Here is a 72,089-nt window from a genome sequence, read left to right as displayed (position 1 = left end):
AAGTGGAAGTATGTTTTCTAAAATGGTCATCTAGACGTCGTTCTTTCGACTGAAATGACTACCTTTACAAAAACGACTTGTAACTTATTTTTCCGACTAGAAACCTATACTTTTTTTGTTTAGATTCATAAAATAGAGTTCAATATGAAACCATAGCAATTTGATTCACTCAAAACGGATTTAAAATGAAGAAGTTATGGGTAAAACAAGATTGGATAATTTTTCTCATTTTAGCTACGTGAAAATTGGTAACAAATCTATTCCAACCATAACTTAATCAACTTGTATTATATATTATGTAATCTTGAGATACCATAGACACGTATACAATGTTTCGACCTATCATGTCGACACATCTATATATATTTCGGAACAACCATAGACACTCTATATGTGAATGTTGGAGTTAGCTATACAGGGTTGAGGTTGATTCCAAAATATATATAGTTTGAGTTGTGATCAATACTGAGATACGTATACACTGGGTCGTGGATTGATTCAAGATAATATTTATCGATTTATTTCTGTACATCTAACTGTGGACAACTAGTTGTAGGTTACTAACGAGGACAGCTGACTTAATAAACTTAAAACATCAAAATATATTAAAAGTGTTGTAAATATATTTTGAACATACTTTGATATATATGTATATATTGTTATAGGTTCGTGAATCAACCAGTGGCCAAGTCTTACTTCCCGACGAAGTAAAAATCTGTGAAAGTGAGTTATAGTCCCACTTTTAAAATCTAATATTTTTGGGATGAGAATACATGCAGGTTTTATAAATGATTTACAAAATAGACACAAGTACGTGAAACTACATTCTATGGTTGAATTATCAAAATCGAATATGCCCCTTTTTATTAAGTCTGGTAATCTAAGAATTAGGGAACAGACACCCTAATTGACGCGAATCCTAAAGATAGATCTATTGGGCCTAACAAACCCCATCCAAAGTACCGGATGCTTTAGTACTTCGAAATTTATATCATATCCGAAGGGTGTCCCGGAATGATGGGGATATTCTTATATATGCATCTTGTTATTGTCGGTTACCAGGTGTTCACCATATGAATGATTTTTATCTCTATGTATGGGATGTGTATTGAAATATGAAATCTTGTGGTCTATTGTTACGATTTGATATATATAGGTTAAACCTATAACTCACCAACATTTTTGTTGACGTTTAAAGCATGTTTATTCTCAGGTGAATATTAAGAGCTTCCGCTGTTGCATACTAAAATAAGGACAAGATTTGGAGTCCATGTTTGTATGATATTGTGTAAAAACTGCATTCAAGAAACTGATTTCGATGTAACATATTTGTATTGTAAACCATTATGTAATGGTCGTGTGTAAACAGGATATTTTAGATTATCATTATTTGATAATCTACGTAAAGCTTTTTAAACCTTTATTTATGAAATAAAGGTTATGGTTTGTTTTAAAAATGAATGCAGTCTTTGAAAAACGTCTCATATAGAGGTCAAAACCTCGCAACGAAATCAATTAATATGGAACGTTTTTAATCAATAAGAACGGGACATTTCATGCTACGAGCATGTGTTATTGATTTTGGAAGCAGTTGGGATCGATATCTACCATTAGCTGAGTTTTCCTACAACAACAGCTATCATTCTAGTATTGAGGCGGCACCATTCGAGGCACTTTATGGGAGGAAGTGAAGGTCTCCGATTTGTTGGAGTGATGTGGAGGATAAACAGATTACAGGTCCGGAAATTATCCAAGAAACCACTGATAAAATCATTCAGATTCACCAACGATTGAAAACAGCCCGGAGTCGACAAAAGAGCTATGCGGATGTTATAAGAAAACCTTTAGAGTTTGAGGAAGGTGATATGGTTATGCTTAAGGTATCACCTTGGAAAGGTGTTATTCATTTTGGAAAGCGGGGGAAATTGAGCCCAAGATACATTGGGCCATTCAAGATTGAAAAACGCATTGGGCCGGTGGCCTATCGACTTGAGCTACCTCCACAGTTAGAAAAGATTCACAACACCTTCCATGTTTCAAACCTGAAGAAATGCCTAGCTACTGAAGATCTAATTATTCCTTTAGACGAGATTAAAATTGACGAGAAACTAAATTTCGTCGAAGAACCCGTCGAAATTATGGATCGTGAGGTCAAACGACTAAAACAAAGTAAGATACCAATCGTTAAGATTCGATGGAATGCTTGTAGAGGACCTGAATTTACTTGGGAACGAGAACACCAAATGAAGCTGAAGTACCCACATTTGTTTCCCGATACCGCACGTTAACTAGGTACTATTCTAAATTTCGGGACGAAATTTAATTTAACGGGTGTGTAATTTAACGACTCGGATTTTTCCGCTAATATATAGAAGATTAATATTTACATAATTAAGGTTTCCAACATGTTAGGCAATCAAATTTATTAAGACTTGGTTATTTGGAATGAATTTTATACGAACGTTTAGCCACCCAGTCTGTCTGACGATTCACGAACGTCATATATCGTAATAATTAATTAAAGGAATATATATTTGGATATATATATTATGATTTTATTAAATGATATTTAGTTATCTCCTTAAGTATAATAACAATGAGTTATATATATAAGATGAGAATACTAACTTAAAGACTTTGAAACAATATACATATATGTATCGATTATCAACGTATTAACTCTTAAGTTAAAATCAATATATATGTATTGTATTAAGATGTATTAATACACTTTTGAAAGACTTAAATACATATATCAATATACTTATACTCAACAAAGATAGCTATATTCATATTCCCATTCAATTCCATCAAGAATTCTACTCGTCTTCATACGGTATTTATACTCGTATTGTAACCAGTTTCTATACGTATATACTATTGGTATATACACATAAAAATCTGCATCTTACCAACCCTAGGACAGCAAGAAACATGTGGGAGCCATGGATTGATAACTAGTATTAACCATTTAGCTAAAATTCAACATAAGGATCCTATACACTTACCTTAACCTCATGCCATCTTTACTACTTATACATCCATTCCATTTTCATTTCTACTTCATATTTTTCTAACTAAAAACACACATACTCAAACACTCTCTCAAGAACCCAACACAATTCAGCAAGTTTTAGAATCAAAAGCTAAGTTAAAATCATCATAAGAAAGCTTGATCAAGAACATATCAAGATAATCTTCCAACTCCAAGAAGTTTGCTTCCAATCTTTCAATCCAACTCCACAACTCTTTAGAATCCATAATTCTACTTTCATATCAGTAGCTTTTCATCTTATAATCAAGGCAATAAACATATTCAAGCTTTGGTTCAATTCATATAATCATAACTATCTTAAATCAAGATAGATTTCTTACTTGACACTTTTGTTGATTCCATGATTCTACTTCAAGAATTTCAAGCCATCAAAGCTACCTTTGAGCTAAAGATTATTTACTATCTTTTCCAGTAGCTTTACTCTAGTAAGTTAAGGTAATATCTTTGTTCAAAATCTCGTTCGATTCATATTCATATAGCTATCTTATTTTGAGTTATAACTAATAACAACAAGAGCATAGTTTAGATTATTTCTAAACTTGTTTGCAAATAAACTTAATCCTTCTAACTTGACTTTTAAAATACTTCAACACATGTATTATGACTATATGTCAAGCTAACATAAGGATATTAAACTTGTAAACACGAAGAACACCTTAAAATCGAATATACGCCGTTTTAGTCGAACGGGGGATGTTTTGGGTTTAATTTTAAAAACCTATCTTAAACTTTGAATTAAAAGATTTCCTTTGGTGAAAAATCTTGTTTTATATGGATATGAAATATATCCAAAATCCATGGTTAAACTCTAAGTGGAATTATGTTTTTTTTTTCAAAAGGGTCATCAAGATGTCGTTCTTACGACGGATATGACTATCTTCTCTCATTTGACACCTAAGCTGTATTTTTGACTATAAACCTATACTTTTTCTGTTAATATTAATACTGTTGAGTTTGATACGAAACCATGGCAACTCGAATCACTCAAAATGGATTTGTAACAAAGAAATTATGGGTAAAACAAAATTGGATATTTTTCTTAATTTTTAGCTACGGACATGATTCATAAAAATGGATGCTAACCTTATCCTAGCTAACTTACCTTGTATCCTACATGTATCTATACTTGTCTTGTTCCCGAACTTATGTAAATACAATTTATAATAGTCGTGATTAAGTTCTACGACAATATATTATAGTCTTAATAAAGATCGTAAGGCACCATATATATATATATATGACTTGATCACCGTGGATCCGTATACAGCGTTTTGACATATCATTTTGATTTCTTCTATATATATTATTGGAACGAACTATAAGACACCATTGGTAGTAATTTCAAGTTAGCTGTGGGTCGAAGTGGATTCCAAAATATTATACTTTGAGTTGTGATCGAGCCTGATACATGTATACAATGGGTCGCGGATTGCTTCAGACAATATACATATTATGTGTCTTATTATATTAAGACAATATATTATAGTGTTAGTGAATTCTATCATAATATACGCATTTATATTTATATATATATTTATACTGTTGGACTATCGGACTATTGGACTATGAAAGTTAGACTACTAACAAAGGACAATTAAAATTATCACAAGTATCATAAGAATGGAATATTAATTCTATATATATCTTGACACAAGAATATTATTATTAGGTTCATGAATTTGTCAAAGGCCAAGTCTTACCACCATCTATTCGGAAATCATCACAAGTGGGTTATAGTCCCATTTTTACTATCTAAATTATTTTGGGATGAGAATACATGCAAAATTTATAAAAGTTTTACAAAATAAGCACAAGTTCATGGAACTACATTCTACGATTGTTTTGTTATACCGAATATATGTACTTATTATTATTATGCTTGGTAACCTAAGAATTAGTGAAAACACTAATTAACGCGAATCCTAAAGGTAGATCTACGGGCACCAACCACCCCCATTTTTGAATAGTGAAAATGCTTTAGTACTTCGAAGGGTTCTTGTCATACATTTGAATAGTGGAATCTATGATGTCAGATATCTTAAGTGCTCTATGTTAAGGTCGGTTACCAGTCAACTCATCGTATGAATGATTTTTGCAGTTGTAATGATCCTGCGCATTTAATTAAATGAAATCTTGTGGCTTATTAAATGTTATGATTATTATATAGAAATTAAACCTATGACTCACCAACATTTTTGTTGACATTTTAAGTATGTTTATTCTCAGGTGAATATTAAAAACGTTTTAGCTGTCGTATGCCAACCCATGGTCAAGATTTGGAGTCGGCATAATTGTTTATATTGTTTAAACTTGCATTCGGAGTATTTGTTGTAATATATTTGATCATATTGTAATGGGTTGTGTAAAAACTTATTTTTTTAAGGAGATTGTCTTTGATAGACAATCTAAATTATGTCATTAAGACCTTTATTCAATAATAAATGTTATGGTTGCTTTTTTTTAAATCGAATGCAAGATTTAAAAAACTTCTCATATAGAGGTCAAAACCTCGCAAAGAAACCAATTAATATGAAATGTTTATAATTAATATGAACGGGGCATTTCACTAGTACTACTAAATATAATATTAGGATTAATAATAATAATAATAATAAAAATAATAATAATAAAAATAATAAATATATAAATATATAAATATATAGAGAGATATCGAGTAGATTGATGAATGAAAGAATGATTCAGAATGCAAAAACGTTCGACTATAAATGGATGTGGCCTCACCTACCACCTCAAGAGATTGCATGAGTTTGTGAGGGTGGCCTCATGCAATCGCATGAGCCACACTTGAAATTCCAATTCGTTTAATCACAAGGCTGCCGACACATTATTACTTATTATTATATATAAATTAATATTTAATCTATATAATTAATTATATATTATATTATATTTACGTGTATAGTTAGTTTGTAATTTTTGTTCCGATGACTCGTACGTTGTCACTCGACTTATGTCCCGTTTCCGGTTTCTCGAACGCATTTTCGTACGCTTAGAAAACTAGTACTTTATGTTTTGTGTAATGTACCTTTATACATAATAAGACTCAAATCAATAAAAAACTATCCCCCTCAAAGTGTAACTTATTCATTTGAGTGTTTTGGTCATTTGCTTCCATAAATCAACATCTCATTATATATACATATGCATATATATATATATATATATATATATATATATATATATATATATATATATATATATATATATATAATAGTATTATTTTAAATAAAACATTTTATAAATAAAATTAATATTAAATCTTATTACGTTGTAAAATATATATATATACTTTCATTTCGAAATATAAATTTGAAATATTTATTTAATAATATAATAAATAATTTTCCAAAACTAAAAGTATTTTAAAGTTCATTAATAGAAAATATTATGTCATATCACATTTACATTTTTGAAATAATATATATATTCATAATACTAAGCTTTTAATTTAGTTCCTTCAAATTCATTAATCGATTATCTTGTAAAATGTTTTAATAATAAAGTTCTCTTTTAAACGGAAAATGTTTTTGTACGTTTGAAACTAATTCAAATAAATATGATAACTTTGTTTTCCAAAACTAATTATATTTAAGAACCATTTTGTTAAAAGTTTAAAATAATGGAAATCGTTATATCATAACATATTTTAGAAAGGTAAAATCATATATGACACATAACAGGTTTTAAGTTTCAAGTTCATCGTTTGTTGGTGAAGCATAAGATAAGTCCAATGGTTAATTAAATGTATGAAATCATTTAATGTACAATGTTGATTTTCTTAACTTGTCAATATGAAACATCTAAGTTATTTACACTACACATTCTTACTTTCACATTAAACAAAATGGAAGTTATAATAATTATCTTATCAAAGTCACGGGGAAAATATGTTAAAGTAAGAATTGGAAATCAAACAGGAATCTCCACTAACCTTTGTCTAGTTTTCGTTAATTGACACATTTGTTCTTACTTGTAAATTACCTTACCATTTTCCAAATGTTGTCAAAAAGAACAGATTTCTTAAATCATAGTGGACCTCATAACAGAGACCCGTAATCATAATCACAATGTGTCTGATAACTCAATCATTTGATATTATCTTATAATTCCATCGATAAATATATTGAACAAATATGTTCATGTAAAGTATTATACATTTAAATACTTTGTTAACATTTCAAGTTATAATACACACACACACACACACACACACACATATATATATATATATATATATATATATATATATATATATATATATATATATATATATATATATATATATATATATATATATATATATATATATATATATATATATATATATATAATCATATCGATTTAATTAATGGTTCGTGAATCGTTGGAATTTGGTCGAGGTTAAATGAATGTATGAACACAATTCAAAACTCTTGAGAATTAACTTAACAAACTTTGCTTATCGTGTCGGAATAATATAAAGATAAAGTTTAAATTTGGTCGAAAATTTTCGGGTTGTCACAGTACCTACCCGTTAAAGAAATTTTGTCCCCGAAATTTGATTAGGATGGTCATGGCTGACAATAAATATGTTTTCATGATGCATATGAGCTGATAAATAGAATTCTATCATCATTGAGTAATATGGATAAAACCATCCGTTTATGTGAAGAGTATGAGTGAAGTTATCACAAAAGAGTGAAATGAGTAAATGTAGGTTCGTCTTAACTGGTGACGTAGTCACGGTGGATTTTCGAAAATCAAGGAATTTAGAGGAAATCTTCGTAATAAGATTTGGTTCTTTGATAATTAAGGCAATTAGGATCTTCTTTGGTTAAATGCGATGATCTGTTTCGATTGCTCTGTCGGATTTTTTGCTATAAATCCACTTCCTTTGTTTCCTCATTTCCACAGCTCACACCTTCTATTCTTCCTCCCTCAATTCATACTTTAAAGCATTTATCAATATGCTCCATCCAGTTCTGATTCTTGTTATACTCCTAATTTTCATATCTGTCATTCTTCTTTTCCACCTGCCGCCAGAAGAATCTATTCACTTCTACTATACTCTAAGTTTTATAGTGTTTTTAGTTCTCCCGTATCTTTATATTGTTATATGCATCGATATATATGATTTGTAATTTCTGCGTTGTTGTTGGGTTTTATATCTTCCCTTATATTTCGATGTCCCTGCTTCTGTCTTCCTTAATCATTGTCATCCACAGTTAATACTCTCTCTTATTTACTGCGATTTATACTCCCATTTCTATTTTGAAGCTTGATTCTTTTGTTTTCTCTTCTTGCCATTAAGCACCGCATGTAATGGTCCAAAATTCGTAGATATGAATTTCGGAATAGACATAGTTAATGTTCTAGGAAAGAAATTGAAATGGCACGATCTTGATTTGTCAAATTACCAGAATACCTCGGAAAAGACCGAATCATCAAGAAAAATATTTTCTTGATATGTTTAGAGTTTAAGTAGAATACAAGAGTCATGTAACATGGCACATGATGACGTTATGATCTGTGAATCATCACATTTCATTTAGAAACTCAGCATGACTTACCGTAATATAATCACGTTGATCAAGTGTCATTATATTATACTAACTCATGCTTCAGTTCCTAACACTACTTCAAAAACATTCACATTTTAAACTTGAAGGTTTCAGAATTTAGAAACTAAAATAGTTTCTTTTATGATGTAACACAGATAGCGCGAAGAGGTAAATGATTTCGAATAATAATAGTTATGAAGATATCTTCAGAAACATCGAAGATATTTATAATGAGAGATATGACGATATCTTAAAATATCTAAGATCAGAGGATGATGAAGAATATTGTCCTTAAGAGTTGAGAGTAAGGAGCAAGGTATTCGCTAAAGACTTTAGCAGACACTGAATCATTTGGATTCTTTTAAGGTAGATTTCTTCTTGGTGATTTTTCCACAGCCTCCTTCATGGTTTGCTCAACCGTTTTTCAATTTCAAACCTTCTCTTTTTCTGAGCTTTGCCAACACACTACTCTTTATCATCAAACTTTTGACTGTTAAGGTCGTTTACAGTTTTTGCTGCTTCATCAGCATTTTTCAAAATTTCGAGAACTAGTTCACAGTTTAGGGTGTTTTTCAGAAACTTCACGTTCGAAATATGTAAGTTTAGGAGATAGACGTTATATGTATATATATAACTGTTGAAGTGAAAATGCTACGAGATTCGAGATTGAGGATTGATGATTTTTGAAAGTTGGTATGACAATTATTGTTACAGGATGCAGATGAGTAGATGATTGGGTTTTAATGAGTACATATAATGATTTTTCGGAGAGACTTATTCCAAATGGTAACGAAGTTGCTGGTACATCTGCTGATAATGTCGTGGAATATAAAAGATTCTCCGGTAACAAAAGGATAATCGTATATATCAGGATTATAATAAGGTTACTCCGAATGAAAAATCGCAATTGACTTGCTGGAGCTGTGATAGATTTGCTACTTTGAAAAGAATCGTAAAGTTATTTTTGCTAATAAATGCCAAAGGATATGATGCGGGTACGTGTTAAACTATAACTTTGGTTTCGAGAGTTTTTCAGGTGCATGACTGTGGGTAACATGTGGTTGGATCATCATCTCAATTTTCATTATTTGAAGTGTCCTTAGGAATTTCGAAGGGTTTTAAATGCAGATTCTCATTGTCAATATTCAAATGATGAAATCATCATGAATCTCGAATGATTCTAATATCCTTCTGAGTGTTACGAATAAAAGTGATGTTCTATCACAGTTTTGAATTCAAAGTATGGCTTTAATAGATGTAGGAATTTAAGAGTGATGTCTTCTGTTAAATCTTGACTTGGATTTTGATTTGTCAAAATTAGATTATGTAATCTAATTTGGATGCGAATGGTTGTTTTGATTTCTATGAAAGAATGTATATCATTGTGAAAGTAATGAGTATAGTTGATGATTTGTTGAATCAGAATCGAAGAATGTAATATATTAATTGTGACTTTATATATATATATATATATATATATATATATATATATATATATATATATATATATATATATATATATATATGTATATATATATATATATATATCTCGGGTATTACCTACCCGCTAAAAGTTTCACAAGTAATATTTTGTACCAGGAGATTTTATTATAGTCTTTATGAAAATATATGCATATTTTCTTCGGATGTAATACAGATTTAATGATTTAATATTAAATTAAACTCATTTGATTTTCGACTGGAACTAGAAATGAATAATCTCTAACATTAGAGATTACATAATCTTCACAGAGTATTTCACTACTGTGATCAATACTTCATTATTTATTCTTATGGATATTTCCTCGGTGAATGATGTTGGTGCTCGTGTAGTTCTTGCAAACTTCGCAAGGTATGAATGATGTTGTTTATGAAGTTTCATGTATATCGAAAGTATAAAATCAACATGTAATTGAATAATACACTTAGTTTATTATGATACGGAATTCATTGAGTTGAAATAGAGATCGTAGTTAATGATGGTTAAGTTGTTAAAGAAGGATGTACATCATAGCATATTAGCATCATGAATTAACCGAGTAGTACCTACCAGTTAAGGTTCATACATGATAGCTTAGTACGAAAAGATTTATTATGGTTTCGAAATTTATATATATAAGATATACATATAAATTCTTCAGAGGAAATGAGTTAATAATTCATAACTCATTGATACAATATACTTGTTGTTGATTCGTGATAATGTCGGTGGTTATGGATCTGGCTGAGCTTATGATGTAGTAAGTGCTGCTGGTAATGTTGTTGGTTCTAACGATGCTGGTGATGCTGACGGTACTGTTGATGCTGTTGGTAAAACAAGTCTAGCTTGTAAATCATGCACCATTCTTTGTCAGGGTTTTTACTCTTCTTTTTATTATTTCGATCCACCCATCTGATTTATGTTTAAGGCTAGAATAGATAATTTCTAAGACTTTGGAGATTACATAATAGCCACAGAATGTTTCTCCAATGAAGTTATAGAAAATACTTCATCGGTTATTGTTGTTGGTACTCCTTGGTATCTATGGTGCGTATGACGTTGATGCTCGGGGTACAGATTGTGATGTTGAAGTGTGGGATGCGGATGTTGCTGTTGGTGGTGATAATGATACTGTTGGTGTTGATGATGGTGGTACTGTTGATGCCGGTGATGTTGTTGGTGCTTGTAACCTTTGCACCATATTCTCCAAAACCACTACCCAAGCGCGAAGCTCGTTGACTTCTTCTATTACACTAGGATGATTGTCTGTTCGGACGAGCGAATGAATAAGATCTAGAATTTGAGATAGTATATAGTCATGACGAGATACCCTGGAAATGAGAGAGAAAATAGTATCACGAACAGGTTCGCCGGTAAGTGCTTCAGGTTCTTCGCCAAGAGGGGAATGTGCGGGATGGAAGGGATCGCCTTTTTCTTGTCTCCAATGACTAAGTAGACTACGAACCCAATATTAATTCATCCAAAGTAGATGATGGCTAATTGTTTGATCCATTCTGGTCACACTGCTTTCGGAGTTCGAGTGAAACTCCATATCGGAATAGCTGTCGGAATTCGGGGAACTGGAACTGGTTGCAGGATCCATCTCGTACAGAGTAGGGAAATGATTTTTCGATATGAGGAAGATTATAAGACTTAGATTTGGTATTCTTTAATACATAAATTATATATGTATATATAATACCAAAATCCCATAAATTACGGAGGAATCTTTGAAATATGTCAGGCAAAGTTTACAGTAACAGATACATTAAGATATGAATTAGCAGATACGCTAAGATATGAATTTTGTCTATACACTATTTATGCAATCAATGCAGTAAGATGTGTCTAGACTAAGAATGATAAGTATGTAATTTCCGACAAGAAATGATAAGCAAAAATTTTTGACATGCAGCTAAGGTCGAAGTTCAGACTCACTAATACATCTTAATAACTATCAGTTAGACACACTAATGCAAGACCTGGTTCGCTAAGACCACCGCTCTGATACCACATGAAGTGACCCGTCCTAATCTATAAGGATGAATACAATAACATATGGTAACATTGCGAGGTATTTGACCTCTATATGATACATTTTTACAAACATTGCATTCGTTTTAAAAGACAAACTTTCATTACTTCGAAAATTGACAGGCATGCATACCATTTCATAATTTTCAAACTATAAATGACCTAATCTGTCATTTACTTAATAATAATCTCTATTGAACTCAACATCTTGAATGCAACATCTTTTGAAATATGCCATGAATGACTCCAAGTAATATCTTTAAAATGAGCAAATGCACAGCGGAAGATTTCTTTCAATCCTGAAAATAAACATGCTTTCAAGTGTCAACCAAAAGGTTGGTGAGTTCATTAGTTTATCGTAATCAATCATTTCCATAATTTTAATAGACCACAAGATTTCATATTTCAATTTCTCATAAACATCATGCATGCATATAGCCATCTGCAAAAAAATCATTCATATGGATTGAACACCTGGTAACCGACATTAACCATAATGCATAGAATATCCCCACAGACATCGACGTCTGTATAATAATAATCTCGAAGTACTAAAGCCATCCATAGATATGAATGGGTGTTGTTAGGCCCAATAGATCTATCTTTAGGATTCGCGTCAATTAGGGGCCATTTTCCTAATTCTTAGGTTACCAGACTTGAAAGGCGATATTCGATTTCGATAATCTAACCATAGAATGTAATTTCAATTACTTATGTCTATTTCGTAAAACATTTATAAAAGCAACGAATGTATTCTCAGTCCCAAAAATATATATTGCAAAAACATTTAAAAAGGGAGCAAATGAAACTCACTATACTGTATTTCGTAGTAAAAATACATATGAAGGCATTGAACAAGTGCAAGGTTGGCCTAGGATTCACGAACCTATATTAAGTATATATATTTATATGCTGGTCAATATCTGTCTAACAATTTAGGTCAAGTCATAGTGTATCACAATCCTAATGCTCGAGATTATCATGCAAAAAAACAACAAAAGTCAATTTGACTCTAAAAGACTTTCAAAATCTATTTATGTTTATTATACAACTTAAAAGTAGTCGTTTTATATATGTAAATATATCTATCAGATTTTATTAGCGTAAATAATAAAAGTCATTTTATATATTTAAATATATTTATCAAATTTTATTAGAGTAAATAATACAAGTCGTTTATTAATAAATAAAAATTTATATTAAAACTTATATATGATAAAATTATATTTATATATATCTTAAGTAATAAAATTTATAAAGTTCACTTAATATTATAAAAATATGGTGGTATGTATTATTAATGTAATTATAATACGTGTGGTAAAAATATCTTTGTATTACATATTTATTTAATAAATAATATTGATAATAATAATAATGAGTAAAAGTTGTATTATTTTGTAATAATTATTATTATTATTATTATTCTACTAATAATAATAATAACAATATTTATATTTACTAATGATGATATTAATTATAAAATAAATGATAATTCTAATCATGATAATTTTAGTAAAAATGATAGTTTTAATATTAATAATACTTTTAATAATAATAATAATAATGATAAAAATACTGATAACGATATTTGTTATCTAAATCAATATCTTACAATGTTTTAATTTCATCATGATACTTATAATCATTATTTCCTAATCGATTTGTTTAATAGGTTTTAGTCCTCTTTTATATCGCATTCATAGTAATGATAATAATAGTAATTATAATAATTAGGTAATACTGATATTTGTTTTAATAATAATGATTCTAATAATAATAAATATTATAATGATATTAATGATAATACTAATAATTATAATAATAGTAACAATAATAATAATGATAATATTGATAATAAAGATAATAATAACAATAACAATTTTTAATGATAATACTTTTATTAATAATGATAATGATAATAATAATAATAATAATAATAATAATAATAATAATAATAATAACGACGATAGTAATAATAATAATCATAATAATACAAAAATTCAGTTGGTCATATCTTTTAATAAGTTCATCGAAATCATTCGCTTTCTAAATGAAAAGTTATTAATTTTTCGTCAGCTTTCCAACGACATGCATATCCTCTACCTTATCTCAGTAGCATATGTATCAAACTCATGATTAATCAAAACTATCTAACGACGAAATTAAGCATACAAGCATGCATAATCATAAATACTCGAGCACTAGTCAGGGATACACTATTAATATATAAAAGCTGAGATATGAGTGCTCACGTATCAATATTGTGATTCAATATTGCAGGAAAGGTACGTAGACGCGACGGAGATGATAAACACTAGCTCGACTCACGAGCAATACCCCCGAATAATACCCATCACCTCCATAGCTAAAACTCATAATTTCCTTAGCTATATCCCTCTTAAAAACTCATTTTGAAAACATGCGAGGAGAACCTCGTCGTAGTATTTTATGTATAAATAATAATATTAATACTAACACTAATACTACTAAATATAATATTAGGATTAATAATAATAATAATAATAATAATAATAATAATAATAATAATAATAATAATAATAATAATAATAATAATAAAAATAATAATAAATATATAAATATATAGAGAGATATCGAGCAGATTGATGAATGAAAGAATGATTTAGAATGCAAAAACGTTCGACTATAAATGGATGTGGCCTCACCTACCACCTCATGCGATCACATGAGTTTGTGAGGGTAGCCTCATGTGATCGCATGAGCCACACTTGCAATTCTAATTCGTTTAATCACAAGGCTGCCGACACATTATTACTTATTATAATATATAAATTAATATTTAATCTATATAATTAATTATATATTATATTATATTTACGTGCATATTTAGTTTGTAATTTTTGTTCTTATGACTCGTACGTTGTCACTCGACTTATGTCCCGTTTTCGGTTTCTCGAACGCATTTTCGTACGCTTAGAAAAACTAGTACTTTATGTTTTGTATAATGTACCTTTATACATAATAAGACTCAAATCAATGAAAAACTATCCCACTCAAAGTGTAACTTATTCATTTGAGTGTTTTGGCCATTTGCTTCCATAAATCAACATCTCATTATATATACATATGCATATATATATATATATATATATATATATATATATATATATATATATATATATATATATATATATATATATATATATATATATATATATATAATAGTATTATTTTAAATAAAATGTTTTATAAATAAAATTAATATTAAATCTTATTACGTTGTAAAATATATATATATACTTTCATTTTGAAATATAAATTTGAAATATTTATTTAATAATATAATACATAATTTTTCAAAACTAAAAGTATTTTAAAGTTCATTAATAGAAAATATTATGTCATATCACGTTTACATTTTTGAAATAATATATATATTCATAATACCAAGCTTTTAATTTAGTTCCTTCAAATTCATTAATCGATTATCTTGTAAAATGTTTTAATAATAAAGTTCTCTTTTAAACTGATAACGTTTTGTACGTTTGAAACTAAATCAAATAAATATGATAACTTTGTTTTCCAAAACTAATTATATTTAAGAACCTTTTTGTTAAAAGTTTAAAATAATGGAAATCGTTATATCATAACATGTTTTAAAAAGGTAAAATCATATATGACATAAAATAGGTTTTAAGTTTCAAGTTCATCGTTTGTTGGTGAAGCATAAGATAAGTCCAATGGTTAATTAAATGTATGAAATCATTTAATGTGCAACGTTGATTTTCTTAACTTGCCAATATCTAGAAATCTAAGTTATTTACATTACACGTTCTTACTTTCACATTAAACAAAATGGAAGTTATAATAATTATCTTATCAAAGTCACGGGGAAAATATGTTAAAGTAAGAATTGGAAATCAAACAGGATTCTCCACTAACCTTTGTCTAGTTTTCGTTAATTGACACATTTGTTCTTACTTGTAAATTACCTTACCATTTTCCAAATGTTGTCAAAAAGAACAGATTTCTTAAATCATAGTGGACATCATAACAGAGACCCGTAATCATAATCACAATGTGTATGATAACTCAATCATTTAATATTATCTTATAATTCCATCGATAAATATATTGAACAAATATGTTCATGTAAAGTATTATACATTTAAATACTTTGTTAACATTTCAAGTTATAATATATACACACATATATATAATCATATCCATTTAATTAATGGTTCATGAATTGTCGGAATTTGGTCGAGGTTAAATGAATGTATGAACACAGTTCAAAACTCTTGAGATTTAACTTAACAAACTTTGTTTATCGTGTCAGAATAATATAAAGATAAAGTTTAAATTTGGTCGGAAATTTCCGGGTTGTCACATCTTCCACGTGTTGGCCCACTATCCTTCTTCTTGTTAGGTCATTCATTCCTGAAGTGGCCCTGCTGTCCACACTCATAGCACTCCATTTGGGTTTGTCCTCACTGCTGGGGCGGTGCTCTTACTGTCTCTGCCGATGTGTCTAATCCTCTTGCACTTCTCGCACAATGTGTGGCAGTATCCAGTGTGATGCTTGTAGCATCTCTTACACTGAGGAAGGGTACCTTTGTATTTAGGATTAGAGTTAGGATTCAGGTTCGGGTTCCTCCAGTCGTTGTTCCCTTTGAAATTCTCATAGCTCTTAGTCGGCTTCTGGTGAAAACCTTTTCCCTTGCTTTCGTCCCACTTACATTTCCCATTACTAGCTCCCGATTCTGATTTCGCCTTCTCTGGCTCTTGGCGGGTAATTTGATTCATCAGGGTGTGCGCCATACACATAGTTTCTGGGACATTCACTGGTTTCGATGAAGTGACATATCCTTGAATGTCCTTGGGGAGTCCCCACAGATACCTCTCCATCCGCTTGTACTCCGGAGTAACCATTGTGGGGCACATTAAAGCTAATTCCAAGTTCCTTCGGTTATAGCCATCAAGATCAGTTCCTACAACTTTCAGTGTGACGAGCCGGAAATTTCTGACCAAATTTAATCTTAATCTTTATATTATTCTGACATGATAAGTAGAGTCTGTAATGTTGAAATCTTAAAAACTTTGAACTGTGTTTAATATATTCATTTGACCTTCGACTGCTCTCGACGATTCACGAACAATTAACTGTAAATAAATGTGTGTGTGTATATATATATATATATATATATATATATATATATATATATATATATAATTATAAATATAAGTATATAATAATTTGAATTGATAAAATACAATTTAATCATTTGAATTAAATATGTAAAATATAGTTGATATAGTAATATTAGTATTACTTTCATGATTATTATTATCTTAATCAATATTAGTATTATTAATATCATTATGGTTATTATTATTAGAAAATAATACAATCTATTATTAATATCATTAATAAAATTTGTATTCCTATTATTACAAATCAGTATTTTTAATTATAATTAATCAATGTTAATATTACTAGTATGTTTAATTAATTATTAATAATAATTATAAAAATTATAAAAATAATGAAAAGAGTACGAGATTGTTACAAACACCTTTCTTACAATCATAGAGGCAATGGATTTAAATATTAATAATATTATTCAATCACTGTATGTTAAAAGATTGAGATAAAGATTTATACTGTGTTTGATAATTAGTATTAATGAGTTACTCTGTGTGTTTGTATGTTATCATCCACCGAACCTATATATCTTTATTTATTTCATGATATCATTCTCTATAGATACATTAGATATACATATACATGATATAACAAACAAACCCATCACCCCCACTTGCATTCCTTCCTTTCTTTTCTATCGACATCCAAATAATACATTTTGTTTTTATGCTTTTAAATTCTTTTATGATTGTCAAAACATCAATTTCTTTCTTCTCTCATCTACCTAATGTAAACTCTCTTTACATATATATATATACATACATAACCATATGTAGATATATAGATTATATACATATATACATATATATATATCCACACATTCAAGATCAAACATATCATCTTCATTTTCAACAATCGGACACCGAGAATCCTCACCACTTTTCATCACCTAAATCACCAACCCAAAACTTTTGTTTTCCTGCTTTTGACTTCCTTTACCACCCAAACCCCACCTTAGGAAAAACCATCGATATCTTTTTTTTCTTATTATTTGTCTATGTTGATTAAATTGGTAACATCCATATGAAAGACAAAACGTTAGGTCTCATTACACCAATCAAATAATGGAACATGGGACCAAACTGTATGTTGAGTCACGGACGGTTAATTAAACAGCATAAACTATACTTCACTATGACATTCTATATATAAATATCGATCAGCTAATCAAGTCTATATATATTAGTACCTAAATTTACACTAAACTCAGAGCCATTATATTACAAACCATTGTGAAACTACCTTAAGAACTGCTACAAGGCTTCCGTGTTTTGTTGCTGTTCGATTTCCTTTTTCTATAAACAACCACCACTCAAAACCGCTGCTTGAATGCTTACATTCCTGCCTAAAACCAAACCCACAACAGTCGTAAACCACCTCGCTGCTAAACTGCTACTAGTTTCTTATGTTTTAAACGATTGAATCTCACCATAAACCAACATGATCATTGTCCCTGCTGTCCGTTTATTTCTGTCCCATTGAATCCACCATAAGGATTGCTATAACTCATTTCCTTCTAACTGTAACTCGAATAAACCACCACAACTCCATTTGACAACCACCTTATTCAAAGTTTTTTGTGTAAATCACCTTACCACTACTTCGAAACCGATTTCAACACCATGAATCGGTTTATGTTTACAATCACCATCACCATGAGCAACACTCTATTTTTATTAAACTGCTCGACTTGTTGACTGCTACTGCTATCGTACCTTCTATAACATGATTTATCAAACCAAAACACCACCTTCGGTTTACATATTTTTTTTTCTCTTTCTTTCTTCTTTTCGTTCCTATGTTAATTTGTTTCTGTTTAGACCACACACACACGCGTAAACTGCTACGGTTTTCCTAATCGAACGAGTTCACCCAACATCCTCCATCTCTATCTATCTCTGTTCGAAAACATCAACCACCTAGAACACCACAACCATCTGAAGGTTCCGGTAATAAATACAAACGATTCAATTAAAAATACAAACGATATCAAGTTCATCAACAACGCTAGTTCACCTTTAAGACTGCTATGATGATAACTGTTTCCCGTTTCCTGCTCGTTGAATGCCGACTGGTACTGCACGTTTTAATTATATATTTTTCTCTTTCTTTTTGAACTCTTGTTTACAGCTTGCTGCTACTGTTGCTTGTTGTATTCGATCAATCGAAAAACCCTTTGCTTTTCGCTGATGTCTTCATTATTCGAAAATCTGCAGATTATGATAGAATATGATGACGAAATAAATGATGGGATGATGTGATGATATTGATGATGAATCGATGATCTACTAATCATTGGTGATTGTTGCTTGATCGATTGTTGATGAATGAATCGAACAAACCCTTGAACTGTGATATTTTTCTCCTCCATTTTTTTTATTTATCCCCAATCTGGTTGAACAATCGACAAAAGCAGATCCCCTTTTATTTAGGTATATATATCGAGTATTATTATTATTATTATTATTATTATTATTATTATTATTATTATTATTATTATTATTATTATTATTATTATTATTATTATTATTATTATTATTATTATTATTATTATTATTATTATTATTATTATTATTATTATTATTATTACTACTACTACTAAAAATAGGTATTAGTTATCATTTACTATATTATCACAATTATAATTACAAACATGATTATTGTTAATATTGTAGTGACCCGAACTTTTCCATGTCTATATATATTAATTGAGATTGATATTTACATGATTAAATGTTTCCAACATGTTAAGCAATCAAACGTGTTAAGACTTGATTAATTGAAATATGTTTCATATAGACAATTGACCACCCAAGTTGACCGGCGATTCACGAACGTTAAAACTTGTAAAAACGACATGACGATATAGATATGGATATACATATGGTTAACATGAGATTATGATAAGTAAGTATCTCCATAAGTATATTAACAATGAGTTATATACATATAAACAAGACTACTAACTTAAGGATTTCGAAACGAGGCATATATGTAACGATTATCGTTGTAACGACATTTAAATGTATATATATCATATTAAGATATATTAATATATCATAATATCATGATAATATAATAATTTAACATCTCATTAGATATAATAAACAATGGGTTAACAACATTAATTGAGATCGTTAACTTAAAGGTTTCAAAACAACACTTACATGTAATGACTAACGATGACTTAACGACTCAGTTAAAATGTATATACATGTAGTGTATTTAGATGTATTAAAATACTTTTGGAAGACTTCAAGACATATATCAAAACACTCATACTTAACGAAAATGGTTACAGTTACTTTCCCATTCTTTTCTTTCATCAAGAATTCTAGTCGTATTCTTACCCGTATTATACACAGCTTCAAAACGTACTTACTATGGGTATATACCAATAGGAACTAGCATGGGATTCCACTCTTGATTATGTCATGTATGACTAATCAATTTTAACTTCTACCATGAGCTAGTCAACTAACTAGAACTCCTTTTAACCCCACTCACCACTCACCAATTACCACTCATCATTCACTCCATTTCACTTCCAATTCTCTTTCTAATTCTCTCTCAACACACACACTATTATGAACGTATTTTTCCAGTAGTTAATCATCATCTTCATCAAAAATCACTTCAAGAATCAAGCTATAATCATCATAGGAAGAACACTTCAAGAACGCTTCAAAAATCCCTTCAAGTTTACTAATTTACTTCCAAGCTTTCTAATCCATTCCAAGTAATCATCTAAGATCAAGAAACCTTTGTTATATACAGTAGGTTATCTTTCTTATTCAAGGTAATATTCATATTCAAACTTTGATTCAATTTCTATAACTATAAACTATCTTAATTCGAGTAAAAATCTTACTTGAACTTGTTTTTGTGTCATGATCCTACTTCAAGAACTTTCAAGCCATCCAAGATCCTTTGAAGCTAGATCATTTCTTGTCACTTCCAGTAGGTTTACCTACTAAACTTGAGGTAGTAATGATATTCATAACATCATTCGATTCATATATATAAAACTATCTTATTCGAAGGTTTAAACTCGTAATCACTAGAACATAGTTTAGTTAATTCTAAACTTGTTCGCAAACAAAAGTTAATCCTTCTAACTTGACTTTTAAAATTAACTACACACATGTTCTATATCTATATGATATGCTAACTTAATGATTTAAAACCTGGAAACACGAAAAAACACCGTAAAACCGGATTTACGCCGTCGTAGTAACACCGCGGGCTGTTTTGGGTTAGTTAATTAAAAACTATGATAAACTTTGATTTAAAACTTGTTATTCTGAGAAAATGATTTTTATTATGAACATGAAACTATATCCAAAAATTATGGTTAAACTCAAAGTGGAATTATGTTTTCTAAAATGGTCATCTAGACGTCGTTCTTTCGACTGAAATGACTACCTTTACAAAAATGACTTGTAACTTATTTTTCCGACTATAAACCTATACTTTTTCTGTTTAGATTCATAAAATAGAGTTCAATATGAAACCATAGCAATTTGATTCACTCAAAACGGATTTAAAATGAAGAAGTTATGGGTAAAACAAGATTGGATAATTTTTCTCATTTTAGCTACGTGAAAATTGGTAACAAATCTATTCCAACCATAACTTAATCAACTTGTATTGTATATTATGTAATCTTGAGATACCATAGACACGTATACAATGTTTCGACCTATCATGTCGACACATCTATATATATTTCGGAACAACCATAGACACTCTATATGTGAATGTTGGAGTTAGCTATACAGGGTTGAGGTTGATTCCAAAATATATATAGTTTGAGTTGTGATCAATACTGAGATACATATACACTGGGTCGTGGATTGATTCAAGATAATATTTATCGATTTATTTATGTACATCTAACTGTGGACAACTAGTTGTAGGTTACTAACGAGGACAGCTGACTTAATAAACTTAAAATATCAAAATATATTAAAAGTGTTGTAAATATATTTTGAACATACTTTAATATATATGTATATGTATATATTGTTATAGGTTCGTGAATCAACAGTGGCCAAGTCTTACTTCTCGACGAAGTAAAAATCTGTGAAAGTGAGTTATAGTCCCACTTTTAAAATCTAATATTTTTGGGATGAGAATACATGCAGGTTTTATAAATGATTTACAAAATAGACACAAGTACGTGAAACTACATTCTATGGTTGAATTATCGAAATCGAATATGCCCCTTTTTATTAAGTCTGGTAATCTAAGAATTAGGGAACAGACACCCTAATTGACGCGAATCCTAAAGATAGATCTATTGGGCCTAACAAACCCCATCCAAAGTACCGGATGCTTTAGTACTTTGAAATTTATATCATATCCGAAGGGTGTCCCGGAATGATGGGGATATTCTTATATATGCATCTTGTTAATGTCGGTTACCAGGTGTTCACCATATGAATGATTTTTATCTCTATGTATGGGATGTGTATTGAAATATGAAATCTTGTGGTCTATTGTTACGATTTGATATATATAGGTTAAACCTATAACTCACCAACATTTTTGTTGACGTTTAAAGCATGTTTATTCTCAGGTGAATATTAAGAGCTTCCGCTGTTGCATACTAAAATAAGGACAAGATTTGGAGTCCATGTTTGTATGATATTGTGTAAAAACTGCATTCAAGAAACTGATTTCGATGTAACATATTTGTATTGTAAACCATTATGTAATGGTCGTGTGTAAACAGGATATTTTAGATTATCATTATTTGATAATCTACGTAAAGCTTTTTAAACCTTCATTTATAAAATAAAGGTTATGGTTTGTTTTAAAAATGAATGCAGTCTTTGAAAAAACGTCTCATATAGAGGTCAAAACCTCGCAACGAAATCAATTAATATGGAACGTTTTTAATCAATAAGAACGGGACATTTCAGTTGGTATCCTAGCGTTGGTCTTAGAGAACCAGAATTTTGCATTAGTGTATCTTATCGAGTTTGTTAGGATGCATTAGTGAGTCTGGACTTCGACCGTGTTTACTTGAAAAATGATTGCTTAACAAATTTTGTTGAAAACTATATATTTTTAACATGTGAATATTATGTGATATATTAATCTCTTAACGCGTTTGATATTATGTGATAGATGTCTACCTCTAGAACAAGTCCCATTGACTCACCTAATAATAATGAAGAGTCAAATGTAAATTGGAATGATTCGTGGACTGATTCACAAGTTCCCGAAGAGGAACCGGAAGAAGAGTCGGAACCAGAAGAAGAATCGGAACCGGAAGAAGAATCGGAACCGGATGAAGAAACATAACCGGTGGGGGAAATAATAAAACGGTTAAGTAAAAGAAAATCCTCAACCAACCGACCAAGGTTAATTATGGTCAATGGTGTTTCCGCTAAGGAAGCAAAATATTAGGAGGATTACCAATTCTCCGATGAATCGGATTCTGACGAGAATTCCGATGATGTTATAGAAATTACCCCAACTGAATTTAAAAAGGCAAAAGAAAATAATAAGGGAAAAGGCATAAAAATAGAGAAATCTAATTCCAACCCCGATGAACTTTATATGTATCGTCAACCCCCGAAGTCCTTAAGTTGTAACAATGACCCGGGAACCTCTAAACCACCAGGTTTTTCTAAACCAATGTGGAAAACGACGGCTCGTATTAGGGGAACATCATATATCCCTAGAAACTTGGCAAAACGAACCAAAACTGAAGAAGAAGAAACAAGCTAGTCGGAATAAGATAGTTGTATTCGTGTGGTGTAATATATGTAATATAGTGTGCTTATGCTTTATGATATATGTAAAAATTGCTTGTATTAATAAGTATTTTTTTTATGAATCTAACTCTTGTCTATTTTACAGTATAAAAACACAAAATGGATAGACAACCCAATATTTTAAGAGACCTACCCGGAGACATGATTGATGAAATCTTGTCTAGAGCCGGTCAGAATTCTTCGGCACAACTATTTAAGACGAGATCAGTTTGTAAGACATTCGAAGAACGTTCCAAGAATGCCTTGGTTTATAAAAGGCTTTCGTTCGAAAGATGGGGGATATCACATTGGGAAATCCATAAGTTACGATGTGTTTACTTTGACGCATATATTGCGGGGAACCCAAATGCTATTTTACGCAATGGGTTAAGAAATTATTTTGACTCAATATATCCGAATATTGGACTTCGTGATTTAGAAAAAGCGGCTAACATGCAACATAAAGAAGCATGTTATGCTTACGGATTAGTAATGTTCGCTTCTCACCAAAGTGAGAACAAGAACATCGGCCTACAACTATTAAACAAAACGTTCCCACAAGTGACGGAGTCGGTAATTGGGGTAAGAAATGAGGTTTTTAGATTGTTACGGGACTGTTGGACATTACGTAACCCTCGTCCCTTTGACGACGTTACAACACGCTGTCTTATCAACGGCCATAACGGTTATGTTCCACAAGACCAAGGATGGGAAGTAGTCCTAGTAAAACCAGAATGCATGACTTGTTTCTGGACGTATGAATTACGTGTCTTTATTGTCTTTGCTGAACGACTTGTGTACTAGCTAGAATTATCTTCACAACTATCTTGTATCAAAGTTATTGTGTGCTATATTTCATGCTTTATGTAAAATAAGCGGTATTGTAAGTTTGTAAAATATTGTATAAAAGTTTGAACGCGAAATATTATTATAATCAGTTTTTCATATAGAATTGTAGTAGTTGAATTGTATATTAGCTACTAAGTATGAACTTAACGGGTAGGTACTACCCGAATTTAAACTTATAAAACGCTAATATGAAGAAAAAGCTTTTATAAATGAGTTCATATTATGCTACGAAATACTATTAACTACTCTTAATATTCTGTATGATTAACTTGTTCCATTTGACTATTTTGAAGGAAATGGCACCGACTACTCGACACACCGTGAATATGAATGAAGAGGAATTCCGTACTTTTCTAGCTTCAAACATAGCCGCAGTACAGGCTGCGCTACATACCAACAATAACCTTGAATCTAGCAGTACAGGAAATCGTGTAGGATGCACCTACAAAGAATTCACTGCCTGCAAACCTTTGGAATTTGATGGAACCGAAGGACCGATCGGATTGAAACGGTGGACCGAGAAGGTCGAATCAGTGTTTTCCATAAGTAAGTGTACTGAAGAGGACAAAGTAAAGTACGCTACGCATACCTTCATAGGTTCTGCGTTAACATGGTGGAATACCTATCTAGAGCAAGTGGGACAAGACGATGCATACGCACTACCGTGGTCAGCATTTAAGCACTTGATGAACGAGAAATACCGTCCCAGAACCGAGGTCAATAAGCTCAAGACAGAACTTAGAGGGTTACGAACCCAAGGATTTGATATTACCACGTACGAAAGACGATTCACAGAATTGTGCCTATTGTGTCCGGGAGCATTCGAAGATGAGGAAGAGAAGATCGACGCGTTTGTGAAAGGATTACCGGAAAGAATCCAAGAAGATATAAGTTCACACGAGCCCGCCTCCATACAACAGGCATGTAGAATGGCTCACAAACTAGTAAACCAGATTGAAGAAAGAATTAAAGAACAGACTGCTGAAGAGGCCAATGTGAAGCAAGTCAAAAGAAAGTGGGAGGAAAACGGTGATAAGAATCACCAATACAACAACAACAGCAATTACAACAATAATCGCAACAATTATCCCAACAATCGCAACATCCATCGCAACTACAACAAACGGCCCAACAACAACAACAACAACAACAGCAACTACAACAAGCATCCCAACAACAATAATAACCGCAACAACAACAACAATCAGAAGCAGCTATGCCAAAGGTGTGAAAAGTATCACTCGGGGTTCTGCACCAAATTTTGCAACAAGTGTAAAAGAAATGGTCATAACGCGGCGAAGTGTGAGGTCTACGGATCAGGGGTTAATAGAACGAAAGGAACAAATGGTGTCGGAATGAGTAACGGCGGAGCAAGTAGTGTCGGAGCAAGTTATGCCAATGTAGTTTGTTATAAATGTGGAAAACCGGGCCACATTATTAGAAATTGCCCGAACCAGGAGAACACGAATGGACAAGGCCGCGGAAGAGTTTTCAATATTAATGCGGCAGAGGCACAGGAAGACCCGGAGCTTGTTACGGGTACGTTCCTTATTGACAATAAATCTGCTTACGTTTTATTTGATTCGGGTGCTAATAGAAGCTATATGAGTAGAGATTTTTGTGCTTAATTAAGTTGTCCATTGATGCCTTTGGATAGTAAATTTTTACTCGAATTAGCAAATGGTAAATTAATTTCAGCAGATAATATATGTCGGAATCGAGAAATTAAACTGGTTAGCGAAACATTTAAGATTGACTTGATACCAGTAGAGTTAGGGAGTTTTGATGTGATAATCGGTATGGACTGGTTGAAAGAAGTGAAAGCAGAGATCGTTTGTTACAAAAATGCAATTCGCATTATACGAGAAAAAGGAAAACCTTAATGGTGTACGGAGAAAAGGGCAACACGAAGCTACATCTTATTAGTAATTTGAAGGCACAAAAACTAATAAGAAAAGGTTGCTATGCTGTTCTAGCACACGTCGAGAAAGTACAAACTGAAGAAAAGAGCATCAATGATGTTCCCGTCGCAAAAGAATTTCCCGATGTATTTCCGAAAGAATTACCGGGTTACCCCCACATCGATCCGTTGAATTTCAAATAGATCTTGTACCAGGAGCTGCACCAATAGCTCGTGCTCCTTACAGACTCGCACCCAGCGAGATGAAAGAACTGCAAAGCCAATTACAAGAACTTTTAGATCATGGTTTCATTCGACCAAGCACATCACCGTGGGGAGCTCCTGTTTTGTTTGTCAAGAAGAAAGATGGTACATTCAGGTTGTGTATCGACTACCGAGAGTTGAACAAACTTACCATCAAGAACCGCTACCCACTACCGAGAATCGACGACTTATTTGATCAACTACAAGGCTCGTCTGTTTATTCAAAGATTGACTTATGTTCCGGGTATCATCAAATGCGGGTGAAAGAAGATGATATTCCAAAGACTGCTTTCAGAACACGTTACGGTCATTACGAGTTTATGGTCATGCCATTTGGTTTAACTAATGCACCAGCTGTGTTCATGGACCTTATGAACCGAGTGTGTGGACCATACCTTGACAAGTTTGTCATTGTTTTCATTGATGACATACTTATTTACTCAAAGAATGACCAAGAACACGGTGAACATTTGAGAAAGGTGTTAGAAGTATTGAGGAAGGAAGAATTGTACGCTAAATTTTTAAAGTGTGCATTTTGGTTGGAAGAAGTTCAATTCCAGTGAACAAAAAAGGTATTAAGGTGGATCCGGCAAAGATAGAAACTGTTGAAAAGTGGGAAACCCCGAAAACTCCGAAACACATGCGCCAGTTTTTAGGACTAGCTGGTTACTACAGAAGGTTCATCCAAGACTTTTCCAGAATAGCAAAACCCTTGACTGCATTAACGCATAAAGGGAAGAAATTTGAATGGAAGGATGAACAAGAGAAAGCGTTTCAGTTATTGAAGAAAAAGCTAACTACGGCACCTATATTGTCATTGCCTGAAGGGAATGATGATTTTGTGATTTATTGTGACGCATCAAAGCAAGGTCTCGGTTGTGTATTAATGCAACGAATGAAGGTGATTGCTTATGCTTCTAGACAATTGAAGATTCACGAGCAAAATTATACGACGCATGATTTGGAGTTAGGCGCGGTTATTTTTGCATTAAAGACTTGGAGGCACTACTTATATGGGGTCAAAAGTATTATATATACCGACCACAAAAGTCTTCAACACATATTTAATCAGAAACAACTGAATATGAGGCAGCGTAGGTGGATTGAATTGTTGAATGATTACGACTTTGAGATTCGTTACCACCCGGGGAAGGCAAATGTGGTAGCCGATGCCTTGAGCAGGAAGGACAGAGAACCCATTCGAATAAAATCTATGAATATAATGATTCATAATAACCTTACTACTCAAATAAAGGAGGCGCAACAAGGAGTTTTAAAAGAAGGAAATTTAAAGGATGAAATACCCAAAGGATCGGAGCAGCATCTTAATATTCGGGAAGACGGAACCCGGTATAGGGCTGAAAGGATTTGGGTACCAAAATTTGGAGATATGAGAGAAATGGTACTTAGAGAAGCTCATAAAACCAGATACTCAATACATCCTGGAACGGGGAAGATGTACAAGGATCTCAAGAAACATTTTTGGTGGCCGGGTATGAAAGCCGATGTTGCTAAATACGTAGGAGAATGTTTGACGTGTTCTAAGGTCAAAGCTGAGCATCAGAAACCATCAGGTCTACTTCAACAACCCGAAATCCCAGAATGGAAATGGGAAAACATTACCATGGATTTCATCACTAAATTGCCAAGGACTGCAAGTGGTTTTGATACTATTTGGGTAATATTTGATCGTCTCACCAAATCAGCACACTTCCTGCCAATAAGAGAAGATGACAAGATGGAGAAGTTAGCACGACTGTATTTGAAGGAAGTCGTCTCCAGACATGGAATACCAATCTCTATTATCTCTGATAGGGATGGCAGATTTATTTCAAGATTCTGGCAGACATTACAGCAAGCATTAGGAACTCGTCTAGACATGAGTACTTCCTATCATCCACAAACTGATGGGCAGAGCGAAAGGACGATACAAACGCTTGAAGACATGCTACGAGCATGTGTTATTGATTTCGGAAACAGTTGGGATCGACATCTACCGTTAGCAGAATTTTCCTACAACAACAGCTACCATTCAAGCATTGAGATGGCACCGTTTGAAGCACTTTATGGTAGAAAGTGCAGGTCTCCGATTTATTGGAGTGAAGTGGGGGATAGACAGATTACGGGTCCGGAGATTATACAAGAAACTACCGAGAAGATCATCCAAATTCAACAACGGTTCAAAACCTCCCAAAGTCGACAAAAGAGCTACGCTGACATTAAAAGAAAAGATATAGAATTTGAAATTGGAGAGATGGTCATGCTTAAAGTTGCACCTTGGAAAGGCGTTGTTCGATTTGGTAAACGAGGGAAATTAAATCCAAGGTATATTGGACCATTCAAGATTATTGATCGTGTCGAACCAGTAGCTTACCGACTTGAGTTACCTCAACAACTCGCGGCTGTACATAACACTTTCCACGTCTCGAATTTGAAGAAATGTTTTGCTAAAGAAGATCTCACTATTCCGTTAGATGAAATCCAAATCAACAAAAAACTCCAATTCATCGAAGAACCCGTCGAAATAATGGATCGTGAGGTTAAAAGACTTAAGCAAAACAAGATACCAATTGTTAAGGTTCGATGGAATGCTCGTAGAGGACCCTAGTTCACCTGGGAGTGTGAAGATCAGATGAAGAAGAAATACCCGCATCTATTTCCAGAAGATTCGTCAACACCTTCAACAGCTTAAAATTTCGGGACGAAATTTATTTAACGGGTAGGTACTGTAGTGACCCGAACTTTTCCATGTTTATATATATTAATTGAGATTGATATTTACATGATTAAATGTTTCCAACATGTTAAGCAATCAAACGTGTTAAGACTTGATTAATTGAAATATGTTTCATATAGACAATTGACCACCCAAGTTGACCGGCGATTCACGAACGTTAAAACTTGTAAAAACGACATGACGATATATATATGGATATACATATGGTTAACATGAGATTATGATAAGTAAGTATCTCCATAAGTATATTAACAATGAGTTATATACATATAAACAAGACTACTAACTTAAGGATTTCGAAACGAGACATATATGTAACGATTATCGTTGTAACGACATTTAAATGTATATATATCATATTAAGATATATTAATATAACATAATATCATGATAATATAATAATTTAACATCTCATTAGATATAATAAACAATGGGTTAACAACATTAATTGAGATCGTTAACTTAAAGGTTTCAAAACAACACTTACATGTAACGACTAACGATGACTTAACGACTCAGTTAAAATGTATATACATGTAGTGTATTTAGATGTATTAAAATACTTTTGGAAGACTTCAAGACATATATCAAAACACTCATACTTAACGAAAATGGTTACAGTTACTTTCCCATTCTTTTCTTTCATCAAGAATTCTAGTCGTATTCTTACCCGTATTATACACAGCTTCAAAACATACTTACTATGGGTATATACTAATAGGAACTAGCATGGGATTCCACTCTTGATTATGTCATGTATGACTAGTCAATTTTAACTTCTACCATGAGCTAGTCAACTAACTAGAACTCCTTTTAACCCCACTCACCACTCACCAATTACCACTCATCATTCACTCCATTTCACTTCCAATTCTCTTTCTAATTCTCTCTCAACACACACACACACTATTATGAACGTATTTTCCAGTATTTAATCATCATCTTCATCAAAAATCACTTCAAGAATCAAGCTATAATCATCATAGGAAGAACACTTCAAGAACGCTTCAAAAATCCTTTCAAGTTTACTAATTTACTTCCAAGCTTTTTAATCCATTCCAAGTAATCATCTAAGATCAAGAAACCTTTGTTATATACAGTAGGTTATCTTTCTTATTCAAGGTAATATTCATATTCAAACTTTGATTCAATTTCTATAACTATAAACTATCTTAATTCGAGTAAAAATCTTACTTGAACTTGTTGTTGTGTCATGATCCTACTTCAAGAACTTTCAAGCCATCCAAGATCCTTTGAAGCTAGATCATTTCTTGTCACTTCTAGTAAGTTTACCTACTAAACTTGAGGTAGTAATGATGTTCATAACATCATTCGATTCATATATATAAAACTATCTTATTCGAAGGTTTAAACTCGTAATCACTAGAACATAGTTTAGTTAATTCTAAACTTGTTCGCAAACAAAAGTTAATCCTTCTAACTTGACTTTTAAAATTAACTACACACATGTTCTATATCTATATGATATGCTAACTTAATGATTTAAAACCTGGAAACACAAAAAATACCGTAAAACAGGATTTACGCCGTCGTAGTAACACCGCGGGCTGTTTTGGGTTAGTTAATTAAAAACTATGATAAACTTTGATTTAAAATTTGTTATTCTGAGAAAATGATTTTTATTATGAACATGAAACTATATCCAAAAATTATGGTTAAACTCAAAGTGGAAGTATGTTTTCTAAAATGGTCATCTAGACGTCGTTCTTTCGACTGAAATGACTACCTTTACAAAAACGACTTGTAACTTATTTTTCCGACTATAAACCTATACTTTTCTGTTTAGATTCATAAAATAGAGTTCAATATGAAACCATAGCAATTTGATTCACTCAAAACGGATTTAAAATGAAGAAGTTATGGGTAAAACAAGATTGGATAATTTTTCTCATTTTAGCTACGTGAAAATTGGTAACAAATCTATTCCAACCATAACTTAATCAACTTGTATTGTATATTATGTAATCTTGAGATACCATAGACACGTATACAATGTTTCGACCTATCATGTCGACACATCTATATATATTTCGGAACAACCATAGACACTCTATATGTGAATGTTGGAGTTAGCTATACAGGGTTGAGGTTGATTCCAAAATATATATAGTTTGAGTTGTGATCAATACTGAGATACGTATATACTGGGTCGTGGATTGATTCAAGATAATATTTATCGATTTATTTATGTACATCTAACTGTGGACAACTAGTTGTAGGTTACTAACAAGGACAGCTGACTTAATAAACTTAAAATATCAAAATATATTAAAAGTGTTGTAAATATATTTTGAACATACTTTAATATATATGTATATGTATATATTGTTATAGGTTCGTGAATCAACAGTGGCCAAGTCTTACTTCTCGACGAAGTAAAAATCTGTGAAAGTGAGTTATAGTCCCACTTTTAAAATCTAATATTTTTGGGATGAGAATACATGCAGGTTTTATAAATGATTTACAAAATAGACACAAGTACGTGAAACTACATTCTATGGTTGAATTATCGAAATCGAATATGCCCCTTTTTATTAAGTCTGGTAATCTAAGAATTAGGGAACAGACACCCTAATTGACGCGAATCCTAAAGATAGATCTATTGGGCCTAACAAACCCCATCCAAAGTACCGGATGCTTTAGTACTTCGAAATTTATATCATATCCGAAGGGTGTCCCGGAATGATGGGGATATTCTTATATATGCATCATGTTAATGTCGGTTACCAGGTGTTCACCATATGAATGATTTTTATCTCTATGTATGGGATGTGTATTGAAATATGAAATCTTGTGGTCTATTGTTATGATTTGATATATATAGGTTAAACCTATAACTCACCAACATTTTTGTTGACGTTTAAAGCATGTTTATTCTCAGGTGAATATTAAGAGCTTCCGCTGTTGCATACTAAAATAAGGACAAGATTTGGAGTCCATGTTTGTATGATATTGTGTAAAAACTGCATTCAAGAAACTGATTTCGATGTAACATATTTGTATTGTAAACCATTATGTAATGGTCGTGTGTAAACAGGATATTTTAGATTATCATTATTTGATAATCTACATAAAGCTTTTTAAACCTTCATTTATAAAATAAAGGTTATGGTTTGTTTTAAAAATGAATGCAGTCTTTGAAAAAACGTCTCATATAGAGGTCAAAACCTCGCAACGAAATCAATTAATATGGAACGTTTTTAATCAATAAGAACGGGACATTTCAAATATTATTGTGGTTACTAATATTAATATCATTTAAAATCTTATTTCAATTATCTTAATTATTGTTTTTTTGATTATCATTTATAACCATTATTATTATTAACATAGTAATCAGTATTGTTATTAATAAATTTATTATCAACATTATCATTAAGTAGTAAAATTGTTATATTCATAATTGCTATTATTATTATTATTATTATTATTATTATTATTATTATTAGTGTTATTATTATTATTACTATCGTTATTATTGTCATTCTTATTATTACTAGTATTATTACAAACATATATTTTTTTTTTATAAAAGTACATTATTATAATATTAAAATTTCATATCACCATACTGTTATTATTAAAATGATAATTACTAAACTATATATGTATAAAATGTATCAGATAATACGTAAATATATATTGTTATCATATATAAACCCTAATATATATTTTAACATATTACAAAGAACGATAAATATTATTTATACTATATATATATATAAATTAAATATATTAAATTAATCTAAATAACAAATACTATAACGAGTATATTATTAATAGTAATTTATATAAACCTACTCGATTACGATTACATATTTTAATAAATATACAATTGATATAGGTTCGTGAATCCGAGGCCAAACCCACACTTGTTCCATGTCATATGTATTTTTACTACAAAATACAATAGGTGAGTTCATTTGCTCCCTTTTTACTCATTACATTTTTGGGCTCAGAATAAATGCAAATGCTTTATTAACTATTTTACAATATTTATATGCGTAAGTTCATTTGATTCCCTTTTACTCTTTACATTTTTGGGACTAAGAATACATGCGCTAGTTTTACAGCTGCTTTATTAAATGCTTTTGAAATACATTTTGAACTGCGAATACATGAAATGCTTTTATAAATGTTTGATGAGTTAGACACAAGCAAAACATTCCTCGAATGAATTATGTGGACGTGATAATTGCCACCATTGAATTATGTGGACGTGATAATTGCCACAATTGATATGAATATTTTTCCCCTGATTATTATTGCTTGGTAACCTAAGAATTAGGGAACATCACTAATTTTGAGAATTAGTGCACGCCTAAGTGACGCGAATCCTAAAGGTAGCTACCGGGTTTAACACCCCCACCCAGAATGTTCACTAGACGGAAGGGCTAGTGGGCGTGGTGTTTAGTGCTTCGAAGTTTATATGATTATTATACAGACGAGATGTTCTATTTTGGGGATATTATTATGCGCATTATATGTTAAGGTCGCTTACCAAGCCAAGCTATGAAAGAAATGAAAAGTGAATGTTATGTATCGAGAGAATGATTTTATACACAGGTTATGTGTATGTTATTTTTGTGCACGAGATATGTGTACGGTTACTAAGATTTATGAAAGATGATTTTGTACACGAGAAAGGTGTACTATATTTAAAAGATACCGCATGTACATTACAGGTGGGTATAGGATTCGGGCCCATTTGTACCATGCAGGATTTAAATCTTGTGGTCTATCAAAATGATGAATTTTATTGATTTATGATAAACCTATGAACTCACCAACCTTGTGGTTGACACTTGAAAGCATGTTTATTCTCAGGTATGAAAGAAATCATTCGCTGTGCATTTGCTCATTTTAAAAGACATCATTTGGAGTCGATCTTCGCAATAGGACCAGATGTTGGTGACTTCGTCCAGATGGATTAGGACGGGGTATGACATGTGGTATCAGAGCGGTGGTCTTAGCGAACCAGGTCTTGCATTAGTGTGTCAAACTGATAGATATTAAGATGTATTAATGAGTCTGGACTTTGACCGTGTCTGCACGTCAAAAGTTTTGCTTATCATTTCGTATCAAAAATCATCTACTTACCATCCTTAGGAAATTACCTGCTTATCATTCCTAGTCTAGACACATCTTACTGCATTGATTGCATAAATAGTGTATAGACAAAATTCATATCTTAGCGTACCTGATAATTCATATCCTAGCGTATCTGTTACTGTTGATTTGCCTGACATATGCCATAAATTCCTCCGTAATCTATGAAATCTTTTGTTCTATATATAGATATTCTATGTAATTAGAATACCATCCGATAGCCGAAAATCATTCATATCGAAAAAAATCCTTTACTCAATCTTATGAAATGGAACTCGTCACTAGTTCAAGTTCTTCGGAACCCGACAGCTATTCCGACATGGATGTTCACCTAAGCTCCGTAAGCAACGTCACCAGAATGAATCTACCAATCAGCCATCCCCAATTCATCTGATGGGTTCGTAATCTACTTAATCATTGGAGACAAGAAGAAGGTGATCCTTTCCATCAACCGAATTCACCTCTTGACGAAGAACCCGAAGCACTTACCGGTGAACCAATCCGAAACACCATTTTCAGCCTCATTTCCAAGGTAGCTCGTCACGATTATATTATATCCACAATTCTAAACCTTATTCATCTGCTCGTTCTGACCGACAATCATCCCGGAATAATAGAAGAAGTTAATGAACTTCGCGCTAGAGTAATCAATTTAAAAAATATGGTGCAAAACGTACCAGCTTCAGCAGCATCACTGACACCAACAGTACCACCATCAGCAACATTAACAGTACCATTACCGCCACCAACAGCAACATCCGCCTCACAAGTCTCGACATCACAATTCATATCTCGAACATCAACATCATACGCACCATAGATACCAAGGAGTACCAACAACAATGAACGATGAAGTATTGATCCATAACTTCATTAAGATTCTGCGAAGAATATGTGGTTCCTAATAGCTTTAGAGATTATTTATTCTAATTCAAACCAAAATGAAAATGAGATTAATATCATATTAACTCATTAAATCCATGATTATATCTAAAGAAAATATATATGTATATATATTTTCATAAAGATTGTAATTAATAATTCTTTTGTACAAACTGTTAATGGTGAAAATATTTTAACGGGTAGGTAATACCCGAGGAATATTTAAATTTCACATTAATAAATTACACTGTACATTCTTCGAATCTGATTCAACAGTCATTTACTATCCTACTTACATCCATAGATATACGAATCCATTCACCAAAGAATAACCATTTGCACTCCAATTCAATTTCATATACAAGTTTCTACCGATCAAAATCCAAGTCAAGATTTGACAAGTGGCATACTGAAGAAAATAATGAACAAAATAAAATTGATTAGTAACCAATTAATTAATTACGTAAAACTTTAAACCTAGACTAACTGTTCCTAGCTAACTGTTTCTATATGACTATATCCTTATAATATACTACTTTTGTTTGAACTATTGGACTATTGGACTATTATCATGGACAATTAAAAAGTATTAAAAGAGTAGGAAATATTAATTACAACACATTTTGACTTAAAAAGATCGTAAATAAATTACATCTACCACAGTTAAATATTTCCTCAAGTTTGTCACTTGATTTAATCTTAAACCTCCTTTGTAACCTGATTTCATCTTAAACCTCATTTGTATCTCGACGATTCTAATCTGCGTTCAAACATTTCATGATTCTTAAAAACACCTCAATCGAGAGGATGAACCAACCGCACTTCATCTATGGAAGAAAAGATTGATGCATATAGTTATGCACCTAAAAACCCTCGAAACTTGAGTAAACGTTTAACACGTAGCTGTACAAATTCCTTTAGCGTTGTTATTACCCAAAATACCTTTACAATTTTTTTTAAGATAGCCAATTTTGTCACAGCTCCAGCAAGACAACTTCGACTTTTCATTCAAAACAAACTTATTATAACCTTGATATATATGCGTGCTCATTTATTGTTATCAGAGAACCTTTCGTATTCCACCAAATTACCATCAGCGTTTAATCATCTAAAAACACAATTCTCCTGAAACCACCTTGGATTGATAACCGATGATTCAGATATCGTAGCATTGATTGCAGAGGAATCAGAAAAAAAATCGTAGATGGTCTAAACGACCAAGAGTTTGATGATAAAGAATGGAGTGTTGGGGAACATTTGATAGAAAATTTAGTACTGAAAAACGGATTGAACTAACCATGAAGGAGATCAAGGACAAATAGAAGGATCAAACCCTATATTCAAAGAATCCAGATAATGCTGGATCCGATGAAATCTTTAGAGAATATCTTGCTCCGAAGTCATGTTAAAATCTTGCGGAAAATTCTTCTTCATCAACCTTCGAACTTAGAAATTCCAAAATATCATCATAAATATCTTTGATATTTCTGAGGATATTTATCCGAAAATTATCTATCTCTTCGTGTTTTCTGTATTTCATTATATTGGAAACTTCTGTAAAATCTAAGTATAAATTACGAATGAATTGTGGAGAAGTGTTGGGAATTGAAGCATGGATTAGTATAATATAATGACGCTTGGCCAACGTGATTATATGACAGTAAGTCATGCTGAGTTTCTAATGAAACGTGATGATGGTTCACAGTAGATCATACCACCATCATGAGTCATGTTACATAACTCTTTCATTCTACTTAACTTCTAAACATATCAAGAAAATGTATTCTTGGTGGTTTTATCTTCCGTGATGTTGATAAATTTGAAAATCAAATCGTGTTATCACGTTCCTTCCTGCTTAGAACATTTTAATCATTCGAAACTCTATATCTACAAATTCTGGAACATTATTCGCTTGACTTGAAGTCGGAAAGAGAAAACAAAAGCATAGAGCTTCGAAATATAAGGGAGAATATAAAGCCCGATAACAACACATAAATTACAAACCGTGTATATCAATGTTTATCGCAACATAAAGACACGGGAGAATTAAAAACACTATAACCCCAAGGGCGAAATAAAAGAAAACAGATTCCTCTGGTGGAAGTTGAAAAAGGAGAATGATTGTTGCGATAGTAAGGATGAGGACAAGGATCAGAACTGGATTAAGCATTTTCACAATCTTTTAGATGTATGAACTAAGGAAGAAAGTATAGGAATGGTGATAATAATGGAATGGAAGAGCTTAATTTATAATGGACATATCAGACAGAGTAATCGAGGTAGATCACCGTATTTAAATATAGAGATTTTAATTTCCTTATTCGTCGAAGAATCAAATCTTTTAGATTTCGAAGATTTTCTTTTAAATCCCTTGAATTCCGGAGTTCAACTTGACTACGTCAAAAGCTAAGACAAATCTTTACTTATTTACTTCACTCTTTTGTGATAACTTCATTCGTACTCTTCGAATAATCGAATTATTTTATCCTTATTATTCAAGGGTAAGGAAACTCTATTTATCAACTCACATTCGTCATAAAAACATGTTTATTGTTAATTATGACAACCTCACTCAAATTTCGGGACGAAATTTTTTTTAACGGGTAGGTACTGTGACGACCCGGAAATTTCTGACCAAATTTAAACTTAATCTTTATATTATTCTGACACGATAAGCAGAGTCTGTAATGTTGAAATCTTAAAAACTTTGAACTGTGTTTAATATATTCATTTGACCTTCGACTGCTCTCGACGATTCACGAATAATTAACTGTAAATAAATATGTGTGTATATATATATATATATATATATATATATATATATATATATATATATATATATAATTATAAATATAAGTATAATAATTTGAATTGATAAAATACAATTTAATCATTTGAATTAAATATGTAAAATATAGTTGATATAGTAATATTATTATTACTTTCATGATTATTATTATCTTAATCAATATTAGTATTATTAATATCATTATGGTTATTATTATTAGAAAATAATACAATCTATTATTAATATCATTAATAAAATTTGTATTCCTATTATTACAAATCAGTATTTTTAATTATAATTAATCAATGTTAATATTACTAGTATGTTTAATTAATTATTAATAATAATTATAAATATTATAAAAATAATGAAAAGAGTACGAGATTGTTACAAACACCTTTCTTACAATCATAGAGGCAATGGATTTAAATATTAATAATATTATTCAATCACTGTATGTTAAAAGATTGAGATAAAGATTTATACTGTGTTTGATAATTAGTATTAATGAGTTACTCTGTGTGTTTGTATGTTATCATCCACCGAACCTATATATCTTTATTTATTTCATGATATCATTCTCTATAGATACATTAGATATACATATACATGATATAACAAACAAACCCATCACCCCCACTTGCATTCCTTCCTTTCTTTTCTATCGACATCCAAATAATACATTTTGTTTTTATGCTTTTAAATTCTTTTATGATTGTCAAAACATCAATTTCTTTCTTCTCTCATCTACCTAATGTAAACTCTCTTTACATATATATACATACATAACCATATGTAGATATATATATATATATATATATATATATATATATATATATATATATATATATATATATCCACACATTCAAGATCAAACATATCATCTTCATTTTCAACAATCGAACATCGAGAATCCTCACCACTTTTCACCACCTAAATCACCAACCCAAAACTTTTGTTTTCCTGCTTTTGACTTCCTTTACCACCCAAACCCCACCTTAGGAAAAACCATCGATATCTTTTTTTTTTTATTATTTGTCTATGTTGATTAAATTGGTAACATCCATATGAAAGACAAAACGTTAGGTCTCATTACACCAATCAAATAATGGAACATGGGACCAAACTGTATGTTGAGTCACGGACGGTTAATTAAACAGCATAAACTATACTTCACTATGACATTCTATATATAAATATCGATAAGCTAATCAAGTCTATATATATTAGTACCCAAATTTACACTAAACTCAGAGCCATTATATTACAAACCATCGTGAAACTACCTTAAGAACTGCTGCAAGGCTTTCGTGTTTCATTGCTGTTCGATTTCCTTTTTCTATAAACAGCCACTACTCAAAACCGCTGCTTGAATGCTTACATTCCTGCCTAAAACCAAACCCACAATAGTCGCAAACCACCTCGCTGCTAAACTGCTACTAGTTTCTTCTGTTTAAACGATTGAACCTCACCACAAACCAACATGATCATTGTCCCTGCTGTCCGTTTATTTCTGTCCCATTGAATCCACCATAAGGATTGCTATAATTCGTTTCCTTCTAACTGTAACTCGAATAAACCACCACAACTCCATTTGACAACCACCTTATTCGAAGTTTTTTGTGTAAATCACCATACCACCACTTCGAAACCCATTTCATCACCATGAATCGGTTTATGTTTACAGTCACCATCACCATGAGCAACACTCTATTTTTATTAAACTGCTCGACTTGTTGACTGCTACTGCTATCGTACCTTCTGTAACATGATTTATTAAACCAAAACACCACCTTCAGTTTACATATTTTTTTTCTCTTTCTTTTTTATTTTCGTTCCTATGTTAATTTATTTCTGTTTAGACCACACACACACGCGTAAACTGCTACGTTTTTCCTAATCGAACGAGTTCACCCAACATCCGCCATCTCTATCTATCTCTGTTCGAAAACATCAACCACCTAGAACACCACAACCATCTGAAGGTTCCGGTTATAAATACAAACGATTCAATTAAAAATACAAACGATATCGAGTTCATCAACAACGCTAGTTCACCTTTAAGACCACTATGATGATAACTGTTTCCCGTTTCCTGCTCGTTGAATGCCGACTGGTACTGCACATTTTAATTATATATTTTTCTCTTTCTTTTTGAACTCTTGTTTACAGCCTGCTGCTACTGTTGCTTGTTGTATTCGATCAATCGAAAAACCCTTTGCTTTTCACTGATGTCTTCATTATTCGAAAATCTGCAGATTATGATAGAATATGATGATGAAATAAATGATGGGATGATGTGATGATATTGATGATGAATCGATGATCTACTAATCATTGGTGATTATTTCTTGATTGATTGTTGATGAATGAATCGAACAAACCCTTGAACTGTGATTTTTTCTCCTGCGTTTTTTATTTATTTATCCCCAATCTAGTTGAACAATCGACAAAAGCAGATCCCCTTTTATTTAGGTATATATATCGAGTATTATTATTATTATTATTATTATTATTATTATTATTATTATTATTATTATTATTATTATTATTATTATTATTATTATTATTATTATTATTATTATTAATTATTATTATTATTATTATCATTATTATTATTATTATTATTATTATTATTATTATTACTACTACTACTACTAAAAATAGGTATTAGTTATCATTTACTATATTATCACAATTATAATTACAAACATGATTATTGTTAATATTATTATGGTTACTAATATTAATATCATTTAAAATCTTATTTCAATTATCTTAATTATTGTTTTATTGATTATCATTTATAACCATTATTATTATTAACATAGTAATCAGTATTGTTATTAATAAATTTATTATCAACATTATCATTAAGTAGTAAAATTGTTATATTCATAATTGCTATTATTATTATTATTATTATTATTATTATTATTATTATTATTATTATTATTATTATTATTATTATTATTATTATTATTATTATTATTATTATTATTATTATTATTAGTGTTATTATTATTATTACTATCTTTATTATTGTCATTCTTATTATTACTAGTATTATTACAAACATATATTTTTTTTTATAAAAGTACATTATTATAATATTAAAATTTCATATCACCATACTGTTATTATTAAAATGATAATTACTAAACTATATATGTATAAAATGTATCAGATAATACGTAAATATATATTGTTATCATATATAAATCCTAATATATATTTTAACATATTACAAAGAACGCTAAATATTAGTTATACTATATATATATATAAATTAAATATATTAAATTAATCTAAATAACAAATACTATAACGAGTATATTATTAATAGTAATTTATATAAACCTACTCGATTACGATTACATATTTTAATAAATATACAATTGATATAGGTTCGTGAATCCGAGGCCAAACCCACACTTGTTCCATGTTGTCATATGTATTTTTACTACAAAATACAATAGGTGAGTTCATTTGCTCCCTTTTTACTCATTACATTTTTGGCTCAGAATACATGCAAATGCTTTATTAACTGTTTTACAATATTTATATGCGTGAGTTCATTTAATTCCCTTTTACTCTTTACATTTTTGGGACTGAGAATACATGCGCTAGTTTTACAACTGCTTTATTAAATGCTTTTGAAATACATTTTGAACTGAGAATACATGAAATGCTTTTATAAATGTTTGACGAGTTAGACACAAGCAAAACATTCCTTGAATGAATTATGTGGACGTGATAATTGCCACCATTGAATTATGTGGACGTGATAATTGCCACAATTGATATGAATATTTTTCCCCTGATTATTATTTCTTGGTAACCTAAGAATTAGGGAACATCACTAATTTTGAGAATTAGTGCACGCCTAATTTACGCGAATCCTAAAGGTAGCTACCAGGTTTAACACCCCCACCCAGAATGTTCACTAGACGGAAGGGCTAGTGGGCGTGGTGTTTAGTGCTTCGAAGTTTATATGATTATTATACAGACGAGATGTTCTGTTTTGGGGATATTATTATGCGCATTATATGTTAAGCTCGGTTACCAAGCCAAGCTATGAAAGAAATGAAAAGTGAATGTTATGTATCGAGAGAATGATTTTATACACAGGTTATGTGTAGGTTATTTTTGTGCACGAGATATGTGTACGGTTACTAAGATTTATGAAAGATGATTTCGTACACGAGAAAGGTGTACTGTATTTAAAAGATATCGCATGTACATTACAGGTGGGTATAGGATTCGGGCCCATTTGTACCATGCAGGATTTAAATCTTGTGGTCTATCAAAATGATGAATTTTATTGATTTATGATAAACCTATGAACTCACCAACCTTTTGATTGACACTTGAAAGCATGTTTATTCTCAAGTATGAAAGAAATCATTTGATGTGCATTTGCTCATTTTAAAAGACATCATTTGGAGTCGATCATCGCAATAGGACCAGATGTTGGTGACTTCGTCCAGATGGATTAGCACGGGGTATGACATTCAGTTCCCAAAACTCCGCTTCCATTTTCTGAATTTCGGTTCTGGGGCAGTACTCCTAGATCATGGCACTCTTAAACTCTTCCCATGGTGTAGCATAGGCTTCGTCGATTCCACGTGCCTGGGCGAGCGTATTCCACCAAGTCAAAGCGCCATCCGACAAAGTGCAGGATGAAAACTTAGTCTTGTTCCCCTCGGAGCAGTTACTCACACGGAACACAGATTCCAACTTCTCTAACCATCTCGTCAGCCCAACTGGCCCTTCTGTTCCACTGAAATTGTGGGGCTTGCAGCTCTGGAACTCTTTGTAAGTACACCCGTTATGAACAGCTGGGTTAGCCAATTGAGCTGGAGCACGGTTGGCATTGCTATAGTCGCGGCGACTCGAGTAGCTATCATTTCCTCGATCTGAACTGCGGTGGAGATTTCTCGCGGACCTCTTCCATTAGCCATCGATCTTCCCAACAAAAATTTTGACTTAAGTTAAAATTCCACAATCGGTAACGTCATAGCAGAAGGTAAACAGTACGGAAACAACACAACACACGATAACTAAGCATGGCAACAAGCAGCAGGTAGCACAAAAGCCAACATGTAATAAAACACCGTACAACAATTAAGCAACAGTAATTCCATTCATAATAAGAAAATTGCATACAATGGCATGAGGTTCGTACATTACATTAATGAAAAAAAGGAAACTAAAAACGGAATACATAAGGAAATCTAATACAATAGTCCTAGGGCAAAGGTGGGTAAATGATGTCCATCAGGTGGGACATCTGGTCCTCGAGCTCAGTTACTTGAGCACGAAGGGTATGCACTTCCCTCATCAGTTCCTCGACGATGGGGGATGCTGGTGGGCCAGGTGGTGCAGGTGGTGCAGATAATGTAGATGTAGACGGCACAGTGCGGGAGGTCTTACGCACGAATGTATCAGCAGGATACGGTACGACCCTCTTACGGGATGTGACCCTAACCAACTGTCCATGTGCGTCCACGAACGGTCTTCCTCCATTAATCACTGGGATAATAGTACCATCGAAATGATACTGCTTCTTCGGCAGGGTAGAGGGCGGCTGCACGGGCTCCTCCTCAGGGTCCTCCTCAGAATCCTCCTCGCTGGAGTCATCGGATGATGATCCGTCTAAATCGTCGGAAGGAAATGCAGGATCATCGCGGACGGGAGGAAGCATCTGACCGGTGGTCATAAGTCGATATATGCCTGGTGGAATCGGTACAACACGTCCATCAGCGGTGCGTCTAGCCCAATGTCCATGCTCATTACGGAAAGGACCGTCTCCATTTCCCCTAGGAATCACAGTACCATCGGAATGGTGCTGTGGCTCCGGGAGTCTAGGGCTGGGTGGTGCTGGAATCATCTCAGGATCCTCGTCTCCGTCAGAGACATCCATCAGGTCAAGCACGAGTCCACTATCTCCAGAAGGTGAATCACCAGAGTCGTCGAAGGGTAGCGGTGAATCAGCAACAATCGTAGGCGAGGCAACAGTCGTCTCTGAGTCACTTTCGAAGTCAAAGGTCATGGGCTGCATTTCTGACATCTGAACAAGGAAAAATAACTTTTTCCATGTCAGTAAGGCATATAGCAAGCACGTAATCAGGTACTACAGCAACCTAGATCGTCTACCGCAGTACATAGCATGGCAATAACAACAGTACTAAACAAAGTAACATGCAATCGAAAGCAGACAGTAGCATGCAGTAACGAGGATAAGCAATAGAATATAGCAAGTTCACATAGCAGTAAAGGTAAGCAGTAGCATGCAGCAAGATCATACGGCAGTATAAGTAAGCAGTAACATGTAGAAGTAGTAAGCAGTAACAAGTAAATGAGCAAGTTGTAGATTAGGCCTAATCCTACTCGGTCTGGTCTAGACTCACTAATGCAACCTAAATCCCTACAACCAATGCTCTGATACCAAATATGTGACGACCAGGAAAATTTTGACTAATTTTAAACCAAACTCTCGATACGATTTAATATTTTTAACACTATAAGCAAAGCCTGTAATGTGGAGTCTCAAAATTTTTGAATTATTTTCTTGCATTCATTTAACTTCGACTGTTTCCTACGATTCACGAACAACTATTTGTAAATAGATATATATATATAACTTCTATTCATAATTATTATTATATTGTAATGTGTAAGTATCAAATATTCAATGAATGTTATCATATAATGAATGATATAATTATTAAATATTACAAAATTAATAAATTGTAATATAATATATTAAATGCAGTTACAAGTTAAAAATGTAATTGTTATACTAATATTATTATTACTTCTATTACTATTGTTATTACTATTAAGCCTATTATTATTATTATTATTAGTATTAGTATTTTCATTATTAATAACATTACTAATATTATTATTATTAATATATTCATTAACTATTAGTTTTAATTAATTATGAAAATGATAAAATTATGGGATTTGTTTTACATGCCTATCATATTATCTTCGTGCCTGTTAAAAGTTAATGAATCGAATACTTCACCACTATAAGACAATCAATCATTTACAAAATCAGTTAGAGATTATTATCAACTTTATGTTCTATCATTTCTTCCCACTCGTGAAATAATGTCTATGAATCCTTACAAAATAGATGGTGGCTATATTCATTTCACATGTTTCTCTTTAACTTATTTAATTATTACTTTACTTATACTATATACATATATGCGTGCAAGTTGGGAGAAAATGTTTAACTATGTATCTACTGACATCCAAAGTAATCCCCAAAAGTCTTTGAACTTAGGCTTGTCCATGGCTATTTCCACTATCAATTGCTATGGCCTTTTGCTTGCTCACTACTCAACTCAAAATACCCTTTTCAATTAGAACTATAACCGGAATCCAAGTTATTTTATATTCCTCACGAGAACCACCACTCCACAATCACCTTAAAACCCACTCGTCTCCACAACCATCTATTACCTTCACTCTTCGACAGGAGGTGTACCAAGGTGATCTGTATGCTGACATGGTTAACCAAGTAAAACCCACGTTCCATGCTTACGCCAAGTCTGGAATGATGATGTTTTACGATGGCCAAGGAGGTCAAGTAGATTTTATGTTATGTGCCAAGTTATTTTCACCATCAAGTTCTCAAATATGAAGCTTATTCTGCTGGTGAGATCGACACTATTGCCCACGTATTAAATTTTTCAAAGTTCACCCAACACCCAAGATCACCCCTATTCCACCATCCTCACAATATTTATTGTTGATATTTTTTGTTTTTGTTTCAATTCATGCAAAATGGCTATAATCCTCACCATTTCCACCACCAAAGACCACCCATTCAAAACCCATATAACCACCATTAAAAATCACCTTCTTTGAATCACCCACGACTGCTGCTATCATTGTTTCTGCTTCTGTTCTTGGACGAGTACCACCTTTATCCTAGCACAAAATCGCCATCTGATTTCTTTACTTAACTGCTACTGCTGTGTTTTCTGTTGTTTCCAAACAGTAAAGTAATAAAGAATGATGATGATGGAGTATGGCGAGATAATGGCACCTATGTTCATACATAGATAATTATTATTTATACAAAGCATATATTTATAGTAATTGTCGATAAGTAATCCAATGATGATTATGTTAATGGAAGGTGACATGAGGATGATTGTGTAGTTGCTTTCCTATCCCCACTTCAAATTGTCGTTCAAAGTGAAGGATTTTCTTATGCCCGAGAGACATAATAAATTAATGTGGCTTACATGTTATGATCCAAGTCGGGTCATACCCAATAACAAGCTTATCAATATTTTAGTATTTATTTTATTAAATGGAACTTTAATAAATAAATACTTGGCACCTATACTTTAGAAATTGGTTTTCTAAAGTTAAAATGCAAGATATAATTATTTGGATGATTATAAGTACAAGTTTAATCATTAAACTTATATGTGTGTGTTATAATTTTATAAAGTGGCTTATAAAATTATGTATATATATATATATATAATATACATGTACAAATCATATTTATTTATCTTTATAAATGGTTTGTAAAGATAAAAATGTGTACATGTTTTAACATATATATATATTTGCAAGTATCATGAGTTTTTATTTAACAAGTTTAAAAAAAATAAAAGATATAAAATGGGGGAGGCATGGGGGCGGTTTTGTGGTCTCCTAGGCACCTCCCCATTTTGTTTTAATAACTAGCAATTACTTCTATACTTGCATGCTTGAATTCTCCAAGACACACACTTACTCTTGCATTTTCAAATTAGCAAAAAGCTCTCCTTTTCCTCCCCTTTTTGGCCGAAAGTTTTGAGCAAGGAAGAGGGTTCTTCCATTGATTTTGCTTGTGTTTTAGGTGTCTTGCAAATCCTAACCAAAGGTGGTGTTGATTACATAGCTTGTGGGTATCATTCTCTTGAGGTTTCAAGTTAGAGACTAGCCTTTCTTCATCATCATCTTCATTTTGTTCTACACCTCCATTTGGAGAAGGTATAAACTCCTACTAGCTTATACTTACATTTTAGCATATATTTCAAGACTAGATCTTTAATGGATTTCATGCTTTAAAAGGTTAAACTTTACATGCATGAACTTGAAATTGCTTCCGCTTTATATATACATATACACACGAATTTATATGTAACAAAATGGGTTTTGTAACTTTGTTTATGTATTGAAATCCATCAATGGTATCTAGAGCCAAAGTCTTGTTAATATGCTTCTTGTTTTTGGCTAGAAAACTCATTTGTTTTACAATCTACTAACATGCATGAATGTAGAATGTAAAAATCTTGAGTTTTGGTGGGGTTTATGGTCTTGGCCGAATTATTGGACCCAAAAGTGGGTTTTGGGACTTCAAGTTTGGCCAAGTTTGTTGTTATGTTATTGTTCACAATCAAGCCTAGACCATATGTTTGAATGTTTGGTTGAATTGGTTGTAATATTCATTCATATGATTTGTAATAATTTTGTTATTTTGGTTTGTAATAAGTTGTATGTAATCTTGTAATATTCATGTAATTTGTTCTATTTGGTTTGTAAAATAGAATAGGTTGTTATTTCATTTTCTAGAAAGATTGTATTAGGATATAATTTTGTAAAGAGAAAATGAAGATCATGAAGAAAGTTACAAGATGAAGCATTTGAGGATTACAAGATTAAGTGGGAGATTTTGGTAAAAATCTCTTATTTTGGTTTAACCCCTTAGGTGACATTTGTTTATTGGCTAAACAAATGTCTACCAAAATGGCTCTTGATTGTGAACACTTTGTTATGCATGTTTGTGAATGTTTGTATGTTTGGTTGCAACAAGATCATCACTAGATAACACTTGCATAATACATTATAAAATGGTTATAATAAAACATAACAAAATGACACTAATAATTGGTTATTAGACTTAGATAAAATGGTTTATTTAAAAGCAATGGAATGGTTAAAACTAGTAATTGGTTACTAAAAGGTACATGAAAATGGGTTTTTCATAAACATACTACACACCAAATGCATGTTGGTGTATAGCTCTTTGTTTTCTAAACTAGAATGTAGAAAACCTAAAATCAAACAAGGTAAACAAGTTTAACGCCATCCTTTTGTGGAAACACTTAGACATATTAGGAATCTCTTGATGGGATAAAGGTCACCTAACCGTCATGAGTGAACTAATATGAATAAGGTACACTTCACATACATGTGGGATAAAGGTCACCTAACCACTTGTATGTTAAGTCTACATGTCTACACAAGTGGGACAACTTGATTTGGGAATCATGAACTTAGGGTCACCGAAGCATGAGGAACAAATAGGCGTTGATGGGATTAATATGCCATGCAAAAGGATTGCATGATCCCATAAATTAGAAGTTGCAAAAGGATTGCAATTGTCATTATGACTACCTAGCAAAATCAAATAACGGGATAAAGGTCACCTAACCGAAATTTGATTTACCGTTGGATTCTAATATTTAATAAAACAAATTAAAAGGGTATTGTTTATTAAATTTGAAATCAATACATAAATGAACTTTGTTGAATTTTGTAGATGGCCGCTAATAACAACAACAACATGAACAACGCACCACTTAACTTTAACAACCTATCGTTACGGTCTCTCCTCGAGAAAGACAAACTCAACCATACAAATTTTATGGATTGGTTCCGCAATCTTCGGATTGTCCTCAAACAAGAGGATAAAATGTATGTGCTTGAGGACCCCATTCCCGATCAACCGGATGAGAATGATGTGGAGGCAATGGCCGCTTACGATAAGTATTGCCACGACTCCCTTCAAGTCTCATGCTTAATGCTTGGGACTATGATACCCGAACTCCAAAAGGATTTCGAGCATCATAGCGCATACGACATGATAACACAATTGAAGGAGATGTTTCTCCAACAAGCACGTGTTGAGCGTTTCGAAACGGTTCGGGCGCTTCATACTTGTCGTATGGACGATACCCAATCGGTTTCATCTTATGTACTTAAGATGAAAAGCCTTATCGATCGTGCTAACCGTCTTAACCTTAACATATCTAATGAGTTAGCCACCGATCTTATCCTTAACTCCCTATCAAAGAGGTTTGATCAATTTGTAATTAATTACAACATGAATGGGATGGATAAGAGTATAGGTGAGCTTCATGGTATGCTTAGGACGGCGGAAACTAGCATGGGTAAAAGGACTTTACCCGTGTTAGCAATCGATCAAGGTGGGTCTAAAGGTAACACCTCTAAGCCAAAGGTGGCTAAGAGAAAAGGACCCGCCCATCAAGGCAAAGGGAAGGGGAAGATGGTTACCCCAACCATCAACAAGGCAAAGAAGCAAAAGGTAGCCGAGAAGGCAAACCCCAAGGAAGACCCATGTTTCGGTTGCGGTGAGATGGGTCATTGGAAACGAAACTGTCCGGTCTATCTTAAAGAGTTGAAGGACAAGTGGGATGCAGGGCAAACCTCAGGTAATATATACATGGTATATGTAGAGCTTAGTATTACTTCTTCTAATACATGGGTATTAGACACGGGATGTGGAACTCATATTTGCAATACTTTGCAGGGGTTCAAAAGAAGTGATCATAAAGCGGGAACATCAAGTCTCTATATGGGCAATGGTGCAAAGGTGCATGTTAAAGCTCAAGGAGAATTTGTTTTGAAGCTTCCAAGTGGATTGGAGCTTATTTTAGAAAATGTTTTGTATGCACCGGATTTATGTCGAAACATTATTTCTATTTCTCGCTTAAGACAATGTGGTTTCAATGTTAATTTTATTGATGATGATATCCATTTTTCTAAAGATAATGTATTCTATTTCAAGGCTTCGCCTTCAAATGGAATTTATGAATTGGTTCATGATGACGCATCATCGAGCTCTATATACCATACTAGCACCAAGAAACTCAAAAGGGATTTGAGTGATTCCTATTTATGGCATTGTCGCCTTGGTCATATAAACAAGAACCGAATGCATACACTTCAAAAGAATGGACTTTTGAAATCAAATGAAATGGATTCGTTTGATGTATGTGAATCTTGTTTACAAGGCAAGATGACTAAAGCACCTTTCAAAGGGACTTATGAAAGGGCTAAAGATTTATTGGGATTAATACATTCGGATGTATGTGGACCCTTTAAACCCATGACTAGGAATGGTGAAAGATACTTTGTTACTTTCATTGATGACTTTAGTCGTTTCGGATATGTCTACTTACTAAGACACAAGGACAAAACGTTTGAAGCATTCAAAGAATATCAAAACGAAGTACAAAATCAACTCAATAGGACAATCAAGGTACTTCGTACCGATAGAGGAGGTGAATACCTAAGCGATGCCTTCCAAGATCATCTTAGGAGTTGTGGGATCATCTCACAACTTACTTCACCCGGAACACCCCAACTTAATGGAGTTTCCGAAAGGAGGAACCGAACCCTAATGGATATGGTTCGATCTATGATGGCTAGAAGCTCGTTACCTCTATCATTTTGGGGTTATTGTCTAAGCTCCGCGGCTCGTATTTTAAATATGGCCCCAACCAAGAAAGTGGAACGAACTCCTCATGAGATGTGGTTTGGAAAACCTCCTTCTCTTTCATACTTGAAAGTATGGGGATGTGAAGCTTATCCTAAGCGTTATGTAGCAAATAAGCTACATGCTCGATCCACAAAGTGTATCTTCATAGGATATCCCAAAGATGACATGGGATATTACTTCTATGATCCATCCGAGCAAACGGTATTTGTTGCTCGGAAAGCGGAATTCCTTGAAACCAAGTTCCTTATGGAAGGTGATGGTGAAAGGAAAATAGATCTTGTAGAGGTACAAGATCAAGCCAATGATACACAATTGGTTGACACTAGCACTCAACATGAGGATGTTGAAAATGATCAAGTGGATGATCAAGGTACACAAGACGTTCGAAGATCTAGTAGGATTAGTAATCCTCCTGAGAGATATGGTTTTCTCGTGGATGGTTGCTATACGGTTGATTTGGATGAACCGGTAAACTACGAAGATGCTTTATCAAGGATTGATAAAGATAAATGGCAAGAAGCCATGAACGCCGAGATGCAATCCATGTATGATAACCAAGTTTGGGAACTTGTTGAGCAACCTCCTAGCTCTAAGCTAGTTGATTGCAAGTGGCTTTTCAAGAAGAAAACCGACATACATGGAAACTTGGATACATACAAAGCTAGACTTGTAGCAAAAGGTTTCACTCAAACTCAAGGGGTTGACTATGATGAAACCTTCTCGCCTGTGGCAATGCTAAAGTCTATTAGGATATTGTTTGCCATCGCTGCTCATTATGATTACGAAATTTGGCAAATGGATGTCAAAACCGCTTTCCTAAATGGATATCTTGAGGAAGATGTCTATATGGTACAGCCCGAAGGTTTTGTCGATCCGAAAAATCCTAAAAAGGTATGCAAGTTAAAGAAATCAATCTACGGATTGAAGCAAGCATCGAGAATGTGGAATCATCGTTTTAATGAAGAGGCAAAGAAATTTGGCTTCGTTAAAAATGGTGATGAAGCTTGTGTATACAAGAAGGCTAGTGGGAGCTCCATGATGTTCCTTGTGCTATATGTGGATGATATATTATTATTTGGGAATGATATAACCACAATGCAAGAGGTCAAAACTTGGTTAAAAGGTTGCTTCTCCATTAAGGATCTTGGAGAAGCACAATACATATTGGGGATTGGAATCTATAGAAATAGATCCAAGAGATTGATAGGTTTAAGTCAAAGTACATACATTGATAAAGTCTTGAAAAGGTTCAAGATGGAAAACTCTAAGAAAGGTTTGGTACCTATTCAAAAGGGAACTGTTCTCAGTTCATCTCAGTGTCCTACCACGAAAGATGAACAAGAGAAAATGAAGAAAGTCCCATACGCATCTGCTATTGGGTCTATCATGTATGCAATGATATGTACTAGACCGGATGTGTCATGCGCTCTTAGCTTGACAAGTAGATACCAGAATAACCCAGGAAATAGTCATTGGACTGCGGTTAAATGTATATTGAAATACCTTAGAAGGACTAAGGATATGTTTCTAATATATGGGTCTGGTGAGGAGGAACTCGTTGTAAAAGGTTACGTGGACGCGAGTTTCCAAACTGATCGAGATGACTCCCGATCACAATCCGGTTATGTATTCATGTTAAATGGTGGTGCGGTCTCTTGGAAGAGTGTGAAACAGGAAGTTGTTGCGTTATCCACTACAGAGTCGGAGTACATTGCCGCCTCATTGGCAGCTCAGGAGGCTGCATGGATGAAGAAATTCATCGACGACTTAGGAGTGGTCCCTTCCATTCAGGTCCCTCTTGAGATCTTTTGTGACAACGAGGGTGCGATTGCTCAAATCAAGGAACCTCGTGCTCATCAAAAGACTCGTCACATTGAGCGGAGATTCAACTACATTAGGGATGAGGTTGAAAAAGGAAAGATATGTATTCACAAAGTTCACACAGATCAAAATGTTGCGGATCCACTCACGAAGCTCTTACATGGGCCAAAACATGAGGGACATGTTTGTGCATTAGGGCTTCGATATTCTAGTGATTGGAATTGATCTACTTTATGTATTGTAACGGAACGAATTAATTCAAACTCATTAATATAATTATGGTATTAATTCAATTATGAGTCATGTTCCAATTTAGCATATTTTATCCATGAATAAATTATTATTCTAAATTCCGTAGTTGATCACATTTGTGGGAACAAGTGTGAGGTCTAGACTATTATGAACTTGGATTGGTTAACATTCAAATGATGAATGTGGGGCAAGGTTGCAACCAAGGTTCATAGATATTTGTGGGATACAAATATTGGAAGACCCGCTCTCAAGATTACTATATGGAACCTTTGTGGTTGATCACATGTAATCTTGAGTAAAGGAGAATATCATTATATCCTCTGACCTGAGACACATATTGGGTTCAGATATTCACCGAATATTGTACCTTGATTCTTTCCTTCGCTATTCTGAAACATGGTAGTACTTAAGGGAGGCTTCAGGCATGGTATGAAGTGTAATGTCTAGGACGTATGTAGTCAAGATGGAATTTGTCCCTCTTATTCGTTGAGAGTCAGATGTCTAAGGCCTGACAAAGTTAAATCTATAAGAGAGTGATCATTCTATGTCTCTTGGATTTAACATGACATCTAGGACAAAAGGATATATTGAAAAATTCACCTAAATCATATTCGAGATGGGAACTCGAAAGGGATGATGTTATTGAATGGCACCAAGTCATAACATGTTGGGGGTGATGGACGGTCGTTAGGTGGTATCTATCACTTACATTAATTCCTTATGTTTCTCGTGCAAGTGGGAGATTGAAGGATTTTCTTATGCCCGAGAGACATAATAAATTAATGTGGCTTACATGTTATGATCCAAGTCGGGTCATACCCAATAACAAGCTTATCAATATTTTAGTATTTATTTTATTAAATGGAACTTTAATAAATAAATACTTGGCACCTATACTTTAGAAATTGGTTTTCTAAAGTTAAAATGCAAGATATAATTATTTGGATGATTATAAGTACAAGTTTAATCATTAAACTTATATGTGTGTGTTATAATTTTATAAAGTGGCTTATAAAATTATGTATATATATATATATAATATACATGTACAAATCATATTTATTTATCTTTATAAATGGTTTGTAAAGATAAAAATGTGTACATGTTTTAACATATATATATATTTGCAAGTATCATGAGTTTTTATTTAACAAGTTTAAAAAAAATAAAAGATATAAAATGGGGGAGGCATGGGGGCGGTTTTGTGGTCTCCTAGGCACCTCCCCATTTTGTTTTAATAACTAGCAATTACTTCTATACTTGCATGCTTGAATTCTCCAAGACACACACTTACTCTTGCATTTTCAAATTAGCAAAAAGCTCTCCTTTTCCTCCCCTTTTTGGCCGAAAGTTTTGAGCAAGGAAGAGGGTTCTTCCATTGATTTTGCTTGTGTTTTAGGTGTCTTGCAAATCCTAACCAAAGGTGGTGTTGATTACATAGCTTGTGGGTATCATTCTCTTGAGGTTTCAAGTTAGAGACTAGCCTTTCTTCATCATCATCTTCATTTTGTTCTACACCTCCATTTGGAGAAGGTATAAACTCCTACTAGCTTATACTTACATTTTAGCATATATTTCAAGACTAGATCTTTAATGGATTTCATGCTTTAAAAGGTTAAACTTTACATGCATGAACTTGAAATTGCTTCCGCTTTATATATACATATACACACGAATTTATATGTAACAAAATGGGTTTTGTAACTTTGTTTATGTATTGAAATCCATCACAAAGTTCTACCAAACCAAAACCACTTGAAATATAAAATACATGGTACTAGTTCTAATTTCTTTCTCCAGCTCATTTTATAACAAGCCCAACACATTTCTAAACCTATTTAATCATTACCCTTTAATCATTAGATCGTTGTTATTAATTTCTGTTTTGAGGATGCTACTGGCGATAACAGAACTTGGGCCGAGATAATTATTATTGTTTGACCGAGGATTCAATTTGTTATTGGGCTGCTTGATCCACAAAACCCACGAATTTCAAATCCGCACTATTGCGCTTTCTCCTCCTGTTCATGTTTAATCAGCAAATACACTTGATATGGATGACAGGAAGTCGTTGATAATGTGAATAAGAATAGATAATGATGTTTATGATAAATGATAGTGATAAGTATAGATTATGATGATAATGATACGTATGAATACAAATTTGATAATGTCGGGATGAAGAAAGAAGGTTGATGATGATGAGACAATGATAAATTTACGAGTTGGTAATGATACTTTAACCATGATAAAATTAGTGAAGATCATGATATTATGTTGATTATAAGATAATAACAAGTTAATAATGATGATCATGATTATGATCATAATTATGAAAGAATGATGATGATGTTCGTTTATGATAACCATGATAGATATTAGGATGATTTGAATATGATGATGATGATAGATAAGTTAATGATGATGGTGGTGACAGAAGTGGAAAACGAACGATATTGGTGAGTAAATATATAAGATATCGATTCAAGATGATGAAGATGGTAGATGACGGATGATGTTAAATGGGTTTTATTAAAAAGACTGTTAGACGGGTTAAATAGATTTAAGGATGTTATTGGGATGTCGCGGGTTCAAACTCGGACTTGGGCATTTTTAAGGGCTACTTCATTAAGGTAATTTACTTATTACTCATTATTAATATTATTATTATTATTATTATTATTATTATTATTATTATTATTATTATTATTATTATTATTATTATAATTATTATTATTATTATTATTATTATTATTATTATTATTAATTGTTATTATTGTTAGGTTAATTATTATCATTATTGACATTAATATAATTGATATTATTATTATCATTTTTATTATTAAGATAAATATTATTAGTATTAATATTATTATTATTATTATCACTATGAATAAAATTACTATTTTTATGGTTATTATAGTTATCATTATTATTTTTGTTATCATTAATATTATTACAAAAATTATCATTTAAATTATTATTATTGTTATCATCATTACTATTATTATCACTATTTTAGTGGTATAGATATTATTTTAATAAACAAATAACATTTATATATTTTACATCTATATTAATATTAGATACTATTTTGTTTAATAAAATGTTATTATAATTAAGTTACAAATAATATATAAATATATTTTAAATTAAAGCATATATATATATATATATATATATATATATATATATATATATATATATATATATATATATATATATATATATATATATATATATATATATATATATATATATATATATATATATGAGTTCTAATACATTTTTTAATTTTTTCAAGCATTAATATATAATATTTATAATAAATAACATATATTATATTCTAATTAAAATACTTTAATGAGAATTTGTTATATAACTACTAAGCATCTAAAATATATAAAATAGATATAATTTATTTATTTATTAATATAACATATAAATTCTTAATATAAGAAGTATACTAATAATATTAATATATAAACTTGTTAATTGTTATTATGTGTTTTAATATATATAAAAATGATATAGGTTCGTGTATCCGAGGCCAACCTTAAATTGTTCAGTTCCGTCGTATGAATATTTTTACTACAAAATATTGGATAGTGAGTTTCATTTGCTCCCCTTTTAAATGCTTTTGCAATATATATTTTTGGGACTGAGAATACATGCGCTGCTTTTATAACTGTTTTACGAAATAGACACAAGTAATCGAAACTACATTCTATGGTTGGATTATCGAATCGAATATCACCCCTTTTAGCTTGGTAGCCTAAGAATTAGGGAACAGACACCCTAATTGACACGAATCCTAAAGGTAGATCTACGGGCCCTGACTTCCCCCATACTGAAAAATGGTATGCTTTAGTACTTCAAGTTATTAATACAGATGGATTTCTGTTTTGGGGATATTCTATATGCATTATGTTAATGTCGGTTACCTGGTGTTCAATCCATATGAATGATTTTTAAACACTTGCGAGTGTATGATTATTGAATAAAGGAAATCTTGTGGTCTATTAAAAATTATGGAAATGATTGATTATGATAAACTAATGAACTCACCAACCTTTTGGTTGACACTTTAAAGCATGTTTATTCTCAGGTATTAAAGAAATCTTCCGCTGTGCATTAGCTCATTTTAAGGATATTACTTGGAGTCATTCATGTCATATTTCAAAAGACGTTGCATTCGAGTCGTCGAGTTCATCAAGATTATTTCTAAGTCAATTATAGTTGGATATATTATGAAATGGTATGTATGCAATCAACTTTTGATGTAATGAAAGTTTGTCTTTTAAAAACGAATGCAATGTTTGTAAAATGTATCATAAAGAGGTCAAGTACCTCACGATGTAACCAAATGTAATGTATTCGTCCAGATGGATTAGGACGGGTCATGAAAGTTGGTATCAGAGCGGTGGTCTTAGAGAACCAGGTCTTGCATTAGTGTGTCTAACTGATAGTTGTTTAGATGCATTAGTGGGTCTGGACTTCGACCGTGTCTGCATGTCAAAAGTTTTGCTTATCATTTAGTGTCAAAAATTATTTGATTATCATCCTTAAAGTCTAGACATGTCTTACTGCCTCTATTGCATAGACAGTGTATAGATAAATTCATATCTTAGCGTATCTGTTATTGTTACTTTGCCTGACAGCTTCCGTAGAATCCTCCGTAAGCTATGGGATTTTAGTATTATATATGCATATGTAAACTATGTATTACAGGGTACTAATCTACATCCTATAATCTATTTCTTATCGAAAATCCTTCATCTGATCGTACGAGATGAATCCCTCAACCAGTTCGAGTCCCTCAGATTTTGATAGCTATTCCAATAGTTATTCCGACAGCTATTCTGACATGGATATTCACCTAAGCTCCGAAAGCAGTGTAAATGAAATAGATCAACCAAACAGTCATCACCAATTCTGGATGAATTAGGATGGGTTCTTAGTCGACTTGATCAATGGATATGCGAAGAAGGTGATCCTTTCCACCAACCGAATTCACCTCTTGGCAATGAACCTGAAGCACTTACCGGCGAACCTGTTCGTAATACCATTTTCTCTCATCTCCAGAGTATCTTGTCATGACTACATATTATCTCAAATTCTAGATCTTATTCATCCGCTCGTTAAAACTGACAACCACCCAGGTGTAATAGAAGAAGTCAACGAGCTTCGCACTCGGGTAGTAGCATTGGAGAATATGGTGCAAAGGTTACAAGCACACAAAAAAAAAAACAACATCATCCGCATCATACGCATCAACATCACAATCTGTACCTCGAGCATAATCATCGTTCTACATGACGTTCTACCTCATTTATCTTCGTTCGACATGGAGATTATGTAATCTCTAATGTTTTAGAGATTATGTATTCTAGTTCTAACGATAAATCAAATGAGATTAATATCATATTAACTATTAAATCCATAATTACATCTGAAGAAAATATATATGTACATATGTTTTCATAAAGATTGTAATTAAATTTTTTTTGTACAAATTGTTAATGGTGAAAATATTTTAACGGGTAGGTAATACCCGAGGAATATTTAGATTTCACATTAATAAGTTACACTGTACATTCTTTAAATCCGATTCAACAATCATTTACTATCCTGCTTACAACCACAGATATACGTATCCGTTCACCAAAGAAAAACCATTTTCATTCAAATTTAATTTCATATTCGGATTTTGACCAATCAAAATCCAAGTCCAGATTTAACAGAAGACATCACTTTTAGATTCTTACATCTTTCAAAGCCATACTTCGAATTCAAAATTGTGCCAGATCCATTGGCGTGTTATCACCGAAAATAAATTTACAATACCTTTCCAAAATTAGCCAATTTTGTCACAGCTCCAGCAAATCAACTTCGACTTTCATTCGGATTAAGCCTTATTATAACTTTGATATATAAGTTGGCACTTGATTTCATCCTAAATAATCATTCGTATCTTGACGATTACCATCAGTGTTTAATTATCTAAAAACACAATTCTATTGAAACCACCTCGGATTGATAACCGACAATTCAGATATGGTAGCATAAAATGCAGAGGAAACAACAAAATTGTAGATGGTCTAAATGGCCAAAAGTTTGATGATAAAGAATGGAATGTTAGGAACGCTCGATAAAAAATTTTGGTACTGAAAAATGGATTGAGCTAACCATGAAGGAGACCAAGGACAAATACAAGGATCAAACCCTATATTCAAAGAATCCAGGTAATTCTGGATCCGATGAAATCTTTAGAGAATATCTTATTCCGAAGTCATGTTAAAATCTTGCGGAAAATTTTTCTTCATCAACCTTCGAACTTGGAAATTCCAAAATATCATCATAAATATCTTCGATATTTCTGAGGATATTTCCATAAATACTCTCGTCCGAAATTATATATCTTTTCGTGCTATCTATATTACATCATAAAGGAAACTATTTTAGTTTCTAAATTTCTTTAAAATTTGAGTTTAAATTATGAATGGCTTCTGGAGGAGTATTGGGGATTGAAGCATGAGTTAGTATAATATAATGACGCTCGGCCAACGTGATTAAATTACAGTAAGTCATGCTGAATTTCTAATGGAACGTGATGATGGTTCACAGACCATACCCTCATCGTGTGCCATGTTACATAACTCTTTCATTCTACTTAACCTCTGAACATATCAAGAAAATACATTCTTGATAGTTCTATCTTCCGTGATTTCTAGTAATCTACTAATCCAATCGTAATATTACCTTTCATTTCTGCTTAGAATCTTAATCTTGTTCATCCGAACTTTATACTTACAAAACCGAGACGTCCTGATCGGTTTTCTCTAAGTCGGAAAGAAAACAGAAACATGAAGCTTCAAAATAGAAGGAAGTAGAGGAGTTGTGAAAATAATGGAACGGAAGAGATGAATTTATTGTAAAATATCAGGCATAATAATCGAGGCAGATGATCGCGTTTAATCAAAGAGGATCCTAATTCCCCTATTTATTGAAGAGCCAAATCTTATATAGATTCTGAAGATTATCTCTAAATTCCTTGAATTCCGAAATTCAACCGTGACTACGTCAGAAGTTAAGATAAAACTTTATTTTCACATTTCACTCTTTTGTGACAGCTTCATTCGTACGCTTCACATAATCGAATCATTTTATCTATATTAATCAATAATGATAAAACTCTATTTATCAACTCATATTCGTCATGAAAACATTTCTATTGTTAGTCATGACAACCACACTCAAATTTTGGGACGAAATTTCTTTAACGGGTAGGTACTGTGATGACCCGGAAAATTTCAACTAATTTTAAACCAAACTCTCGATACGATTTAATATTTTTGAAACGATAAGCAAAGCTTGTAATGTAGAGTCTCAAAATTTTTGAATTATTTTCTTGCATTCATTTAACTTCGACTGTTTCCTACTATTCACGAACAACTATTTGTAAATAGATATGTATATATATATGTGACAACCCAGAAATTTCCAACCAAATTTAAACTTTATCTTTATATTATTCCAACACGATAAGCAAAGTTTGTTAAGTTAAATCTCAAGAATTTTAAATTGTGTTCATTCATTCATTATAACCTCGACCAAATTCCAACGATTCACGAACCGTTATATATAAATAAATATGTATATATATGTATATAAATTATAACTTGAGAATATTAATAAAGTATTAAACGTATAATACTTTACATGAACGTATTTGTTTCAATATGTTTATCGATGGAATTAGAAGATAATATCAAATGATTAATTTATCAGATACATTGTGATATTATTACGGGTCTATGTTATGAGGTCCACTGTGATTTAAGAAATCTATTCTTTTTTACAACATTCGAAAAATGGTAAAGTGATTTATAAGTAAGAACGTGAAGTGTAACTAACTTAGATGTTGGATATCGACAAGTAAGTAACTCGACATTTTTCATTAAGATGATTTCATACATTTATTTAACCTTTGAACTTTATCCCATGCTTCACCAAAAGACTGTAATTTAAAAACTTGAAACCTATTATGAATATATATGATTCTACTTTTCTAAAACGTTTTATGATATAACGATTTCCATTATTTTAACCTTTAAACAAAATGATTCTTAAAAATATATTTGGTTTTGGAAAACAAAATTATTTTATTTATTTGATTTAGTTTCAAACGTACAAAAATATTTTCAGTTTAAAAAGAACTTTATTATTAAAACGTATATAACTTTTATAAATATCTAGAATCACTTTTGACAACTCATTACTTAACCAGTATGATAAAGATAACGATATTTATATTTTATTTTATTAAATATATATAACGATTTAAATTAATATTATATATATTTATACGCGTATTATACGTACATAGTTTTATACTTTTACTATACTTAAACTTTACCTTTACTTTATTTTTTACTTTACTTTGACTTTAATAATTCACTTTAATAATTCATACTTTAATAATTCACTTTAATAATTCATAATTTAATAATTCACTTTAATAATTCATACTTTAATAATTCACTTTAATAATTCATACTTTAATAATTCACTTTAATAATTCATACTTTAATAATTCAAAAATATATTATAAATAGAATTCAATAGGTTTTATTATTTCATAGAAACTTGAAAATATTTTTCTCTAAACTCTCTTAATCGATTTACATATATATATTTACTCCGTATTATTTCAAGATATTATTAGTATACATAAAATATTACGTCGAAGTGCGGTCCGGGTGATTTCGAAATTGTTTTTCGAGTGGGATTGGATTAAGGAAATTATGGGTTATAGCTATGGAGGTGATTGGGTATGGTTCATGGGTATGCTCATGAGGTCAATATATTGTTTATCATCTCCGTTGCGTCTACGTACCTTTCCTGCAATATTGAATCTCAATATTGATACGTGAGTACTCATAATTTAACTTTTACATACTAATAGTGTATCCCTGACTAGTGCTCGAGTATATAGGATTATGCATGTTTGTACTTTTGATATTGCCTTTAGTTAGATTATGTTGAATCCTGAATTAGTTATATATGCGACTGAGATAAGGTATAAGATATGCATGTCGTTGGAAAGCTAGCGAAAAATTAAGAACTTTTTATTTAGATATCGAATGATTTCGATGAACGGATTTGAAGTTATAGTCCATCGAATTTTTGTATTATTATTAAAAATGATTATTATTATCGTCGTTATTATCGTCGTTCTAGTTTTATCTTATTATTATTATTATTATTATCTTTATCAATAAAAGGATTTATCATTAAAAATTATTTTTTTTTATTATTATTACTATCGTTATTATCATTAAAGTTATAATTAGTATTATTATTATTATTATTATTATTATCTAATTATTATTATTATTATCTAATTATTATTATTATTATTATTATTATTATCATTATTATTATTATCATTATTAATATATATATCATTATTTAAAAATGGTTATTGTTATTATTATTATTATTATTATATTATCATTATCGTTAATAATGTCATAGTAATTATCATTATTAGTATTATTGTAATTAAAACTAATATTAGTAACACCTAATTATTTTGATTACTATTATTATCATTATTATGAGCACGATATAAAAGACGATTAAAAGCTATTAAACGAAACGATTAGGAAATAATGATTAAGAGTATCATGATGAAATTAAAATATTATAAAATATTGATTTAGATAAAATTATCGTTCTTATTATTTTTATCATTACTATTATTATTAAAAGTATCGTTAGTATCAAAACTATCATTTTAACAAAAATTATCATTTTAACAAAAATTATCATTTTAATAGAAATGTCATTGTTACTATAAAATATCATTTTTATTATCATTTTAAATAGAATTATTATTTTAAAAATAATATTAAAAATTATCGTAAATATTAAAGTTATCATAATTAGAATTATCATTTTATCATAATATCACCTTAGTAATTATAAATATTGATATTTTTGTAATAATAATTATTATTACAAAATAATACAACTTTTACTTACTAACATTATAGATATTATTTTATCAAATAAATATGTAATACAAACATATTTTACTATGTGTAATAAATTAGTTTAATAATACCTATCATATTATCTTTATGATATTAAATGAACCCTATAAATTTTATTACTTAATATATATAAAAATATATTTTATTATATAAATTTTAATATAAAATTTTATTTATTAATAAATGAATTATATTATTTACTCTAATAAATCTTTTAAAAATATTTAAAAATATAAAACGACGATATTTAAAATATATTATAATCATGTATAAATTTTGGAAATCATTTTGAGTCAAATTGACTTTTGTTGACTTTTGCATATTAGTCTCGAGCATTAGGATTGTGGTACACTATGACCTGACCTAATTGTTAGACAAATATTGACCAACATATAATTATATATAATTAAATTAATTTAGGTTCGTGAATCCGAGGCCAACCTTGCACTAGTTCAATGACGTTATATGTATTTTCACTACGAAATACAGTATGGTGAGTTTCATTTGCCTTTTTACCCTTTATATTTTTGGGCTGAGAATACATGCGCAATTTTTATAAATGTTTTACGAAATAGACACAAGTAATCGAAACTACATTATATAGTTGAATTATCGAAATCGAATATGCCCCTTTTTATTAAGTCTGGTAATCTAAGAATTAGGGAACAGACACCCTAATTGACGCGAATCCTAAAGATAGATCTATTGGGCCCAACAAGCCCCATCCAAAGTACCGGATGCTTTAGTACTTCGAAATTTATATCATGTCCGAAGGAGGATCCCAGAGTGATGGGGATATTCTTATATGCATATTGTGAATGTCGGTTACCAGGTGTTCAATCCATATGAATGATTTTTGTCTCTATGCATGGGACGTATATTTATGAGAACTGGAAATGAAATTCTTGTGGTCTATTAAAATGATGAAAATGAATGATTATGATAAACTAATGAACTCACCAACCTTTTGGTTGACACTTTAAAGCATGTTTATTCTCAGGTATTAAAGAAATCTTCCGCTGTGCATTTGCTCATTTTAAAGATATTAATTGGAGTCTTTCATGGCATATTTCGAAGAACGTTGCATTCAAGTCATTGAGTTCATTGAAGATTATTATTATTAAGTCAATTTATAGTTGAATAGTGGATATTATGAAATGGTATACATGCCTGTCAATTTTCGATGTAAAGAAAGTTTGTCTTTTAAAAACAAATGCAATGTTTGTAAAATGTATCATATAGAGGTCAAATACCTCGCGATGTAATCAACTATTGTGAATCGTTTATAATGTATATGAACGGGTCCTTTCAGTTGGTATCAGAGCAGTGGTCTTAGCGAACCAGGTCTGCATTAGTGTGTCTAACAGATAAGTCGTTAGGATGCATTAGTGAGTCTGGACTTCGACCGTGTCTGCATGTCAAAAGTTTTGCTTATCATTTCTAGTCGAAAAGCATCTACTTATCATCCATAGGAAATTATCTGCTTATCATTATTAGTCTAGACACGTCTTGCTACATTAATTACATGAGTAGTGTATAGACAAAATTCATATCTTAGCGTATCTGCTAAATTATATCTTATCGTATCTGTTACTTTAAACTTTGCCTGACATATCATGCAAATTCCTCCGTAATCTATGAAATCTTTTGATCTCTATATATAGATATCCTAGGTAAATAGAATACCACCCGATAGCCGAAAAATCATTTTATATCGAAAAATCCTTTATCCAATCGTACGAAATGGAATTTGTCATCAGTTCAAGTCACTCGGATTCCGAAATAGAATCTCACTCAAGCTCCGAAAGCAGTGTGACCGGAATGGATCAACCAATCAGTCATCACCTATTCTGGATGAATTAGGGATGGGTTCGTAGCCTCCTCAATCATTGGAAACAAGAAGAAGGCGATCCTTTCTATCCACCACATTGCCCTCTTGGCGAAGAACCTGAAGCACTTACCGGCGAACCTGTTCGAGACACCATTTTCTCTCTCATTTCCAGGGTATCTCGTCACGATTATATACTACATCAAATTCTAGATTTTATTTATCCGCTCGTTCCGACCGACAATCATCCTGGAATAATAGAAGAAGTCAACGAACTTCGCGCTCGGGTAGTGGCTTTGGAGAATACGGTTCAGAGATTACAAACACCAGCAGCAGCATCAGCAACATAACCAGTACCACCATCATCAACGCCAACAGTACCATTACCACCTCCAACCACAACCGCGTTCTAAACCTCAACTTCACAATCTGTCCCACGAGTATCAACGTCATACGTACCATAGATACCAAGGAGTACCAACAACAATAACTGACGAAGTATTAATTCATAACTTCATTGGAGAAACATTCCGCGGCGATTATATAATCTCTAAAGTCTTAGAGATTATCTAATCTAGCCTTAACCATAAATTAGTTAAGCGAACCAAAATGATAGAAGGAAGAGTAGAAACCCTGACAAAAATGGCGTGTGATTAACAAGTTAAACTTGTTTTACCAATAGCATCAACAGTACCGTCAGCGTCACCAGCATCGTCAGTACAGTCAACATCAGAATCAACAACACCTATAACATCACAAACTCCGTCAGTTCAAGAATCACTGTTTACATCATTACGTATCAATAACGTGTATATTGTATCAACAAGTTATGAAGAATTAACTCATTCCCTCTGAAAAAATTATATATATATTTTATATATATATATATATATATATATATATATTTTGAAATAAAAAAATAAATCTTTCCGTGTTAAAGCTATTGTGTGTGAATCTTAACTGCTCGGTTAATTCATATTACAAATATGCAATAATGTACGTCCCTCACCCGCTACTTAACCATCGTTAACTACAATCTCTGTCTCAATTCAACAAATTCCAATTCCTAATAAATCAAGTATATATTTGATTTTACACTTCATCATTGATGTAACCGAAACTTTTCAGATAACATCATTCGTACTTTGTGAAGTTAACAAGAATTTAACAAAAACCAGCATCACATCTCAACAAATAACGAAGTATTGATTCATAATTTCAATATTATTGAAGAAATACTTATGTAACCTCTAATGCCTTAAAGGAATTATTCAATTCTAGTTCCAACCGTAAATCGAATGAGTTTAATTTAGTATTAACTCATTAAAATCTATGTTACATCTGAGAAGAATATATACATATATATTTTCATAAAGACTGTAATAAAATTCTTATGTACAAAATATTTATTGTGAAATTTTTTTTAACGGGCAGGTAATACCCGAGAGATATATATAAATTCACAATTAATATGTTACATTCTTCGAATCAGATTAAGCAAATTATCAATTATACTTCCTACTTTCACAATAATATACATTCTTTCATAGAAATCAAAACAACCATACTCATTCAAACCCAATTACATATTCTGATTTTAAAATCTCAGAATTCAATTTGAGATATAACCGGTACCATCACTTTTAGATTCCTACATCTTTCAAAGCTATACTTTGACTTCAAAAGTGTGTTAGAACATCAAATGTATACAAACGATTACAATCTGTGTTCAAACCCTTCGAAAATCTCTGAAGACACTTCAAATAATGAGCAATCGAGATGATGATCCAACCACATATTACCCACAGTTATGTACTTAAAAAGCTCTCGAAACCAAAGTCATAATTCAACACATATCTGTGTCAGATCTTTTGGTATTTATTAGCAAAAATAACCTTGCAATTCCTTTGCAAAGTAGCAAATTATATCACAGCTCCAGCAAGACAACTTCGATTTTTTCATTCGGAGTAGCCTTATCATAATTTTGATATATGTGATTACCCTTTTGTTACCGGAGAACCTTTCATATTCCACCACATTAGCAATAAACTTACCAACAAATTCACTGATCTTGGGCATTCCGAAGAATCATTATATTTATCAAAACCTCATCATTTACTCATCTGCCTCTTGTAACGAGAATTGCCATATGAATCATTGGGAATTAGAAATCAGTATTTTGAAATCTCACAGCATGTTGACGCCAACAGTTATACATAACATCTATTTCTAAGGCTTACATACTTCGAATGTGAAGTTTCTAAAAAACACTCTGAATCGCGAACTAGTTCTCGAAATGCTGATGAAGTAACAAAAACTGTAAATGACCTTAGCATTAAAAAGTTTGATGATAAAGATTAGTGTATTAGCAAAGCTCAGAAATAGAGAAGTTTTGGAACTGGAAAACGGATTGAGCAAAGTATGAAGGAGGCTGTGGACAAATCACAAAGACTGAACTTTCCTTCAAAGAATCTAAATGATTCAGTGTCTGTTGAAGTCATTAACGAATACCTTGCTCCTGACACTAAACCCTTACAGACAACATACTTCATCATCCTCTGATATTAGAAATTCTAAGATATCATCGTATCTTTCATTATAAATATCCTCCATATTTCTGAAGATATTTCCATAACTATTCTTATCTGGAATCATTTATCTCTTTGCGCTATCTGTATTACATCAAAAAGGAAACTGTTTAGTTCCTATACTCTGTAAACCTTTGAGTTTAAAATATGAATATTTTTGAAGTAGTGTTGGAAACTGAAGCATGAGTTAGTATAATATAATGACACTTGATCAACGTGATTATATTACAGTAATTCATGCTGAGTTTCTAAATGGAACGTGATGATTCACAGATCATAACATCATCATTTGCCATGTTATACGACTCTTGTATTCTATTTAACCTCTAAAATATCAAGAAAATATTTCTTAATGATTCGGCTTTTTCTGAGGTATTCTGGTAATTTGACAAATCAAAATCGTGCCATTTCAATTTTCTTCCTAGAACATTAACAATGTTCATTCCAAAATTCACATCTGCAAATTCTGGACCATTACAAGCGGTGCTTAATCGTAAGAAGAAGAAACGAAAGGACAAAACTCCGAAATAGAAATTGGGGTATAAATTGCAGCAAATAAAAGAGAGCATTAACTGTGGATGACAATGATTATAGAAGATAGAAACAGAGACTTTGAAATATAAGGGAAGATATAAAGCCCAACGACAAACCAAAAGTTATAAACCATATATATCGATGCATATAGCAATATAAAGACACGGGAGAACTAGAAACACTATAAACCCAAGAGTATAGTAGAAGTAAATAGATTCTTCCGGCGGTAGATGAAAAAGAAGAATGACCGATATGAAAGTTAGAAGTATATCGAGAATCAGAACTGGATGGAGCATATTGATGAATACTTTAAAATATGAGTTGAGGGGGAAAGAATAGAATGTGATGAAACATGACTAGGAACTTAGAAATCAACAGATTTAACTCACACAATGACAGAATAAGTGAATCAAACCCTCTAGTGAATAGGTTAAGCTTTTTGGGATTAATTTAGTCATACCACAACTAAATCAATTGTGATTAGATCAACACTTAGAGCTATTATTCACCACCTGGGTGATTTGGGTTAAGAGAGAATCGGAGGAGCTCACCAGATCTGAGTGTGTGTAACAAATGAGAGGCTTAACCTAAAATGAAGAACATAAGACTTTATATACCCCTGCTATTGACTCACCCGCACGATTCATCCATCACACATATGAGTTGGCTTCATCAGCCGTACGGGTGATCACTCACTCGTGTCTTCTCATTTAGGTTGTAATTGTGACTTAGCTCAGCATCAACTGTGCGTATGAGCCTGTCAGCCGTATGAGTGAGGCTTCACTCGGACGTCTGACTAAGTCTAACATAGTCAAACATCCAAATCTCGTTCCTGCAGTTCCTGTAACCACATACAAACACAGAAAGGATAATAACGAACGATCATGGTGGCCTGTAAACTGTTGTACCTGCAATGGACGTGGGTAGATTTCTAGGGACTTGCATAAAATGCATCAACAGAAGGTGTGAGTTGTAAGAAAATGAAGGAGGTGAATTTATAAGAAAATTTCCGACAGAACAATTAAAATGAACGATCGCATTTAAAGCGGATCCTAATTCCCTTTGTTACCGGAGAATCAAATCTTATTACAAAGATTTTCTTCAAATCCCTTGAAATTTGGAAATCAATCATATCTACGTCAAATGATAAGATAAATCTACACTTACTCATTTCACTCTTCTATGTTAGCTTCATTCGTACTCTTCATATAAATGGATTGTTTATCCAAATTATTCGCTGATGATAAAACTCTAATTTTCAGCCTGTATGCATCATGAAAACATACTTATTATCATTCACGACCTTTCCACTCAAATTTCGGGACGAAATTTCTTTAACGGGTAGGTACTGTGACAACCCGAAAATTTCCAGCCAAATTTAAACTTTATCTTTATATTATTCCAACACGATAAGCAAAGTTTGTTAAGTTAAATCTCAAGAATTTTAAATTGTGTTCATGCATTCATTATAACCTCGACCAAATTCAAACGATTCACGAACCGTTATATATAAATAAATATGTATATATATGTATATATATTATAACTTGAGAATATTAATAAAGTATTAAACGTATAATACTTTACATGAACGTATTTGTTTCAATATGTTTATCGATGGAATTAGAAGATAATATCAAATGATTAATTTATCTGATACATTGTGATATGATTACTTGTCTATGTTATGAGGTCCACTGTGATTTAAGAAATCTATTCTTTTTTACAACATTCGGAAAATGGTAAAGTGATTTATAAATAAGAACGTGAAGTGTAACTAACTTAGATGTTGGATATCGACAAGTAAGTAACTCGACATTTTTCATTAAGATGATTTCATACGTTTATTTAACCTTTGAACTTTATCCCATGCTTCACCAACAGACTGTAATTTAAAAACTTGAAACCTATTATGAATATATATGATTCTACTTTTCTAAAACGTTTTATGATATAACGATTTCCATTATTTTAAACTTTAAACAAAATGATTCTTAAAAATATATTTGGTTTTGGAAAACAAAATTATTATATTTATTGGATTTAATTTCAAACGTACAAAAACGTTTTCAGTTTAAAAAGAACTTTATTATTAAAACGTATATAACTTTTATAAATATCTAGAACCACTTTTGACAACTCATTACTTAACCAGTATGATAAAGATAACGATATTTATATTTTATTTTATTAAATATATATAACGATTTAAATTAATATTATATATATTTATACGCGTATTATACGTACATAGTTTTATACTTTTACTATACTTAAACTTTACCTTTACTTTATTTTTTACTTTACTTTGACTTTAATAATTCACTTTAATAATTTATACTTTAATAATTCACTTTAATAATTCATACTTTAATAATTTACTTTAATAATTCATACTTTAATAATTCACTTTAATAATTCATACTTTAATAATTCACTTTAATAATTCATACTTTAATAATTCACTTTAATAATTCAAAAATATATTATAAATAGAATTCAATAGGTTTCATTATTTCATAGAAATTTGAAAATATTTTTCTCTAAACTCTCTCAATCGATTTACATATATATATTTACTCCGTATTATTTCAAGATATTATTAGTATACATAAAATATTACGTCGGAGTGCGGTCCGGGTGATTTCAAAATTTTTTTTCGAGTGGGATTGGATTAAGGAAATTATGGGTTATAGCTATGGAGGTGATTGGGTATGGTTCATGGGTATGCTCATGAGGTCAATATAGTGTTTATCATCTCCGTTGCGTCTACGTACCTTTCCTACAATATTGAATCTCAATATTGATACGTGAGTACTCATAATTTAACTTTTACATACTAATAGTGTATCCCTGACTAGTGCTCGAGTATATAGGATTATGCATGTTTGTACTTTTGATATTGCCTTTAGTTAGATTATGTTGAATCCTGAATTAGTTATATATGCGACTGAGATAAGGTATAAGATATGCATGTCGTTGGAAAGCTAGCGAAAAATTAAGAACTTTTTATTTAGATATCGAATGATTTCGATGAACGGATTTGAAGTTATAGTCCATCGAATTTTTGTATTATTATTAAAAATGATTATTATTATCGTCGTTATTATTGTCGTTCTAGTTTTATCTTATTATTATTATTATTATTATCTTTATCAATAAAAGGATTTATCATTAAAAATTATTTTTTTATTATTATTACTATCGTTATTATCATTAAAGTTATAATTAGTATTATTATTATTATTATTATCTAATTATTATTATTATTATCTAATTATTATTATTATTATTATTATTATTATTATTATCATTATTATTATTATTATCATTATTAATATATATATCATTATTTAAAAATGGTTATTGTTATTATTATTATTATTATTATTATATTATCATTATCGTTAATAATGTCATAGTAATTATCATTATTAGTATTATTGTAATTAAAACTAATATTAGTAACACCTAATTATTTTGATTACTATTATTATCATTATTATGAGCACGATATAAAAGACGATTAAAAGCTATTAAACGAAACGATTAGTAAATAATGAGTAAGAGTATCATGATGAAATTAAAATATTATAAGATATTGATTTAGATAAAATTATCGTTCTTATTATTTTTATCATTACTATTATTATTAAAAGTATCGTTAGTATCAAAACTATCATTTTAACAAAAATTATCATTTTAACAAAAATTATCATTTTAATAGAAATGTCATTGTTACTATAAAATATCATTTTTATTATCATTTTAAATAGAATTATTATTTTAAAGATAATATTAAAAATTATCGTAAATATTA

This window comes from Rutidosis leptorrhynchoides, chromosome 8, assembly GCF_046630445.1.
Source record: "Rutidosis leptorrhynchoides isolate AG116_Rl617_1_P2 chromosome 8, CSIRO_AGI_Rlap_v1, whole genome shotgun sequence".
Lineage (NCBI taxonomy): Eukaryota > Viridiplantae > Streptophyta > Magnoliopsida > Asterales > Asteraceae > Rutidosis > Rutidosis leptorrhynchoides.
This window is presented reverse-complemented; position numbering follows the sequence as displayed.